Source organism: Sorex fumeus, unplaced genomic scaffold (genome assembly GCF_029834395.1).
Source record: "Sorex fumeus unplaced genomic scaffold, SorFum_2.1 ptg000039l, whole genome shotgun sequence".
NCBI lineage: Eukaryota > Metazoa > Chordata > Mammalia > Eulipotyphla > Soricidae > Sorex > Sorex fumeus.
The window spans coordinates 2,838,586-2,909,356 of NW_026606096.1; the positions used below are offsets into that span (position 1 = coordinate 2,838,586).

General features: G+C 48.2%; 2 protein-coding genes and 1 non-coding gene across 3 annotated transcripts in view; all 3 read left to right on the forward strand.

Annotated features, from left to right (window-relative positions):
- The first annotated feature begins 1,115 nt into the window (after positions 1 to 1,115).
- On the forward strand, positions 1,116 to 18,590 carry SLC26A9 (solute carrier family 26 member 9). Its single transcript, XM_056119150.1, has 20 exons — positions 1,116 to 1,240; positions 3,228 to 3,367; positions 3,483 to 3,593; positions 4,171 to 4,346; positions 5,623 to 5,787; positions 6,523 to 6,675; positions 6,935 to 7,017; positions 7,577 to 7,724; positions 8,027 to 8,140; positions 8,220 to 8,297; positions 8,623 to 8,718; positions 11,346 to 11,452; positions 12,023 to 12,092; positions 12,220 to 12,312; positions 12,428 to 12,541; positions 12,889 to 13,170; positions 14,039 to 14,093; positions 14,951 to 15,096; positions 17,203 to 17,274; positions 18,315 to 18,590. The coding sequence occupies exons 1-20, from the start codon at positions 1,116 to 1,118 to the stop codon at positions 18,360 to 18,362; spliced, it is 2,376 nt and encodes a 791-aa protein (XP_055975125.1). The 3' UTR covers positions 18,363 to 18,590.
- A 30,868-nt stretch (positions 18,591 to 49,458) lies between these two features.
- Positions 49,459 to 70,771, forward strand: part of PM20D1 (peptidase M20 domain containing 1) — a 25,208-nt gene continuing 3,895 nt past the window's right edge. Inside the window, exons 1-10 of the mRNA XM_056119098.1 lie at positions 49,459 to 49,633; positions 54,167 to 54,253; positions 56,365 to 56,597; positions 56,949 to 57,035; positions 58,194 to 58,327; positions 58,570 to 58,689; positions 59,534 to 59,609; positions 59,944 to 60,005; positions 60,437 to 60,515; positions 62,671 to 62,742. Coding sequence (XP_055975073.1) covers positions 49,465 to 49,633; positions 54,167 to 54,253; positions 56,365 to 56,597; positions 56,949 to 57,035; positions 58,194 to 58,327; positions 58,570 to 58,689; positions 59,534 to 59,609; positions 59,944 to 60,005; positions 60,437 to 60,515; positions 62,671 to 62,742 — 1,119 coding nt within the window. The 5' untranslated portion in view covers positions 49,459 to 49,464. The remainder of the gene's footprint in view (positions 49,634 to 54,166; positions 54,254 to 56,364; positions 56,598 to 56,948; positions 57,036 to 58,193; positions 58,328 to 58,569; positions 58,690 to 59,533; positions 59,610 to 59,943; positions 60,006 to 60,436; positions 60,516 to 62,670; positions 62,743 to 70,771) is intronic.
- On the forward strand, positions 52,452 to 52,558 carry LOC130028480 (U6 spliceosomal RNA). Its single transcript, XR_008793205.1, has one exon. It is a non-coding gene; the product is annotated as a U6 spliceosomal RNA (small nuclear RNA).

Here is a 70,771-nt window from a genome sequence, read left to right on the forward strand (position 1 = left end):
GTAAAGCCGAGTTCTGGGTTTCTGGACACTAGTCAATGTGTGCTCCATCCTCCCCACCCTCACATACTGCTGCCCTCCCATTCACCTGGGTTCCCATGAGAGTTGAGGGGCATCCCTCATCTGGGGAGGGTGCAAGGACGGGGGGCGGAGAGGTGGGGCATTTCCTCACTTTCAATCTCATCTCCCACCAAACTGCCACAGCATCTGACACTCCGCAGGTCCTGGACACGACACGTCCTCTCTAAGCTGCCCTCTCCCTCCCCCTTCCTCGAAGGTCCTCCACGTGGACTTCTGCCAGCTCCAGGGAAGGCGGGAGACCACGGAAACCAGCTGTGGTTGGGGGGAGAAGGTTCCTGTGGGGAGCTCCTCTGGGCCTCAGGGGCCCTGGCACTCAGCTCTGCCCGGCTCGGCTTCTGGAACGTCAGCACGGTTGCGCAAAGAGCGAGGAGGAGAGACACAGTACACAAGGGTGGGGGAAAGGTTAGGACAGGAAGCCGTGGGAGCGCCGAGCTGACCATCCCGATCCCCCAAACACACCACTGTCCCCGGGACGCCTGTGAGTGAAGGCCTGGGTCCCTTGCTCGAGAAGGGCCTCCGGGGGACCCTGCCACCCCTCGCCACCCCCAGCCCCCAGCAGGCTCTTTCTGTTTCCTCCTAGCGAACTGACTGAGTAGTAGGAGGCTTTCTGCCAGGGAAACTGAGGCCTGGAGAGGTGGAGCGGCTGGAGGGGGCACCAGGGGCCGGCGTGCGGTGGGTAGGTCCGAGCAACATGCTGATCCTGCCTTTGTACCCTCACCTCCCTTCTGCCTGCTGTTCGGCGGGGGTGATGGTGATGTCACAGGTGTGGAGTGCCAGCCACGTGCTGGGCGCCAAGTAAAACAGCCAGGGCGAGTGCGTGCATCATCGGTGCCTGGGAAGGAAGGCCACCGAGAGAAGTGAGTGCGGCGGAGAGACCGGAGCCAGGGCAGGGAGGCACCTCCTGGGTGGGGCGGGAAGTCCAGAATAAAACTCTGCAGCGGCGAAGACTCGGGAGAGGAGGCCCAGCTGGCCCTGGGGAGAGATGCCCCTCATCCTCCCCACCACTGCCTCTCCCAGAGCCCGTCCATGCCCCAGACATGAGCCAGCCCAGGCCCCGCTACGTGGTGGACAGAGCCGCATACTCCCTCACCCTCTTCGACGAGGAGTTTGAGAAGAAGGAGCGGACGTACCCACTGGGAGAGAAACTTCGTAATGCCTGCAGGTAAACATGGCCCCGAGCCAGAACCTCTTTCCTCCACTCCCCACCCCAATCCTGCTTGGCCAGACCATGGCCCTCCACCAGGTTCCTAGGCTAGGGTTCCGGGAAGTTCTGAGGCAGGGCGCTTCCAGAACCCTGGTTCTGAGATCCAACCACCTCATATGGACCCAAGCGTCCCGGGGAGGATGGAGACCAGAACAAGGACCAATCTCAGCTTCAGGAAGCTTCTAGGAACTGCAGGGTTGTGAAGGGATCTGAAGAAGGGGCTGGCTCCAGGTCCCGACTTCTCTTTATCAAGGGAAGTCCACAGAGACCACCCCTCAGGGCTCCCTCTCCCCTTTCCCACTCTTGATTCTCCTGGTCCAGTGGGTGTTTGAAGCCAGCCCCAAGATGCTGGGGCTCTCCTACCTGGAACCGACCAGGAGGTGATGCCACCAGCTCCAGGCTCTTTCCGTTCTCCTCTCAGGCCCTTGGAACTGAGCAGGCAGGGGCTGCTGGAGGGATCGAGACACTGGGGAGCCTGAGGCTACAGGGCTTCCCCCTTCACTCAAGCCTAGCTGGAACTGGCTGGCTCTTCCTCACTCCCCTGGGGAAACAGCTGATTCAGTTACATGGATTGAGGTCACTGGCCGTGAAGTGGAGATGCAGGCGGAACTGGTTTGGGCTGGGGAATCACACACTTGAGTCTTCGCTGAAAGCCTCAGCCCAGCCCTACTTCTCCAGGGAGGCTCCATCTCTGCCCAGTCACCATCAAGGCTTGAGCTACCCAGTGGCCAGACTCTCCATGTTTTTGAAAGCAGGAGGTCTATGCCAGTCATTGCACCCACGGAGTAAAATTTGGGCTATTTCTGTTCTGATATCCTAAGCGATTCTAATGATGAAAATGCTCAAGTGCTGTGGGAAGCTAACAATCCCCTGAGGCTAACACAGAGAAGGTGTTCTGGTGATGCAGAATGAATGAATGAATGAATGAATGCATGTCCTCCCGTTAACTCTTCTCTCCACTTCCTTCATGACCTCCAGAACTTCTAAGTGTTCAGCATCTGTTCCCAGCCCTGCTCTCAGGCTTCAGGATTGCTTTGCTCACATCGGGCAGCCTTGTGAGCTGGGCAGGTACGAGTCCTCAAGTGAATTGTTTTTCTTCCCAGCCAGCTCTCAACTCCCGAGGCTGGCACTCCCTGCCCCTGACAAGCCTAGAGTTCCTGCAGGGCTGGTTCTCTCTGCGTGCAACGTTTTAGAGAGGCTTCAGACAGCTTCCACTGCCCAGTTCCCCACCACCATCCCAGAGGCAAGAGAGGTTCCATCTTCCCAGAGGAAACAGGGGTCCGGCAGCAACCATGGTGCTGCCCCACACTGGTCAGAACAGAAAACCTGGGCACAAAGCACTGTCTGTTGCTTTGAGTCTTGGGTGACATCCAAGGGACCTAATGTCAGGGAAACTATTGTTGAGCAACAGTAAAAAGCAGGAATTGGTGGTGGGCAGGAAGGAGGCCTAATCAGAGCAGGCCAGTGAGTCACCAAAGGGCCCTGAGTATTTGAGTTCCCATGACAAGGAGAAGAAAAGCAAATGACCCCCTCCCCTCCCGCCATCAATCCAGCAGCTGTCACCCTCCGGTTTGTAGGGAGCCTTGTTCCTACTGCTCCTGAGGTCTGTGAAAGGACCTCAAGGTGTTCGACAAACAGGAAAGGGATCAACTCTCCCCACCCTGCTTTAACCGGCAAACAGCTCCTCCCGCCCCTCGTCTCCCTTCCCCCCAATGACTTCACAGGGCAAAAGACCGCTCACACCTGAGTCCTCCCACTCACTGGACTTTCAGCCCCTGGCCCCTTCTTCCCAGGCCGCCACACACACGCAATGTGGGTGGTTGCGAATTTTTGATTCATTTCCATGAATGAGTGAATGGAGTGAATGCATGCCCCTGGGGACAAGCCACAAGGACAGTCCAGGCTTGAAGCGCTGACGGGAACCAACCCTGCCCCTCCCCTGCAGATGTTCCTCCGCCAAGATCAAAACCACGGTGCTGGGGCTGCTGCCGGTGCTCTCCTGGCTCCCCAAGTACAAGATCAAAGACTACATCGTCCCGGACCTGCTCGGGGGACTCAGCGGGGGCTCCATCCAGGTCCCACAAGGTGAAGGCTTCTCCTCAGCCAGGCCTTCCCCCAATGCCTCTCCCCCCTCCCCGCCCCACCCTGTGTCTTCTGTGGCAGTCACACACCTGAGCCATCCACCCTTCATCTTTCACAGGCATGGCGTTTGCTCTGCTGGCCAACCTTCCTGCAGTCAACGGCCTCTACTCCTCTTTCTTCCCCCTCCTGACCTACTTCTTCCTGGGGGGTATCCACCAGATGGTGCCAGGTAAGGCCTTTCGCTTGCAGCAGGCAGGAGGACCTGGACCACGGGAAGTGGCCGATGGTTTCAGGGGCTTCCTCCCTCACAGGCTGTCTGTGAGTGTCAGACAGGCCTGTGACCTTGGAGTAACTACTTTATGCCTGTGAGCTCAGTCTCACTGCCTGTTCTGTCTCCCTCTCTGGAACATGGCCTAGTCTCCTCTTGGCCCAAGAAAATGTGTCACATGTTGCAGCGCTAAGCCGCTGTGAGGGTCGTCATGCCACATAGGGGTGCTAGCAGACCCAGGGGCCTGGGTACCTTGTGAAATGAAAAATGGGGTTCATCATGAGACCTGGCTTCAGGGCCAGGTGCTATATTTCCAAATTTATTTCCAGGGGCTGGTGGATAATAAGTGCCCCGTTGAGGTGAGGGTACCACATAGTGTAGCCCACAGCTAGTGGGAGCTGTAGGTGTTAGGCTGGGGTAGTGTCTTGGAAAAGTGAGGGGTCAGTCTCCAGCGCAACGGTGGCATGCCTGGGCCCCTCTGGTTCCCCTGGGTGCAGAGCAACCCTCTGACTTGTGCTGGCTGGGTGGGGCACCACAGGTACCTTTGCCGTTATCAGCATCCTGGTGGGTAACATCTGTCTGCAGCTGGCCCCAGAGTCGAAATTTCAGCTCTTCAACAATGTCACCAACAAGAGCTACGTGGACACTGCGGCCATGGATGCAGAGCGGCTGCATGTGTCTGCGACGCTGGCATGCCTGACAGCTGTCATTCAGGTGAGACTCCCACCCCTTCCCAGCCCGCCTCCACTTCCGGGGTTAAAGGTGATTAGACGCTCTGCTTTCTCTCCTTCCCCATTCCCCAAACTACAGAAAGCCCGGACAGTTTCCTGGCAGGGCCACAAGAGCCGCAGCCGCTCCAGGTTTCTCCCATCCTGGGTTTCTCCCCTCTCTCCCCTTTACTCCCCTGTTCAGCCTCTGTGCCCAATCATCAGTCCCCCCAACACACTTTTCCCGCTACGGCCACCCCATCTGTACCCAGAGTCAGGAGACTCTGACAGAGGCTGGGAAAGAACACGACGACAAAATGCAAGAGTAGGACGCACCCCGGAGAGCACCTTCCGTCACTCATTTCAGCCACACTTTTCCCCTGCATCAGGAACTGGGCTAAGACCGCAGGGTCCAAAATAACTATGAAAGACCCATTTCTCACAACGCTCAGCAGAGAAAGCGACTGTCTCAACAGGCACATTCGTAGGCAGCGAGGCGAGCGATGGGAGAGGCTGTGCTGATTGCCGTGGGGGTGCCACAAGGAGAATCAGGGAGACGCTCTCCTCCATCATGATGGCCAGTCTGGAAGGAGGAGCAGAAGTTGATCGGGAAGGGCAGGCTGGACCGAAGGAACAGTCCACAGAACAGAGTGGGGACAGACCAGGGAATGGCGAGGCAAGCCGTGTGGTGTGACCAGAGAGTCAGGGGCCTTTTCGGGATAGACCAAAGAAGAATCTGGAAAGGTCTTCAAGGGTCAACGATGAGACCTGTCTCCGAGCAGCTGCTTTGTGTCTCATTGGGAGTCTCTGAAGATCTACCAGGCAACAGAGATGACAGGTGGAAAGTGGTTGAGAATCAGGGGACCTATGGGGACAGCATGTGTGGACCAGGAAGAGCCTATGAGCGACTAGACCACGGTGACAACTGTCGAGATAGAGTGCATTTGAGGCCATCTTGCCAGGAGCATTCACAGGGCCTGGTAAGAGCCAGGACAATAATTCCCAAGCACTTGAATGACCCACTGGGTGGTGGTGGAGTCATCTTCAGAGAGAAAAAATTGGGGGAAGACAGGTTTGTTCTCTGTGTGAAGAAACTGAAGCCCAAGAGATTCAGGAGTGAAGGGGCCTGTGCCTGTGGGTCTCAGGCCTCCTGGGTCACTCGAGGAGAGGACAAGTCATGAAGGGCTTCCTTCCCCGGGGTTCCTGCCCTCCTTGGACAGCACAGAACGCGTGTGTGAGCCCGCTGACGCTGTGCCTCCCCTCCACCACCTCTCTCCTCTCAGATGGGCCTGGGCCTGGTGCAGTTCGGCTTTGTGGCCATCTACCTCTCTGAGTCCTTCATCCGGGGATTCATGACAGCAGCCGGTCTGCAGATCCTGATCTCGGTGCTCAAGTACATCTTCGGACTGACCGTCCCTTCCTACACAGGCCCAGGATCCATCGTCCTTGTGAGTCTAGGAAGGACCCCAGCAAACGGGAGGGCTCAAGCAGATACAGGGGCTGTTTGCCAAAGGGGTGAGCTCCTCCTTGGGAAATGTTCTCAGGCCAGGACTGTCCAACCCACAGTGCTGGGCGCCACTGTGGAGTGTGTGTGTGTGTGTGTGTGTGTGTGTGTGTGTGTGTGTGTGTCGGGGGGGGCGGTGGTCAAACTCATGCCTCTGAGGGCTGGCTGAGCTTCTTAGTGGAACCCTTAATCCCTGCAGAAAAGGAAACACACATTCTGTAGCAGCAGTTTTCAACCGTTTCACTCCCGCAGACCCGCACAGGCCCACAGGAGCATGTTGAAAATCCCTAATTGGGGCTGGAGCGATAGCACAGTGGGGAGGGCGTTTGCCTTGCATGCAGCTGACCTGGGTTCGATTCCCAGCATCCCATATGGTCCCCCGAGCACCACCAGGAGTAATTCCTGAGTGCATGAACCAGGAGTAAACCCTGTGCATCGCCGTGTGTGACCCAAAAAGCAAATTAAAAAAGAAAAAGAAAATTACTACTTGTGCCTCAGTAGTTGAACAGCAAAGGTCTCCCTGCCTGAGCTCTGATATCCCTCCTCCTTCAGTGTGAACTCTAATGAGGAGGAGAAAGGGAATGAGCATTCCCACCCAGGTTCACACCATGTAGGAATGCACCGGGCCACAGTTGAGACCGCTGGGCCCGGGGATGCTGAGCAAGACATTCTCTCGCAGACCTTCATTGACATCTGCAAAGGCCTCCCGCACACCAACGTGGCTTCACTCATCTTCGCGCTCATCAGCGGTGTGTTCCTGGTGCTGGTGAAAGAACTGAACGCACGCTTCATGCACAAGATCCGCTTCCCCATCCCTACGGAGATGATCGTGGTAAGACACTCATCCAGTGGGAGGGGCCAGAGAGGAGAGGCCACAGGAAAAGGAAGTCAACACTAGTCAGGGTCAAGGGCAACCCCTCCACTTATTACCAGCACACCCCACTGTGAGCACAGTGAAACAGGAAGTCAGGAGAATGACTTCTCCTAGAGGAGGTATGGAGGAGGGTTTGGGGTCCCCGGAGGATAGGGACTCCTTGGGGAGACCCTGCTCGAGGCTCCCACTTAAAGCCCATCTGCTTTGGGGTTTGCAGGTGATAGTGGCCACAGCCGTCTCTGGGGGTTGTCAGATGTACAAAAAGTACCACATGCAGGTCGTGGGAGAGATCCAGCCTGGGTGAGTCCCGCTGCCAGAGAGCCCCCGCCCCTCCCAGCCTGGGCCTCACTGCCCCTCCTTACCTCCGTCTTTTCTTGTGGTTGTTTAGTTTGGGGGCCACACCTGGCAGTGCTCAGGGCTTACCCCTGGCTCTGCACTCAGGGGAGACTCCTGGTGGGGCTTGGGGGAACCAAACCCAGGTCAGCTGTGTGCAAGACAAGTGCCCTACCCACTGTGCTATCTCACTGGCTGCCTAGCCAAGTCTGACCCCCAGTGCCCTCCTCGCCCCCAGACCGAGGGGAACCCTATCAGTGTGCTCTGGAGAGCATAGCGACTCAGGTGGGGGTTGGGGCGGGAGGGTTGTGTAAGGACAGGCCTGGACTGCAGAGTGGAAGCGGTTCTGGGGCTGCCTCTCCACGGAGGGAGTCTCTGCACAGTGAGCTCAGCCCCTGGGCCTGGGAGTGGAGTGCTGAGAGCAAAGGAGGGTGCTGGCCTTGCCCTTTGTAGGGGGTGGGGGACTCCCACATGGATTGGAACCGGCCTCTGCGTCCGCTCACCCTGCCTGCTCTGGCTCCCGCAGCTTCCCCACCCCCGTGTGGCCCGTGGTCCAGCAGTGGAAGGACATGATTGGCACCGCCTTCTCGTTGGCCATCGTGGGCTATGTCATCAACCTGGCCATGGGTCGCACCCTGGCCAACAAGCATGGCTACGACGTGGACCCAAATCAGGTGGGTAGAGGCTGCAGGGGGCCCTCCCAGGGGCTTTGGGCGGAGGAAAGGCCAGTTGCCGGCCCATGGGGAGGGGAGATGGGGTCCGGAGAGGTTCTTCTAGATTGGGGGCTGGGGGGAGCTTCATAGCAGTGGGGTCACTTTCACGTCCTCAGCTTAACGAAGAGGCACTTCTCAGCCTCTCCATTCCCGTGAGTGCCTGTGCGGCCAGGCCTGACCCTCTCCCGAGCCTGCCTGTCCCCACCTCTGCCTGTCCTTGTCTGTCCCTGCCTTTCCCCACCTGTCCCCTTCTGTCCCCACAGGAGATGATTGCACTGGGCTGCAGCAACTTCTTCGGCTCCTTCTTTAAAATCCACGTGATCTGCTGTGCCCTGTCGGTCACTCTGGCTGTGGACGGGGCAGGAGGGAAGTCACAGGTGAGCCCCACCCCTCTTCCTGCCCTGCTTGGGCCCACAGCCCAGTGCTGCATGCCCTCTGACCTCTTCTTCTGAATAGGTGGCCAGCCTGTGCGTGTCCCTGGTGGTGATGGTCACCATGCTGGTGCTGGGGTCCTACCTCTACCCTCTCCCCAAGGTAAGATGCACCCACCCGAGACTGCATTCCTCATCCGATTGCTCGGTACCTCCCCATTTCCAGGGAAGGGTAGCTGGGTCGAGAGGGGGAGGGGTTGGCCCTCTGACTCATTCGCCACTCAGGGCCCGGGAGCGGGGGGGGAGGGGGTCCCTAGATAGGGGAAAGACCAACGAAGGCAACACGGGCCTGACCTCAAACCCTGCACTCCTAACTTATGCTGAGAGCAGCACTTTGGGCTCTGCGGGCTGCCGTGTCCCAGAACCCGGGCTCCCTGTGAGGAAGGGGCAGGAGGGTGACTCGAGCCGTGCTCTGACCACCCCCCCAGTCGGTGCTAGGAGCGCTCATCGCCGTCAACCTCAAGAACTCCCTCAAACAACTGGCTGACCCCTTCTACCTGTGGAGGAGGAGCAAGCTGGACTGTGTAGGTACCAAGGCCCCAGGGCTCCCCCTGAACCCCCTCCTCCAGCCCTGTACCTCGCTCCCCTACTACAGATGACCCCCATGCTGGCTGCTCCCTCATAAGCATAACTGAGTCTTAAGTCCCGGATTTTGAGGTGACTCATCCTGTTCTTGGGTGTGAATGAACTCAACTGTTCATTGACTTTTTGGCCGGAAACAAGTCCCTGAACCTCTCAGGTTCTCAGCTTCCTCACCCGTGAAATGGGTATTTTGTATCACTTAGCCCTGGGGGTTGCTTAGGAGGATGAAATGAAAGAATACATCTATTTAAAGAAGCAGCATGTCGTCATCTGAATTGTGCCCCAAAAGTCTTAGCTATTCATAGAGTTAGGATTTCTAGTTTGTTTGCTTTGGGTATTTGGGCCACACCCAACAGGGTTTACCCAACAGGTCTCTGAGCTCAGGGCCCATTCCTGCTGGGGACTCAGGGAACCACATGGGGTGCCGGGGATTGAACCTGGGTTGGCTACACGAGGCGGGTGCTCTATGTATCTTATCTCTCCAGCTCTGATTTGTAGTTTTTTTAAAAAAAAATTTTGAGTTTTGGGGCCATACCCAGAGATGCTTAGGGGTTACTCCTGGCTCTACACTCAGGGACCACTCATGGTGGTGCTCGAAGGGATCATATAGGATGCTGAGGATTGAGCCCAAGTTGGATCCATGCAAGGCAAGTCCCCTCCCTGCTGTGCTATTGCTCTGGCCCCTATAGTTTTGGGGTTTGTTTTGTTTTGTTTCGTTTTTTAAGCAAAAAGAGGGCTGAGAGATGGCTCTAAGGACTAGGACATATGCTTTTTTGCAGGAGTCCTCTGCTTCACCCTGGCACGATATGGTCCTCTGAGCTCTGCTGGGAGCGGCCCCCAGGCCCCCGAGTACCATCAGGGTGTGCCATTCCCACCCTCCCAAAATAAATCTGTGGCCCGAGAACTAGCTCAAAGGTCTGGCTACATACTTTGCATGTGGGAGGCCCAGGTTCCGTTCCCAACACAGGCACCACAGGGTTCCCTGAGTGCCACCAGGAGTCACCCCTGGGCAAAGAGCTGGGAGTAGTTCTCAAGCAGATTGGGGTGTGATCTCCAACCCAAATCAAACCAAACCAAAGATGAGAGCATAAAGCTAGCAAACTGGGATCTCGAGCAAGTCACCAGACTTCAGGAGCTCAGGGTCCTCCTCTGAGAGGGAGTGATAGTCATGGCAATGTCACACAGTCCGTGTGTGGAAGGCACCAGAACAGAAGAGCCGGGGATTCCACTCTCATATCTGCACCCAACGACACCCGGAGTTTCCCCACCACACGCCTCCTGTGGCCTGTGACAGAGGGGAGCTCCCTTCATTTGAAAGATGACATCAGGACCCTGAGAGGCAGAGTTAGCAAAAGCCCAAAGGCAGGAGGTAAGCAGGTCAGGACTGGGGTCCCAAGCCTCTGACCCCATCCCCCCGGGCTGCTGACTCCAAGACAGGAAGTGCATGTGCATTGTCCTCAGGAGGAAGTCTAAAGCCGGAGAAGTGAGGGTCCATCGAGGTGGGTGATCAGGACAGGGAGCAAGAAGACCCACTTCACAACCTCAGGCTCTGCTCTTCACGCCTCTGCCCCAGCTGCCCACACAGTGTGTGGGTGCAGCTGATCTTCACCGTTCTATAAGCACCCACAGACTCAGCTGTCCTAGAGGAATATGGGGGTACATGGAGAAAAACTAATAAACTGCATCCTGTCTCACACCCCGACTCAGACAATCAAGCCAGGGAGCATCCTTAATCGAAGGATATGCAGCCACTGTTAGAGGGAGAGGGGGTCTCATCCAGTGTCTCTCACCAAGCTGGAGCCCTCCCTCCCTCCCTCCCTTCCTCCCAACCTCCCTCCCTCCCTTCCTCCCATCCTCCCTCCCTCCCTCCCTCCCTCCCTCACTCACTCACTCCTCTGTCTTTTTTCTCCCTTTCTCCCTCCCTCCCAAGCTCCCTCTCTCCCTCTCTCCCTCTCTCTCTCCCTCCCTTCCTCCTTCTCTCCTTTTCTCCTTCCCTCCCTTCCTTCCTTCTTTCCTCCATTCCTTTCTTCATCCTCCCTCCATGCCTCCCTCCCCTCCTCCCTCCCTCTCTCCCTCCCTTTCTTTCTTCCTTCTTTCCTTCTTCTTTCCTTCCTTCCTCCTTCTTCCTTCCTTACTCTTTCCTTCCTTACTGTTTCCTCCTTCCCTCCTTCTTTCCTTCCTTCCTTCTTTCCTTCCTTCCTTCCTCCTTCCTTAGGCAGTGTTAGTCCCTCAGGATTAAGCAACTAGTATCACTTAGCAAGCAAATAAAGGAACTTGAAACCCAGGCACACCTGATCTGAGACTTGTGCCCTTCCAGGCCAAGCTGCCTTCTGTGAGTACTAGGGTTGCCTTTTGAGTCAGAACAGTTTGAGGAAACCAGCCAGAAGAAAGTTAGTGGAAATGAGCAGGTGTAACCATAGCACAAAAACATAAAACAGCACAAAAATGCATGAAAAGGGAAGGGTGTGTCTGAGGTCCTCCTAGCAGAGAATGGCCTAGGCTAATTCAGGAAGACTTCCTGAAAGAGGCAGTTTCCCCCAGGCCTACTCTGACATCTCTCTCCTCGCAGTGTGTCTGGATGGTGAGCTTCCTCTCCTCCTTCTTCCTGAGTCTGCCGTATGGTGTGGCTGTGGGCGTCGCCTTCTCTGTCCTGGTTGTGGTCTTCCAGACCCAGTTGTGAGTAGCAGCCCATCCCTGGAACCCATAGAGGGGGCCTTAGGCAAGCCCACTAAGAGCTTCCGGCCAAGTCCTGGCCTACTGTACCCTGACACCTTCCTGAGGTGCCACCAGGCTTGAAGGGAATCTGACCAGCCCAGGACTGACTCCACATCTTGATTTTAGAGGGAGAAAGTTGGGACAAAGCAGGTGGGTGAAACTCCACGTCCTTCCAAAGGCTCTTCCAGGCCCTTGGACAGATGCTGTGTCCTTCCTGAAGAACAAATCAGCATCCGGCCCAAATGCACAGACCCGGGGAGGCTGGGAGGGGGCGGGTAGGAGGCCGGGCAGGGTAGGGCAGGCAAGCTGCTGAGTGTCAGGGAAGTCCTGTCATCCTGAGAATTTAACATCAGCAGGTGGTGATTTGGGGGCCATGGAGCCTTTCACCTGGTGCCCTTCCCGCCTCCCAGCCTGTCAGTGAGCAAAGTCGTCCTGCGAGTTTGGCACCAACATGAGCACCAGGCAGGCAGCTCCACCCACCCCATGGCCCTTGCATGCTCTCTCATGCTTCTCTCCTTCTTCTTCACCCAGTCGAAACGGCTATGCTCTGGCCCAGGTCCTGGATACGGACATTTATGTGAACCCCAAAACCTACAACAGGGTGAGTCCCCATGCCGTGAAGGCCCCCTTTGCCTTGCTCCACCCCAAGGAAAGGATTTTTAAAAAAATAATAAGAAGAACGTTTAATACCAGTCATTTGCTAACTGAGCTCAGTCTCTCTGTCACAGGTCCAGGAAATAGAAGGGATTAAAATTGTCACTTACTGCTCCCCTCTCTACTTTGCCAACTCAGAGATCTTCAAGCAAAAGGTCATTGCCAAGGTATGACTCGAGGCACCTGAGCCCACAGGGGCTGGGCGCACTGAGAGGGGATGGAAGGTGGGGGCCTGGGAGCCGAGGGGTTGGGTGGAGACCACTGCTGCCTCCCTCCCCGCAGACAGGGCTGGACCCCCAGAAGGTTTTGCTGGCCAAGCAGAAGTACCTGAAGAAACAGGAGAGGGCCAGAGTGATGCCCTCCCAGCGGAGGAAGTCTTTGTTCATGAAAACCAAGGTAAGTTGGGCTAGGAACAGCCTCCATGGCACCTCGTGGCAACACCAGAGTCCCCATATTCACTGCCTGGTGAGCGCCAAGTACACTCCTCCAGGTCAGGCTGCCAGCTCCCAGCCCACCCTTACGCTCCATGGCCCCCGTATTTGAGCTAACACAGGCTCGAACCTAGCACAATGCATTTTCGGGGGTGCCCAGCTTACATGGACGTGCTGGGGGGAAGCACACTCGGACAAACAGAACGGAGCCCATTTGTTTCCAAACCCTGAGCAGGGGGCTGGGCTGCCCTTCTGGAGGATGGCAGAGAAGCTCATACCACTAGGTTCAGGCCCCCCTCTCCCCTCCCCCAGACTGTGTCTCTGCAGGAGCTGCAGCAAGACTTCGAGAACGCCACCCCCACAGACCCCAACAACAACCAGACCCCTGCCAATGGCACCAACGTGTCCTACATCACCCTCAGCCCCGACAGCTCCCCGGCTGCTCGTTGCGAGGCCCCGGCCCCTGCTGAGGCCCCGACGGAGCCCACAGACCTGCTGGCCAGCGTCCCACCCTTCGTCACCTTCCACACCCTCATCCTCGACTTGAGCGGGGTCAGCTTTGTGGACCTGATGGGCATCAAAGCCCTGGCCAAGGTGAGGCCACCGGGCAGGGGGTGCAGGCCCATCTCCCCCTCAGCCGCACCCCTGTCTTCCATAAGACCTTTCCCTGGAGCCCCCGTGCGGACGAGCTAAGGGAGCCATTTGCCATGGAGGCGAAAGTCACCAAGGGACCCCCCTGTCCCCGGGGACTGATGGTATCTACGAGCAGGCACAGACAGCCTGGAACCCAAGGCTGGGTTGGGACTGGACTTGTTCCGTCCAGCTGCCTTCTCTGGTGGAGATTCCGCACTTCCTGTCAGGCTCCACTGCCCGCCCCACGGCCTCTGAGTGGAGCCCATGTAGGTCCCTCCCCACTCACCCAGACCTGCCAGCCTCAGCCTACCCAGAAACGGGGAAAGAAGTCACCCCCGGGCCCCCTGGATTTCAGCCCAGGGACCGGCTGGCCACGGGAAGCTTGACTGTGTGTCCACGGGAGAGCTCCTCAGTCGGGGAAACTGAGGCTGCATGGAAGGATCCTTTCCGAGCAGGTGCTCCACCTGTCCCCTCGACTGGACCTGTATGCAGTGTAGAGGGTTCAACTGAGGTCCTGACTTCTAGGCCACAGGCCACAGAGCCAGGAGGAAGGAGGGGTGTGGGTGTGGGAGCCTCTGAGGAAAGCGCCATGAGAAGGGCTGTGGGGACTCGAGAGCCCTCCCTGTTGGCAAGGACCCACTTCCGCCGCTTCCCAGAGGCGCCGACACTCCAGGCAGGAGGGGTGGCTCTGCTGCTATTTTGGTCTCCGGTCTCTCAGGCTTGCTTGCTTGTTGACTTCCCCTCTTCTGAAGTGTTGTTTTGTGGGTCACTCTGAGACCAACTTGGAACATTCCTTTCCTTTTGTCTCCCCGCTCCCCCACACTTGCAGCTGAGCTCCACTTATGGGAAGATTGGGGTGAAGGTCTTCCTGGTGAACATTCATGGTAAGACGCAGAGGACGCAGGAAGGTTGGCATAATCCTGGGGTGGGGGGTGGGGGAGTGACAGGGTGGCATGGGGGCGGACACTGAATAGTAAGGGGTAGCAAGGAGAGCACCCCCAAACTACTGCCTGCTCCTAAGAGCTCTAGACACAGTCTAAGGAGACAGTGGCCAGATTGTGCAATTACCCCCCAAGGGCTCCCTAACAGACTGGGCATCACAGGCTTCAGAAAGAACCCCTAGGCTTGGCATTGCTCCAGATCTGAACCATGAGTCTCCCCGACCTAGCGCACACACCCTAAGTACCCAGGAAACACACACACACACACACACAGACTCCCTCGCACCCACATCCACACCCACACACCTGCACGCACCTGCAGTCACGTGCACACACATACACATGCTCACCTGTGAGAGCCCCAGGAGAGGTTGCCCTTTCCAAGGGCCTGAGGCCCCACTCAAGAGACTCTGCAAGGACAGTGATGTCACTGTACGCACCCCAGAGTTAGGATCTGTGAGCTCCTCCCACTGTTACCCCTCAGGAAATCGTGCCCAGGAGCAGAGCCGTGAGGCTCTGTCAGGTTGGAGGGTGCAGGGCAGGCTGGAAAACAACAGGCGGGTGGGCAGGCAGAGGGTTGAGCAGGCGGCAACCTCAAGCCTACGTCATCCTTTCCTGCGCCTCTTGCTCCTCTGGCCACCCTCGGGTCCACAGTGCCCTCTGCTGTTCGGGCCCAACATGACAGACAGGCCCTTGGACACAGCAGCGTGAGGCCCCTGGCGTGTTTCTGCCCACAAGCTGGGCCCCAGCTCTGGCCTGCCCTGGCAGCCAGCACTCCAAGGTGCCCTCCCTGCTTCCAGCCCAGGTGTACAAGGACATCAGCCACGGAGGCGTCTTTGAGGACGGGTGCCTGGAGCACCAGCACGTCTTCCCCAGCATCCACGATGCGGTTCTCTTCGCCCAGGCCAGCCCCAGAGGAGCAGCCCAGAGGCAGGGCTTCCCCGAGGTAAGCGCCCGTGCTGGTATCTCAAGGCCAGGCCCAGAGGCCGCCAGGCAGGAACAGTGGGGCTTTTAGAAAGAAGCAGAAGATGGGGTGCCAAGGCCAAGCCTGTCTTACCTGGAGCTGTCTTTTGAGTGTCCCTAAATGCACCTGAAACTGCCTCAAAGTGGTTTTCTCTTGCTTTGGTTTTAAGAGTATTATTTTGTCAATGGCTGAAGTGATAGCAGAGCGAGTAGGGCGTTTGCCTTGCATGTGGCCGACCCGGGTTCGATTCCTCTGTCCCTCTCGGAGAGCCCGGCAAGCTACTGAGAGTATCCTGCCCACACGGCAAAGCCTGGCAAGCTCACTGTGACGTATTCCATATGCCAAAAACAGTAACAAAAAGTTTCACAATGGAGGCATTACTGGTGTCCCCTCAAGCAAATCGATGAACAATGGGAGGACGGTGCTACAGTGCAGTGCTACATATGATAATCATATTTTTATATCACTTGACAGTGCACTTTGTTTTGTTGTGGCGGTTGTGTGTGGGGTTTTGGTTTTTGGTGGGTTTTGTTTTTTTGATTTGTTTTTCCATGGAAAACACACCTGGTGGTGCTCAGGACTAAGTCCTGGTTCTGCACCCAGGGATCAGCCCTGATGGATCTTGGAGGACTGATCACACAGGGTCAAATCCAGGTCAGAAGTATGCAAGGCCTTAACTTACTCTACCCTCTCCAGGCCCCAAGTGGGTTTGGGAGGGGGGAAGTTGGTAATTTAAAAAAAAACTTTGTTGTTTTGGTGTATTGGGGCGGGGCCATACCCAGCGGTGTTCAGGAGCTATTCCTGACTCTGTGCTCAGGGGTCACTATGGCAGTGCTTGGGATATAGGCAAAGTATCTGATATGCAAAGCCCCTTAAGCTATCATTCCAGCCCCTTACAACTTTTGCTAATATCAATTTTCAGATCACTCAGACACTCAGGTCAAATTAGGTTAAGCCCTCGGCTTACTCACCCTCCTCCTCCTTCTATCTGAGCTCAGAGCCCGTAGGCTGGGGTTGGGTGAAGAGACTGATCCTAACGTGGTCTCAGATTCGCGGCACATAATTGACTAGCTCAGTAAGTGATGGTGAGCTACATAAACCTAGAAAAATTCCACCCCCCTGTGGTTCCTGCCCAGGTTCTCCCAGAGTCCCAGTTCAGCCCCTGCCCTTGGCCGCCTGAGTCCCGCCCCCCCCCCACCCCAGCCATGCCCCAGGCCTTAGCCCTGGGTGGGGAGATGGGGGCCATCAGAGAGGTTCTTCTAGCTCTAGAGCAACCATTTGCCATAGGATGGGGTGAAACAGACTGTTCTCGGATGGCAGCTGCCCTGGGGAGCACAGGCCCTGGCACCTGTCCAGACCCTCAAGGGAGCTTGAGACGCTCTGAAGACTTTCTGGCTTCATAAAATCTCCATGGAGTTGCCAGAAGCGTCCTCGCCATTTGCAATTGCACACACACAAAATAAATCCAGTTGTTGATGTATTTAAGTGATAGCATAGCAGGTAGGTCTTTTGCCTTGCACCCGGCTGACCCTGCTGACCTGGTTCGATTCGTCCGCCCCTCTCGGAGAGCCTGGCAAGCTACCAAGAGTGTCTTGCCCACACGGCAAAGCCTGGCAAGCTACCCATGACGTATTCGATATGTCAAAACACAGTAACAACAAGTCTCACAATGGAGATGTTACTGGACCCGCTTGAGCAAATCGATGAACAATGGGAGGACAGTGCTACAGTGCTACAATGGTAGACATCACATAGGGTGACTTTGGCATCACAGAATATACTCGTAGGTGTCAGTTACTGGCTTCTCTCAAGAGCATAGCCACTGTGGGGGGCCACGGGAGCAGACACAGAGCAGTCCAGGCAGCTAGCCAGTGATTCTCGTATGCTAGGAAACACCGCCCACCTCCAACATGCCCACAAAGGAGAGCAGGTACTGAGGTATGTCTGTCCAGAGCAAAGGGAGGACTCAGGAGACTGGAGAGGCAGGGGAGTGCGGAGGGGAAAAGCAGCCACACTGCTGAACCACCTGGCACCGCCTGAGCCACCTCCACCCTCGCTCACCCTCACCCTGCACTTTTCCCCTCCCAGGCTCCAGAGGACCCCGAGCTCTCCTTGTACGACTCCGAAGACCAGAGTCCTGCCTACTGGGACCTAGAGCAGGTAAGGAGGGGTGAGGAGGGGAGGGAGGCAGCCCCCAAGTCCCAGGGGGCTGGCACTGGGCTCTCTCACCTCTAAGCCAGAGCAATAACCTTGAAGGTAACGGCATCTTTCTTTTAATAGCAGAGCTTAATTCTTCTCAGCCCCTGAGTGGCATCATGGGGGAAGGGAAGGATGCTGGGCCAAGTTCTAGAGACCTGACAGCTATTCTTAACCCTCTAGCACATCCCACATGATCTTGGGGCAAGCCACGTAACACCCGTGGCTCCAGTTCTTATCACTGTAACTTAAGGAAAATAGGGGTAACACCTGCCCCTCTGCCACATGTGAGTTGCAGAGAAGTCCCCTGTTCTTCCACTGACTCAGCAGGTATTTCTGCAGTGACTCTGAGTGCCCTGTCCCAGTACCAGGGCAGCCGTGTATCTGTGTACACACATACACACACATACACACGCGCGCGTGCGCGCGCGCACACACACACCAGTGCCCTGCAACGCGACAAACAGAAGGATCAGGTGAATACTAGGGGTACATGCTCTGTGGGTACCGGCCTGAGAGCTAAGAGCCATGCAGAGGGAAGCCTTTCTCTCCGCTCTGGATCCTGAGGTCCTGCCCGAATGGCCATAACTAGAATAAAACACACAACTAGGCTGAGAGAAATGGTGCTTTGGGTTGAAGAGGAATCTCCTCCCAAACGATGCTGTTTCTTTAAGTTTTATACCCAATGGGCCCTCTGAACCCATCATTGAGAGGGCAGGAAATAAAGCCGATGCTGCTAAGAGTTAGCAGGCCAGGACCCCAGGGAGACTAAAGAGACTCACCTCGGGGAGAGAGGGACACAAAGACCTGCACACACTAGAGGCGTCTCAAGCCAGTCTCCAGGCATCTCCTCCAAATGCCTCTGGAACCTTCTCTCAGGCTGGCCTTGTCCCTGCTCCGTGTCTCACACACACTGATTTGCGGGGCCCCTCTCGGCCGGGCCCACAGATCCGCAGGCTCTGACACTGACACGCATGACATGCTCCTTCTCTCCCCTTCCCCAGGACATGTTTGGGAGCATGTTTCATGCAGAGACCCTGACCGCCCTGTGAGGACCCAGTCGGGCCCCATGTTACCCCCAGAGCACCAGCCACCTTGAACTTCCAGAAAGGAGGAGCCTGGACATGCATGAAGAGGACATAGAGCCCAGGACTCCTCTCTCTGTCTTCTCCGAGGCCCTCTTCCCCGCTGCCCACATTTCTGGAGCCAGCGCAATTGCCCTGTACCTACTTACTGGCCCTCCTGCCTTGCTCAGTGACCCCAGCCGTGAAGAACCAGAGAAAGGAGGGCACAGCTGGCCTTGGTGAGCCTCTGTGTCAGAGGACCCAGGGACCACCTTGCCTCAACTATCCCTGGCAGCTGAGCATCCAGGAACCTCTGCCTTATTGACTAGACCTACACACACATACACACACACACACACACACACACACACACACACACACACACACTCCCTTCCTCCATATCTCAAGGCGCTGGGATCCCTTTGCTATCAGCACCTCAAATTCTGGCCTGGGGAGTGGAGTACCCTCAAGGCCACAAGCACTACCTCCCCCTGGGCAGCCACCCCCATCCTGAGAGCACCATTGCCAGCTGCTCCCTCTTGCTTTCATCGGGTAGAAACCCCAAAGGGATGAGGCAGTAGCAGGCAGAACCCTGGGGCAGCAAAGCACCCATTACTAGTTATCCTGCAGAACAGCATTGGCAATCCCTCCTGTATGGGAAACTTGGAGGGGAGGGGTGCTAGTGCCAACCAAGGGCAAACTGGCAGAACCTGGGTTTTGTCTGATGCCCCCAAACTCAGAGCCTATCCAGAAAATGCCTCCCCTCTTTGAAGATCTGCTTTGTTCTTCTTCTCTTGCAAAAGGATTTTAACTACCCCAAATCAGCTTAAATCCTTCACTGGGCAAAGGGGGGAATTCCCCCGTCAAGCCAGCTGCACCCCATTGTGGGCACAGTTGCACCCAGTGTGGGCACAGATCCTGGGGAAGTCCCAGCAGGGCTTTCCTAATCAACTCAGGACCCAAGGCCAGTGTCTAGGAAAGGTGTGAGTAGGGGTCAGTACATAAGGAAATAACATGTACATAAGGAAATAACTAGAGAAATCCCACTTTGTTTTGGTGGGGCGGGGAAGGGGGTGTGTTTGTGTTTGTCTGTTTGTCTGTTTGTCTGTTTGTTTAGTTTTTGGGCCACACCTGGCGATGATCAGGGGTTATTTCTGGCTCTGCACTCAGGGATCATACCTGGTGGTGCTGAAGGGACCATATGGGATGCCAGGGATTGAACCCGGGTTGGCCATGTGCAACACAAGAGCCCTACCCTCTATCCTATCTCTCCAGCCCAAGGAACCCCACTTCTGATTTCAAAATAAATGGGTTCCAAGGGCAAGAATTCTGGAAATTTTCTGGATTTTTCTGGAAATGCACATAAACCTTTCAGTCTCTCCCCACTGCTGCTCCCACTTGTTGAACCCTGCCCAGCAGGTTGGGCTGGCCCAGCCTGGGAACGTCCCGATCTCCCCCACTTCAGTCTGACCTGCACTGCGTGTCTGTGTGCAGCTCAGCTGGTCAGCTAGCTAGTCTTCTTAGAGTTAAAGGACGGGGCGCTGGCCACGAGCCTACAGATTCTTGGCCACGAGCATTGCTTCTCTGGGAACTCATCTGAACTGCCAGTGGAAGGCAGAAGACAATGTTATCTGGATCCACTGTGCCCAGCACTCCCAAGTGCCAAATTCCAGGAGGACAGGAACCTTAACCAATGACAAATCACCCTCCCCTGCTCCACCTCCTTCAAAGTCCAGCTCAGACCCAGGAGGTAGGGAAGGTCACGGAGCTCGAGGACAGCCCAAGTGAGAAATTCCCTTTGAACCAAGTGTCTAGGTCCCTGAAGACCTAGTGATGTGACCGTTCATGTCTACTGAGCCTGACTTCAAGGGCATTGCCTGACACTGGGGCTCCAGGAGGGTTGGCCAAGGGTTGAAGTGCACCAGGAGCCCAAGGGAGCACGTGGGGCAGAGGGAGACACTGACGAGAATGTACTGTTGAAAGACCTTGGAAAGAATACAGATCACACAGAATCTCTCTGGACACGGATGGGGCAGAAAATAATCCAGAATTTCAATACTTTTGAAGGTTCTTCATGATACTAACCTGTGATGATGTGGTTCCCGGGGAAGACCGGGCTTCTTGAGATACTTGTGTAATTTATTTAATTTAAAAACCATTCTCCTTTTGTTCATTTTGTTAATAAAGTGGTATTCAAACACGAAGAAATATATGTGTCTGGGTATGTTTAAAGAGAGACAAAATAGGGTACCTCTGGGAAAGCTGGGCCTGCACGGCACTGTTCTTCCTTGGAACAGAGGGTGGCAAGGAGTAAGCCTTCTTATATTCTTTCTGGTTTGGGGACCACAGCTGGTGGTACTCTAGGCTATTCCTGGTTCAGTGCTCAGGGGTCGCTCCTGCAATGCTTGGGGAGCTTTGTGGTTGCACTTAGCTTTCTGCTGCCGCAGAAGCTGATATTCTTCTGGGAGATTCCCAATTCCTCTCCCGGTGCTGGTTTCCCACCTCTGGGAACAGATCAAAACCCATGACCCTGTTGCAGAGCAGAGATTGTGGAGGGAAGATTAGAGGACAGGATCCACCTGCACTGGGTGTTCCCAGAGCCTACGGTAACTTGTGTAGCTACTAGGAAGGGCAAAACCTGCCTTATGTGCATGCTTCCGTGCTGTCTTCTGCATTCAGGATGAGAGTCAGTCCCATCAACTTAGAATCCAAGCCTTAAGAATCCTTAGCTAGGGAGCTGGGGATATGGTTCAGGGTTAGGAACTTGCCTTGCACATGTGAAACCCTGGTTTCAAATCCTGGCACCATCAATATAACTAAAGCTGCAGACTCATTTTGTTTTTTTTTTTAAATTTAATTAAAGAATTGTGATTTATAAAGTTATTGATAGTTGAGCTTTGTTTGGCTTTGGTTCTAGGCTCTTCTTTTGTGGCCACACCTGGCAGTCCTCAGAACTTATTTCTGGTTCTGCACTCATGGTAGTTGGGGGTGCCATATGGATTGCCAGGATTGAATCTGGGTCCGCCGCCTGCAAAGAAAGCGTAGGTAGCCTACCTGTGGTTCCAGCCCTGATTATTGAATTATAGATAAGGAATTTTCTAGCACCAATCCCACCACCTGGATTACCACCACCAATCCCCTGGTTCCCTTCCTCCCCCACCACCAGACACATTTTAAAGTTTGGTGGTTGTCATTTGGACCTCATATTTTCAGTGTTGCTGAGCCTGTGGTTTGGATATATAGCTATTCCACACACTACATTATCAGAGTACCCAAGGGCCCTGCCCTCTGCTCCCCTGTTGCTTCCCTTCCTCATCCTGTCCCTCCACCACATGGCTTTTTCCTTCTCTGTCCTTCTCCCTGTACTCTGTGGTCAAGGATGATCTAGACACCAGTTTAGGTTTGGGGGATTTGGGGTTTTCTTTTTGTCTTTCACCACAGAAAAATGATTGTGAAAGCTTCAGTTCTACATCAGCTCCAGGGCTTATCACATGACAGACACATGACAGTCAAAAAGGATGCTTACTGCAAGCTGGTGAGACAGCACAGCAGGGAAGGTGCTTAATTTGCATGTGGCAGACCTGAGTTAGATTCCTGGCTTCCCATATGGTCCCCCAAACACTGCCAGAAGTGATTCCTGAATGCAGAGCCAGGAGTAACCCCTAAACATCACTGAGTTTGTCCCAAACCCCACCACCACCACCAAGAACAGAAAACAAGGATGCTATTGGCAAAAAGCTGACAGGTTGGAGGATGATGGACTCACAACCTTAAAGTAACCATCTTGTCTACACTGCATGGTCACAGGAAGGGGTTTTCATAAGGAGCGGGGGGTGGGGCTAGGGAAGGGAGAGTTGCAAGTCAGTGAGTGCCAGGTTGAACAGTATATGCCCCTCCCTGCGGCATGCTCCATTTTATCTGCAAATGTATACAAAGATATTTGGAGGGAAAGGTAAACTGGGGGGAAATTGGCCTTAGTTTTAGTTTGGGGAGCAAGGATCATTGTCTAATTCTGATCTTTGACCAAGTTTCAAGGATAGAGAATGAAGTTAAATAGTTTTATTAAGGGAAAATACTAATCCTTCGGGAGTGGGTGGAAATTGGGGAGTTGGGGCTCACCTGAAGGTGTTCAGGAGCTTTGGGGATCAAGGATTGAACCAGGGTCAGTCATGTGCAAAGCTATCACTTAACTCCTCTACTGTTTCTCCAGCCAGGGGAAGGGACTGTTTCTAAGAAGAATGTGTGATTTTTCCAGAGTGAGAGAGAGAGAGAGAGATGTCAAAAAAGTAAAGGGAATTTTTGTCCTACAGGACACAAGAAAGGACAGGAATGATAGTATAGTGGGTAGAGCAAGGCAAATGCTCTACCTTGCATTTGGACAACCTGGATTTGATCCCTGGCATATAGTCCCACAAGTACCACCAAGAATAATTCCTGAGTGCAGAGCCAGGTGTAACTCCTGAGTATCACAAGGTGTGACCATAAAAAAATAAAACAAAACAAACAAACAAACAAAAAACACAGGTACCCCATCCCACCCCCCCCACACACACACACCGAGGAGAGATTACACAAACACAGAGTTGACCCTAGAGAGGGCTTGCACAGAGCTACTTTGTAAAACTGAATATATCCTTTCCAAGTGCCTTGTCCTAGGCTCCAATATGAGTTTCTTGCTAGGGCATCATCAAAGAGAAAGAATTTTGGCCTTAGTGACCTGCATTTAGAGTCTTATCAGATAAATTATCTCCAGAAGAGTTCAACCTTTGAGTCTGGGAAAGATTCCATCTTGAGTTGAACATCTGTCTGGTCTTAAGTATTGACTGGGTCATTGGATTCTCCAAACAGAGCAGGGTAACTTCTTCTCAGATACCATTTTGGCTTTTTTGTTTGTTTATTAGTTTGAGGGCCACACCTGGTGATGCTCAGGGGTTACTCCTAGCTCTATACTCAGGAATTACTCCTGGCAGTGCTTGGGGGACCATATGAGATGCCAGGAATCAAACCTGGGTCGGCCGCGTACAAAGCAAGCGCACTACCCGCAGAACTGTCTCTCCAGTCCACCCATTTTGGTTTTATGATTGGGATTTTTATTTTTTAATTCAAAAATCCTTTTACTTACAAAAATGTGATAATCACTTATAAATTGATATTTTCTAATTCATTTAGCCCCTGAGGAAAAAACCTGAGATAAAAATTCACTTATGTGCAAATATCTAGGAAATGATTCCAGGCTGTAAAAGTCAAGAGGTGTGAAATGGGGTAGGAGTGAAGGAAAGTAAGCAATGAGTAACTGCTGGGAGGTAGCTGGTGTCCAGGCACCCTGTGAAAATGGCTCAGATATTTGGAGAACATTTAACCAGAATTCCCACTTTCTCTTGACCAGGCGTGCCCTGTGGAGATTAACTTTCAACTATTGCAAGTTCATGGAAGTGAGTGCAGAGCAGTTTTCTAAGGTCCCATGTGACATGGTATCAGGGAGGAGGAGAGATGCACGGCACCAGGGAGGGTCCCAAGGTCACGAGGAAAGAAAGAGATGGGGATACACTGATCCTCAATTATTGTCCTTATTGGAAAAAGAATTCAAGGCCAAGAGAGTGTGGGTCATTAGGGATTTATTACAGAGATAGACATGCCCCAGATGTGGGTTCTGGTACTCTCCAGGGAGAGTTGTACGTGGGGTTTCAGACAAGGGATTTTAAGAGGGAACTAAGGGAAGAGCCATCACTGAACCCCTGGGCCACCTAACAAGGGACCGAGGTGTTTTGATTACATGGTCTGAAAACAGAGACCCAACTGGTTTTTGTTTTTTTTTTTTCTTTTTTAATTTCTTCCTCCTCCCTTCCCCTGAGTTCCTGCCAAACTACCTTCCCATTCCAACATTCCCCCTCAGGTGTCTGAGACCCTGAATATTCCAGGGACAATGAATACAGGTATCTTCTCAAGCTGTTTGGACCAAGCAGGGACATCATCTGTTCCTCTGGGCTGAGAAACTTAGCTCTCTGAAGAGTGCTGAACCCACTTTGGTTACCAGTTGAAACATCTGGGAGAATTAGGACTGACAAAGTCTTGCCTAAGCCCCTGTATGGCATGGACGCTCATGCTCCACCAGCCCCACAGCACAGCCTTCAGGCTGCACCTCAAGTCCTCTCACTCTATGCACAGGAATTAGTCCCCACCACAAAGTTCTTGAGGATCCATGGGCTCACACTGGTGTGAGAAAATAGCTCAGCTTTCAGGCCCACTATCTGCCTTCACAGCAAAGAGTTTCAGAAGTAGGCAAATAGTGAAGCAAAAATAATTTTATTTAGAGACGTACGAGGTGGGGGAGAGAGAGATTGGTCTTCTCTGGAGTGGAGAAAGCATATGGCCTCTCACTTATCAGACCATGTAATCAAAACACCTCGTCCCTTGTTAGGCATATCTCAGAGTTAGATGTAGGTGAATCTCCAGGATGAAGAATGCCCTGCTCTTCCCTTTACAGGGGTGATTTTACAGGGATTTTCCCAAACTGCCCCCAATTGGCGCCTTCTACATAGGTAAGAGTGTTGTTGGTTGTTGCAGGGGAATGACCTTGAACCCTTGATGGTCTTTTCCATATTCTTATCACAGCCTTTTGTTTTTCTTAAGGGGTCCACCCTCCTCTGGGTGGTGCCTTCTTACATTTGAACTACTTCAGGGTTGGTGACTTGGCAATTTCTTTAAATCATATCTTTGTTTTATTACTTCCTGAAAAACTGATTACCTATCAAGAGCCTCTCCCTACAATAGGCACAAACTGGACCTATGACAACCCCAAAATCCAGTCTCCTTTAAAAGTCTTGGACTGCTGACAGAGAGAGAGAGAGAGAGAGAGAGAGAGAGAGAGAGAGAGAGAGAGAAAAGAAAAGTGTCTGCCATAGAGGCATGCTTGATGGTGGGGGTGGGGGGGAAGGAAGCTGTGAACATTGGTGGTAAGAAATATACATTGATGAAGGGATGAGTTTTAGAACATTGTATGACTGAATCCAATCATGAACAACTTTGTAACTTGAGTATGTCATAACAATTCAATTTATTTATTTATTGCTTTTTGGGCCACACCCGTGATGCACAGGGGTTACTCCTGGCCCATGCACTCAGGAATTATTCCTGGCGGTGCTCAGGGAACCATATGGGATGCTGGGAATCGAACCCGGGTCAGTCACGTGCAAGGCAAATGCCCTACCCGCTGGGCTATTGCTCCAGCCCCCGCAATTCATTTTTTTTTTCTAAATTAGAAAAAACTAAGAACCCAAGGTGAGAATTTGAAGAAGTTACTCTGCCATGACTGGCAGGTCATTAATGTCTGTGACATGTAGGGGTTCACTCCAGACTTTCACAGCTCTAGGTCTCCGAGCAGTTTCTAGGATGCAGAGGGGAAATGGGAGAAAGTAGCAGATTGCCTTCATAAGGCTGCTGCCTCTCTCCTCCCTACTTCACATAATGTCATCAGGGGACCCCAACCAGCAACAGTGGTACCTAAAAATAAAAGTTCACTAATACTAATGATGGTAGACATACTTTACTTGTCTTTAACTTTAATGCAAATGTCTTTTGGTTTGTTTTTAATTTTATCTTTATAGAATTAATCACATTGATTTATCACATTCAATATTTGAACACCAACCCCACCAACCTTACACCTTCCCACCACCATTATTTTCTATTTTCTCAACCATGACCCAGGTCTGCCCCAGTACAGGCTCTTAATGATTTATTTTATATTGCTTGCTATGTTTAATTCACCAAAAAAATGATCAAAATAAATTTCCTTAAAAGAAAGTTTGAAAATGGTTGTATCTCAACCTGGAGCCATCAAGTTTTTGCATAAAAGATTACTAACATGTTGTTTACAGGTCAAGCTTTGTGGTTGCCTTCTACTTTATATCCCATACAATATGGTGTGCTACTATTGGTAGAATGGTGATGTGGAGTATGAGATGTGTCACACTACACACTCCAAGAGTTCTAAGATCTTGGGGGATATAAAGTAACAAAATATGAGATTAATACCCAAGAATAGCTGAGATCAGCACCAGGAGGATTACTCCATAGCTTAGTGGCCAGCGGGCATTCTAGAGGAAAGGGCAGCTCAGATAGAGAAGGGAGCACCAAATAAAGGGTGTTTGGAGGATCCTCCCAGGAGGGGAGATGCATGTCGAATGTAGACTATGGACTGAACATGTTTGCCACTCAATGCCTCTTTTGCAGACCACAACACCCAAAAGGAGAGAGAGAACACAGGGGATTGCCCTGCCACAGAGGCAGGGGGGGATGGGAGGGATGGGGGTGGGGGGGATATTATCCATGGTGGTGGAAAATGAGCACTGGTGGAGGGATGGGTATCTGATCATTGTATGATTGAAACCCAAGCACAAAGAATTGTAGGTCTACAACTGTACCTCATGGTGTTTCACTAAAAAAAAAAAAAAAGAATTCTAAGATCTTGATGGGGTGGAACAACTGGGGTTGAATTATAAACTGGATGATGACTTTGGGAAAAGGAGAAGGAAGGAAGGAAGGAAGGAAGGAAGGAAGGAAGGAAGGAAGGAAGGAAGGAAGGAAGGAGAGATAAAGAGATTTGAAACAATGAGTGGGGAGACTAAAAGAAAAAGTAAGGAAGAAAAAAAATTTTTTTTTCTTTTTGGGTCACATCCAGCAATGCTCAGAGGTTCCTCCTGGCTCTGCACTCAGGAATTACTCCTGGTCGTGCTTGGGGAACCCTATAGGATGCTGGGAATCGAACCTGGGATGGCCGCATGCAAGGCAAACGCCCTACCTGCTGTGCTATAGTTCCAGCCCCCAGGAAGAAAAAAAAATTTTTTTAAAGTAAAACAATAAGGAAAAGTTTCATCTTACTCTTAGTAAGGTGATAAAAATAAGTTTAAATATACACAAAATTACAATAAATGTGACTAGACTAATCACATAAATAAAATAGAAAAGCTAATCAGATTTAAAAACTAAATCCAAGTCTGCCATGCATGATCAGGAGTGATCCCTGAGCACACAGCCAGGAGTAAGCCCTGAGTACAGCTGGGCATGGCCCAACCTCCCACCCCCACCCAAAAAAAATTAAATACAAAGAGTCTTCTAAAGCATAAGGATACCAGTATACAGAAATATACATACATAAGATCAAGGCTAACCAAAATAGTGGGGTAGCTATGTTAAGAGGAGCAGGTTGACTTTAAGACAAAGGGATTAAATATAAGTAATCCCACAATATCATTGTTACAGGGAAACGGGAAGTCCTTGTGCTCTCTCAGAACAGAAGTTACACAAAGAGACAACATAGAGCAAGACTGAGACTTTATTGAAAGGGTCTTTTTTTTTTCTTCCTATTTGGGTCACACCCGGCAATGCACAGGGATTACTCCTGGCTCTGCACTCAGGAATTACTCCTGGCGGTGCTCAGGGGACCATATGGGATGCTGGGTAAACCCCTTACCCGCTATGCTATTGCTCCAGCCCCTTGAAAGGGTTTTTGACCTGAGGAAAAGGGAGGCAGAAAAGGGACCAGAACTCAAACTGACTCTCCAGGGAGAGTTTCATTGAGTGGTTTGTAAGCATCTTTGATTGTACGCAAAACACAGGGAGGTCTATTAATTAGTGTTCTGAGGAATGGAGGGCTTTTTCCTGGAACCAGTTTCACCCTTTAGCTCTGTAGAAGGTTGCCATAGCAATAATAAACTGTCATAGAGTGGGTAGGTGTGTCACTTACCATGTTAATATATTACAATAAGTGAAATTTGGGAAAAAATAGGTCAGTGTGGGTGTCTTTGGGTTAGCAGGAAAGTTTCCCTGATGGGTTCTAGTTTTTGTAATGCAAAAAGAAATTACACAACTGAGCAGGGCTTTGAAAGCTAGTTTTGTTTCCTGAAGCCATTAAGGAACTCGGGTTCAAACAGGATAAACTCAGATGGTTTGGCAGCCTTCTCAAAATGGCAGAGCACCAGTGGACCTTTATAACTTTCTAGCTTGGTAAGGGTCAAGCTTGCCATAAGCATATTATCCTATGGGGTGAACTAGGGGAAGTGTCAGAAACTCAAAATCTAAAATACCATTGTTCTCCTGCCCTGAGAGGCAGTAAAACCAGACCAAAGATCAGCATTAGGCAAAAGTAACTGTCCTTTCCTCAGAACCTAAAGATAAGGACAATGTATTTTCATTTCTATCCTTCCCTCCAAGATCTGACCCCTTGTTCAAATTTATAAATAAGATGGAGGGTGCTCAAGGGTCAGCCCATGAGTGAATTTTATTTATCCTGGCACACAGTGATCTGCAACCACCATTCCTTCCCTATTTTTTCCCTATAAGAACCCCTCTGGACCCAGCTCATTCCACCTAGAATTAAACACTCCTTTCCCGAGTCTGGAGTAGGAGAGGCCGGTGCTGCCTCACCCTCTGCCACAAAATCTTCTCCACAGATGGCAGAAAGTGAGGATATAGATAAACTATGTTCTGTGGGGTCCCATAGGTCACTAAAACCTACTCAGAACCATGTCAACACAACTCTACTCCTCCAACTTCACTAACTTTCAGGGCTGATGAGTAACCATAGGTTCTGGTATCTGTCTCAGAATACCTCTCTAATAACCCTGTCATTCTGGCACACAATGTAAATGGGAGAAATTAGACCATCATTTGCCTGGCCACAAAAATACCATCTCAAGGACACAGAAATTCTTAGAATAACAGATAACAAGCAGTAGCCCCTTAGTGTAAAATAACAAATCAGAACAGTACTCAGATCAGTGGGAATCTAAAGTTCAATTGTCAGCTCCCAACGAAACTCTAAGGGCAATGTAAAGGAATTCATCTGCATTGGCAAAGCCAGGAGTAAAATGAGTAACCCCTGAGCATTGCTGGGTGTGACCCAAAAAGCAAAGAAAAAACAAAAAGAAAAAGCAAGAAATAAATCAATCACTAGGACAGAAATTTCATCAGCTCAAGGAAGACTAATCCAGGGTATTAACGAGTCCTTACAAATGATGTTGAAGGAGTTCAGGAATACAATAGCAAGACACAGCAACAGAATTCTTCATCCAGAGAATCATAACAGTGACACTGAAGACAAAATACAAATACCAACAATAATGAAATAGCAAAATAAAGGAGAAGTAAAAGAATAGAAGAAAATGTAGAATTCTTATTGAACAGCAGAAAGAGAAATAATCTCCAAATTATAAGAATACCAAAAGAAGAGGAAAAAGAGAAGGGGAAGAACAGTTGGTGGAAAAAATAACAGAACTTCCACAGTCTTTGGAGAGAGTTTTCTGCACAGATTTAAGAGGCTCAAGGAGTACTAAATAAAATAGATTCAAACAAAATAACACCAACGTACTTAGTAATCAAACAGTAAAAACAAAAAACAAAGACCACATAAAGCAGCCAGAGGAAAGAAAAACCTCAAATATAAAGGAAAATAGCGATAGCACAGAGGGTAGGGCGTTCGCCTTACACGCGGCCAACATGGCCGACCCGAGTTCGATTCCTCCGCCCCTCTCGGAGAGCCCGGCAAGCTACCGAGAGTATTCGATATGCCAGACACAGTAACAACAAAGTCTCCAATGGAGACGTTACTGGGCCCGCTCGAGCAATATAAGATTCACAATATATCTCCCATATGATATCATACAAATGAAAAAAATGAGGAATAACATATTCAAAGTACTGTAAAAATGTCTACCTAGAGTCCACTGCCCTGCAAAGCTGCAATTTAGATTTGAGTGAGGGGTAAAAACCTTTTCAAACAAATAAGATGCTGACCTCATTTATAACAACTAAACCAATTCTGCAAGAAGCCACCACTATGCACAAGTACACACACAAATGGCAACACAACTCTTATATCAATAATTTCTCTTAACGTCAATGGACTAATCTCTCCTATAATAAGGCGTACATGAGGGGCTGAAGTGATAGTACAGAGGGTAGGTCGTTTGCCTGGCACGCAGCCTACTGGGTTTGATTCCCAGCATCCCATCTGATCCCCCGAGCACCGCCAGGAGTAATTCCTGAGGGCATAAACCAGGAATGACCCCTGTGCCATGTGTGACCAAAAAAGCCGGGGGGAAAAAAAGGCGTGCATGGGGCCAGAGAGATAGTACAGCAGATAGAGCATTTTCCTTGCACACAGCAGGCCCAGGTTCAACTCCTGGCCACTCATATGGTCCCCCAACCCTGCCAGGAGTGATTCCTGAGTACAGAGTCAAGAGTAACCCTGAGCACTGCTGGGTGTGGCCCCAAAACAATAAAATAAATTAAAATAAAAAGACGTAGAGAAGCTAGATGGATCAGTAAAGAAAATCCATCTACTTGCTGCTTACAAGAAACATACCTAAATTCACAGGACTCAGAGTGAAAGGATGTAAAACAATTTTACAAGCCAGTGATAGTCCAAAAAGTTGGGCTATACTTATATCCTTCTATGTCTATCCCTCTCTTTCTGACTCATTTCACTTAGCATGATACTTTCCATGTAGTATCAGAAAGAGAGGGATAGACCTAGAAATATTGCATTCATCTGGGGAACATAAAGTAACAAAATAGGAGACTAACACCCAAGAATAGCCGAGATAAGTACCAGAAGAATTACTCCATGGCTTTGAGGACAGCCACACACGCTAGGGGAAAAGGCAGCTCAGATAGAGAAGGGAACACCAAATAAAGGGTGTTGGGAGGTTCCTCTCAGGATGGAAAATACGTGATGAGAGTAGACTATAGTCCGAACAAGATTGCCACTCAATGTCTCTTTTGCAAACCACAGCACTCAAAAGAAAAGAGATAACAAAAGGGAATGCCCTTCCACAGTGGTAGGGTGGGATGGGGGTAAGGGGGGTGGGAGGGATACTGGGACTGGTGGTGGTGGAGAATGGGCACTGGTGGAGGGATGGGTATTCGATCATTGTATAACTGAAACCCAAGCACAAAAATTTGTAAGTCTACAACTGTACCTCATGGTGTTTCACTAATAAAAATTTAAGGAAAAATAAAAGTTGGGCTATACTTATATCAGACTAAATAGCATTCAACACAAAGAGAGTAATTAGAGACAGTGATGAACAGTACTTACTGGTTAAGGATAAAATAGACAATAACTACCAACCCCTTTTTTTCAATTTTATAACTTTAAGTCACCGGTTTAGTTACGGACATTCAATATTCCAACAAGAAGTACTAACTCTTATCAATATTTATTCACCAAATCAAGGGTCACCAAAGTTCCTAAAGCTTCTTCTCACAAACCTAAAGAAACACACTAACAGAAACACAATGGTAGTGGAAGACTTCAACACTCCACTTTCTCTACTAGACAGATCAACCAATTAGAGTAAGAGGAGATAGAAGAACTGGGATTATTGAATATATACAAGGCTTTCTACCCCCCAAAAAGCTGAAAACACATTCTTCTCTAGTGCAAGTGGAAAGTTCTCCATAATAAATCACATATTAAGGAATAACTCAGACATACATAAATTAGCAAATACAGAAATCATATAAAGTAACTTCTCAGGCCACAATGCTATAAAAGTAGAACTAACCACAAAAAGAAGACGGGGAAAACTTCCAACACTTGGAAGCTGAACAAAATACTGCTAAACAACAACTGGATCAAAGAGAAAATCAAGAAAGAAATAAAATGATCCCTTTAATCTAATGAGAATGAAGATACAAGCTACCACTTGTATACTGCAAAAGCTGTATCCCAGGAGGAACATTCATAACAATTCAGGACTACATTAAGAACAAAGAAAAGACCCAAATCAAAACATTAAAAAAAATCTTGAAAAACGGGGCTGGAGAGATAGTACCGTGAGTAAGGAATTTGCCCTGCATATAGCCAGTCTCAAGCATCCCATATAATTGGTTCCCAGAGCACCACCCAAAAGAAATTTCTGAGTTCAGAGCCAGAAGTAATCCCTGATCATTGCCAGGTGTGACACACAAAAACAAAAAATCTGGAGAAGGAACAACAAATAAAACCCGAAATGTAGTTTTAAAACAGGGAAATAATAACCAAAGCAGAAGTAAATAACAGAAACCAAGAAAGCAATATAAAAAATCAATGAAACCAGGAGCTGATTCTTCAAAAGAGTAAACAAGATAGACAAATCTTTAGCTAGACTCACAAGGGGGAAAAAAAGAGTAAATATCCAAATATATAAAATCAGAGACAAAAGATGAGAAATTATAGCAGTTTCCTCAGAAATTCAAATTATATTAAGAGGTTACTATAAATGAGTTTTTGCTGTTAAGCTAGAGGCCCTAGAAGAAATGGACAGGACAGATTCTGAAGGGGAAGAAAGTAGAAATCATGAAGAAGCCAATCACAAGCAAGGAAATTAAAACAGCAATTAAAAGTCTCCCCATAGGTCAAGATAGGTTTACTGATGAGTTCTATCATTTCTTAGAGAAGACTTACTGTCTTTACTCCTTAAGTTCTTCTAAAACATTGAAGAAACAAGAATCCTCCACAACACCTTCTATGAAACTGACATATGAAGTTAGACTCAAAACAGACAGAGACTTCTTAAAAAAATATTTTCACACCAATCTTCCTGATGAACAGTAATGTAAAATCCTTTTTTAAAAAATCTTAGAAAACCTAACCTGATGGCATACGCTAAAATCATACACCAAAATCTGGTGGGATTAATTCCAGGAATGCAAGGATGGTTCAAAGTAGCAAATTAATTGACATAATACAGCACATCAGCAAAAAGAAATATTTTTTAAAATCATGTAACAATACCAAAAGATGCAAAGAAAACTTTTAACAAGATCCAATATCCATTCATGATTTTTAAAAACCTTCAATAAGGAGATAGAGGGTAGGACCTTGCCTTACATAAAATCAACCAGGGTTCATATCCCCAGTATCTCATAGACGGTCCCCAGAGCACTGCCAGGAATAATTCCTGAGTGCATAGATAGGAGTAACCCCTGAGCATCATTCGTGTGGCCCAGGACACAAAAACATTCATTCAAAAGGACATATTCACACCATTATCCATTGAAGTATTGAGTAGATACTTAAGAGATGCAATAGCATAAGGTTCAATGACAAATAACTGGAGTATGAAGATGTGGCATATATACACAGTAGAATACTAGGCAGTTACAAGGAATGACAAAATCATGCAACTTGCTGCAACTTGGATGAAAGTAGAGGATATCTTGGTAAGTGAAGTAAGTGAGAAGGAGGACAAACAGAATAATCTCACGTATCTGTGGTATATAGAACTGGGCTGGAGAATGCAAGGTATTAAAGACGTAACTCTATAACCCTTGAACCCAGAATATAGGAAGGTAAAGGTCAGAGAGGGATAGAAACTGAAGAGGGTAGCGAGAAGTGGATGGGAAGTAACACGGGCAGGGGGCAGGGCTGCAGGCATATCAGTTCTACAGAGAAGTGGTATAGCTATACACCCAATCTGCAAAGTAAATAACAATAAAAGCAGGAGATCCAAACCACAACAACTACATTTTTAAATGTGCCTGTCAGAGAGACAGGCTGAGGGGCCAGAGTGATAGTACAGCAGATAAAACACTTGCCTAGCACATGCCAGATCTGGGCTCAATCTCCAACATCCCACATAGTCTCTGAGCTTGCCAGGTGTGATTCCTAAATCAGAGCCAGTAGAAAACCCTGGGCATCACCGGGTCTGGTCCCCAAAATAAAATGAAAATGAAACAAGGAGACAGGCTGGGCTGTCTGGGGAAGCCTTGGAAACACTGGTAGAGGAAAATTGACACCGGTAGTGATTCTGATACTGGAACATAGCATGCCTAAAATTCAACTCTGAACAGTCTGTAAATCAAAATGTCTTAATAAAAAATAATAAAAAATAATCCCTTCTTGTGACCATTTAGGCAAGATGGTTGCTCTGAGAATGAGTCTGCCATCTTTCAGCCTGCCATCTTATTGCCAAGAAAGCTCTTTCTAAACCTATCACCATGTCTCTGCTTTGATTGACCCTTGGTGAGAGGTCAAATTGAATCCTCAACATTTACAGTTTGATGAAGTCAGCCTGGAGTGGAGTCTACCTGGGTGAGCTGATTTCAGACAGGGAGATTTCAGGTAAGCCCCTCAGCCAGCTGGCTCTCTGCCCTGGGACTGTCCCCTCTTTTTCCCAGCTCAATTGGCAGCCTCTCACACCACTGCCAGAGAAACATCTGCTGTGTATGTGAGATGGCTTCTGTGTCTGTAAATGTGGGAAGTCACATTGGAGTGCACACTCAAGAAACTCCTTCTCCTGTATCTGGGCACCTGTTTTCCTGTTGACTTGGGGTAACTCTTGGAGTGCTCTCTAGGAGTGAAAATAATTGTGAATTGATTCAACTGTCTGTCTATGTCAACTATGTCTATTATTTTCTAGGGGGCAGTGCAGTGAACTGAGTAATGAAAATTCAGATTTAAAAGACACTTACCACCTTGTGAGTTAACAGGGAGTCTAGCATCAGGGTATGAAGTTGAAACCATCATTTTCAGATCTGGTTTAAGAAGTTAACAAACAGGAATAGATGAATCACTGTTGGGGATCACGGCAACGTGTAAGCCAGCAATTTCTAAAATTTTTCTAAGACTTCAGTGTCCATTACCTAGAAAGGTTTGAATTCTCTTATCCACCCAGTGATCTTTCATGTCTTTGGGAGAGGCTCTCTGGGTGCTTTGTTCATATGCCGTGTTTTAACATCTGTGAATTCTAGGATTTGGAGAGATTTTTCTTTTTATGTTTGTCTCTTTGCTATTTATGCTGTGGGAACTAAGCTGTATCTTTTCTATTAGTAATAAAAATGAAAGCCCAAAGCAGAAAATACTCTTATGTCTGATAGTAGTTCTAGATATGCTTCAAGATAGCCAATGTTTAGCTACAATTATTAAAACATGCTGATCATCATAGCTAGAAAGTTGACTTTTTCAGCCTAACAAAGATTATGATTGGCCAGAGAATAGGTAAGGCACTTGTTCTCTATGCCACTGACCAGTGTTTGGTCACATATGGTGGCCAAAGCACATATGATTGCCAGGAATGATACAGGAGTAAAGAACTCAGAGTAAGTCTTGAGAACCACTGGATAAGGTCCCCTCAAATAAATACATAAACAAAATCAGTGATACCAAGAGCAACATAGCCTTTCCACTAATACCAAAAACACCTCTGTTGCAGGTGACTTGGGCGAAGGAAGGTAGCCTCAAGAAAAGTGCTCCTAACTCTTTGCTCCACCCACCTCAGCCACCTAGAAAATTCCTGGCATAGATTAAGGCTGGGCAAAGTCTGTGCTACGTGTCATGTATCATATGTCACATGCTATGTGTCATGCTACACAATATGAACGTGCCATCTCACCAGCCCATCTTAGCTGTCAAGCAGAACCTAAAGCCCATTTGTTCTGCACAGCACAGTAATGAGTCCTCATCACCTCGGTTCTTGGGAAGCCTGGAGTGAGAAATTGCCCTTTGCAGGAAAAGAAAGCCAGTCCAAAACTCAGCACAAGTATTTAAAATCCATCACCTTCCTTCACAGAAAAGAATTTCCAGGAGAAGGCAAAACAGTGAGGCAGAATAGTTTTATAGAATAAGTTTTACTTAGAGAAATGCTGTCACTGTCACTGTCCTCCCGTTGTTCATCGATTTGTTTGAGCGGGCCCAGTAACATTGTGAGACTTGTTACTGTGTTTGGCATATTGAATACACCACGAGGAGCTTGCCAGGCTTTGCCGTGAGGGCGAGATACTCTCGGTAGCTTGCCGGGCTCTCCGAGAGGGGTGGAGGAATCGAACTCGGGTCGGCCATGTTGGCTGCTTGTAAGGCAAACGACCTACCAGCTGTGCTATTGCTCCACCCCAGAGAAATGCTAGGGGAGATAAAGAGATACATAATAGAAAGAACATAAATTTCTCCAGAGTGTATAAAAGCAGACTCTTAAAAGTTCTATAAAATTTCTTCAAATTGTCTTGATCTGCAGTTCTCTTGCTACATAAAAGTCAAACTGGGTATAAAGAAGGGATCACTAAGTCAATGATAGTTGAAGAGATCCCTCGGGATGGAAGATGCATGTTGAAAGTAGATAAAGGACCAAACATGATGGCCTCTCATTAACTATATTGCAAACCATAATGCCCATATGAACAGAGAGAGAGAGTAGGGGGGACATTGTCTGCCATAGACACAGGGGGAGAATTGGGTTGGTATGGGGGATACTGGGGACATTGGTGGTGGAAAATGTGCACTGGTGGAGGGATGGGTGCTTGATCATTGTATGATTGAAACTCAAACATGAAAGCTTTGTAAGTGTTGCTTACGGTGATTCAATTAAAATTAAAAAAGCCTTGGACTCTTGATAATTTTTTCATATTCTTATCATGGCCTTTAGATTGCCCTGTGGCTTCTGTTTTTCTGTAAGGGGTCCACACTCTGGGGGGCATCTCAGTTTATGCATCTGTATGGTGCTTTCATTTCTCCATCTTCGAAGAGCTCAGGGTTTGCATATCAAAGGCATGTGGCCTTCATGAATTTGGGTACCTTAGAGCTGGACAATTTCTTCTTAGTTTTATTATTCCTGAAAAAAACTCATTACTGAGGGTCTCTGCAACAGTGCTTTGTCTGTGAAATAAATTATGAAATTTTATTAAAATTATTCATCAGATATTTATCAGTTATATAATGTATTAATCAGATATTTATTATTTATATTAATATCTTAATATTTATATATTAAAATTTTGATATACTAAAGATATTTATTATTTATCATTAGACATTTAAGTAAACCTAGTTTTATTTTTAGGACAGCTGAATTTTCTTTGCAGTTTTGAAGTTATTTTTCTACTTGGTTTAAATGAATTATGGGTAGCTGAATATTGTTTCATAGTTTCTGTATTTTAAACCTTTTAATATCTAAGAGACAAAACTTTACAGAAATCAAAATCTTGTTTGGTTAAAGGAAATTAAATATAGAATGTCTTATCTTAAATTATCTAAGGTATCATGGGATGGATAGATTGTCCATAAATGGAAGCCTGCCTCATGAGCAAAGCGGAAAAGGAAGCTGGAACAGAGAAGGGATCACTAAGAAAAAGATGGCTGGAGGAATCGGTGGGAATGGGAGATGTGTGCAGAAAGTAGATAAAGGACCAAACATGACAACCTCTCAGGGTCTGTATTGCAAACCATAATGCCCAAAAGTAGAGAGATATTATGGGGAATCATGTCTGCTGTGGAGGCAGGGGGAGGGTGGGAAAGGGGGTATGCCGGGAATATTGGTGGTGGGGAATGTGCACTGGTGGAGGAATGGTTGTTTGATCACTGTGTGATTGTAACCCAAACATGAAAGCTTGTAACTATCTCGCGGTGATTCAATAAAATTTTTTAAAAAATATCTAAGGTATCCCATAATAATATATTTACTTTCTTAAAAGATATTAGCATATATATAAGTGTGTGTGTATATATATATATATATATATAGAGAGAGAGAGAGAGAGAGAGAGAAAGTTTGTTTGGTATGTTAAGGATTCATGGGAAGCACTGTCATGTAAGAGGCAGTGATCAACTTTCTTAACATACATGACATGGATAAATAATGTGGTATCTTAAAATATTTGGAAATCCTCAAGACTCTGATGTGTGCTGGTTAACTGCACTTTTTCATCTGGCTAAAGCATTTTGGTCCCCTAATTCTTGAAAGGGTAATATATTAACAATTATAACATAATAAAACACTAACAAACTCCCCTCTGAGAGATAGATACTCATTCTAGAATCCTTTGGGATATCGGGGCACCATGTGTCATCTGTATCTATTATCTGTGCTGAAACAAGGCAGAAAATTCTATGTCCAGGACAGAATTATCCTCTTTAAACAAAGGGCTGTTATCAGCTCCATACTTACCCAGCAAGGTGTGATATATATTTGAGAAGCTTAGGTGACTCAAACCTCTGGTAAAGCAAACTGGGTCCCAATATATCCCAATTTACAGTCCCAATTTCTATTTTCCATATGCAGCCAAATGAGGATATGGGACAGTTAGATACATGAAGAGCTAAAACAAGACAGCTTCCCTGAGAGAGCAGAGACTTGCCAGCACAGTTTCAATGCTAATCACATATCCTACCCTACTTATCTGAGTCACAAGACATGTTAGATGGCTGTTTGGTTTTATTTGTTTGATGGAGGGGGTCACTCCCGGATGTGCTCAGACTTTGGGGAAGTGTTAAAGTTAATCTATCAATCTTGTCCCATACAGAAACCCTAATCTGCGCAGACCTGATCAGAGGGGCCTATGAGTATTTTAGTGTTATTGCAAAGGCAAACCTTACAGGAGCACCAGTCGTCCCATGAACCTTACAAAATTTTTATTTTCAGCTTGCATGTTCCTGAGAAAAGCAGGGTCTCATTTTTTGTCAATGTAAGTCAAATTTTAAAAAATTGGGAACATTAGTTCAGAAAATTATAGTCAAGTATTAGATTTATGCAAGGAAGGCAAATTACTGAAGTACATTTCTCTCTATCTTCACCATATTTTATTAAATAGTTGCAGTAATGGGGCCAGAGAAAGTACATGAGATAAAGCAATCGCTTTACAAGCAGTGCTTTAGGTTGACTTTGGTTGAATCCCAGGCGATGTCTATATCCCAGTATACTGCCAGGGATCACTCCTGAACACAGAACCTAGAATAGACCCTGAGCACTGTTTCGTATTACCACAAACCCCTGAAATAACAATAATTGTAGTAGCTAATCAAGTATACTTCTAATAAACGTAGCTAGTAATTTTTCATAAACTCAGTAAAAACATGTAGCCATAAGATTCTTTTCATTCATTTTGCTGATACTTTTTTATTAGGAATTCTAGAATTGAGTTCCTAATGATCTTTCAGGGATCCATTTATTTTCTTGCTCTTTAGGAGTTGGTCTTCACTGGCAAGTGCTGTCTAGACAAGAGTCCAGGATCCTTATTAGGATACAGTCTTATTCTGTAATCTCTCTGGGTATTGGGTGTTCACAGAAATGAATGTACAGTTTTCAAATTAGTCCTTTTGTGTTATCCAGATAAATAGCAGAACTGGAGTTACTGACTTGTTTAAGTCATTTTTAGTATCATGAGAAGAAACTTCCCTACTGATTTTCATAGACTAGACCCATTTATACTCCCAAGAACAAAGTAGGAGAGTTCATTTTCAGCACATCCTTGATATCACTTGCAGGTATTTGTAAAGTACTACCCTATTTTGGTTTGTTGTTTTTATTTGGGGGTCATTTCTATGGTGCTCAGGCTACCTCTGGGTGCCAGGGGTTGAACTTGGTCCTTCCTCATACAAATCATGCCCTCCGGCCCTTTGAGCTATCTCCCTGGCCCCACGTTGCTTGTATGTCCCTGGTTATAAATGATAGTGTACATTTTTGTTCATTTGCTTTTAGGACCATGTCTAGTGGTATTTGGGGAAACTCCTGGTACAAGTTTTATTTGTTGATCTCAGAAGGGCTTAGTGTACCATGGGATGCAACAGAGTGAACATAGGGTTCTGACAAGTGAAGCATGAGCTCCAACCCACTGAGTTAACTCCCCAGCCCTGATAATGAGCATTGTTTGGTTTAGTTTGGTTTGGGGGACACACAAGTGGTGTTCAGCTTTGCTAGGGTCCAAGATTAACTACAGCTTTTGATCTCTTCGATATTTATGGGTCTCTGAAACAAGGCTGATAAATCAGCTTGTATGGCTGAGCTGGAGGTGGTTTATGGGCATGGTTCCCACATACCTAACTTTTGGCAGTTCAATTTGGAACCTGATCAGGGGCACCGTGACAATTTTGGGGTGTCAGGAAACCTGAATGCACTCGAACGGTGGGTCCAGGAAGACCTCCTTGCAGCACTGTGTCCCCTGGGCCCCAGTGGCAGTGGCAGCAGTAGCCCCGATAGGGACCAGGACCAAATCCAGAGCTGCTACCATTCACTCCTGCGTACTCTGGGCAGGCTGCAGCCACTAGTCCAGTCGAGCCTGACCAAGAGCACATGCCCCCATCCTGTGTCTACAGTTGGTGCTGAGGGAGGTTTTCCTCCTTAATGTGCTGCAGACCGCGTGGGTTGGTTTGGGGAAGAAATGGCGGCAGGGTCACCCCACCAGCAGCAAATCACCAGAGCCCCATGGTGGGAACCAGGAGCGCCCCCTCAACTCCAGGACCTGTGTTCCAAAGTGGTGCTGAGTTGGACCCGTGAGCCATATTCAGAAGATGTGCACTGGTGAAGGGGTGGCTGTTTGATCATTGTATGACTGCAACTCAAATGTGAAAGCTGTGTAACTGTATCTCACGTGGATTCAATAAAACTTAAACAATAAAACTGTGCCAGTGCCCATAGCACTGAGAGCTGCAGTAGCTCCGCCTGCTGGCAGCCACAACTCTGCCATCCTCAGTATCCAGGCTGGTGTTCCATGGCGGGCGACAAGCCAGTTTCGTTTAATGGCACTTTCCCTGAGACAGAATATCCAAGGGCACTGCCCTTCACTCATACAGAAATTTTATGACCCAATCAGCTGTTCAGAGCACTGAGAGCTGCCATCCGCCAGCTCTGGCACTTTCTGTTGTGCTGCTACTATTGATGCAGGCAGGTAGACAGGGAAAGAAAGGCTCTCGGCAATGAAACTTGTGTTGGTGCTAAACCAGCACATGAGGATGAGTCTCTGGACACTGCCCTACAAGCAGGAAGCAGAACCAAAGCCCCACTTCTCACTAAGTGGCAAGCTAAAAACGTGTGAGTCCGATGACCTGGAAAAGTACAGCGTGCTCTCCTACACCTGACTAAGGTAAAAGGTAAAGGTAAAGGCCCTCCCGTTGTTCATCGATTTGCTCGAGCGGGCCCAGTAATGTCTCCATTGGAGACTTTGTTGTTACTGTGTTTGGCATATCAAATACGTCACGGGAAGCTTGCCAGGCTCTGCCGTGCACACCTGACTAGTCATATACTATCTTGGCAGTACAAGGAAGCAGTTTCCCCTCTCTTACACATCCTTAATTCTGGATTGGGGCTGGAGCGATAGCACAGCAGGTAGGGCATTTGCCTTGTACTTGGCCAACCCAGCTAACCTCTTGGAGAGCCCGGCAAGCTACAGAGAGTATCTCGCCTGCACGGCAAAGCCTGGCAAGCTATCCATGCCATATTCGATATGCCAAACACAGTAACAAGAAATCTCACAATGGAGATGTTACTGACTGAGTCTGCTTGAGCAAATCGATGAACAATGGGAGAATAGTGCTACAGTGCTACAATATGGATTGACCTTCAAGTATCAGCATGAGCCTTCTCTTTGCCCTATGTGTAACCAACCACAAGAATTTGGGGAACGTAATCTGTAAAGCCAACGTGTCCAGTTCCATATCTTCCTCTGACATTTTTTATCTTAACAACATAGCTTTGACTGCATAGCTTTGACAAAACAATGTATATCCTGATATTCCTTTCACGAATGCTCATCCTATAACTGTTTGTACTCTCGTTCATGAATCTTTCGCTGATGAAGTGATGAAGTCTTCAGGATATAGCTGATAAAAAAAAGTACAGTAGAAGGAGGCCTCTGGCAAGTGCTCTTTGCCTTAAACCAGAACGAGCCTTGGCCCTCCGTGCACTGTACATTCCTCTTGCATGTTCTCTCTCTGTGCCTCTGACGGAAAGAATATTCATGCAACAAACTTGGGCCAACAAAACTTTTGGGAAGGAAAGTTCTAAGGTTGATCCACCCAGTGTATACAGAAAACAGACCTGATAAGACCTTCAGCAGACTCTGAGGAGATTGGACCCCATGAAGGAAATTCCTTGAAAACCCTTGGATCTCTCCCTTAGTCCAATTAATTTTAATGATTCAGCACAGAGAAAATCCAGCAGAACAAAAAGGTCAAAAAAAGGTGTTTCGTGGAGTTCATGCAAAATTCAATCAGCCTAATCAGTGGCTGAATAAATAGCAGTACTCCTACATAAAAAAAAAAAAAGAAAAAGAAATAAAAAGGTGTTTCAAGGGCCGCATCCAAGTCTACCTCCTTGATAACAACCATAGCAATGGACTCTTATCTGGGTGGAGGCCCCATGTGGGGGCAGGTTGGAAAAACCCTATAAAAGCCACCTTGAACAAAGGAAGGGGTCCCCCTGAGGTTTGTAGAGTACTTGAAACAGTACCTATTAAATACGTGCTCCTGTCATTTAAACCAATCCCTTGACTGTTTCCCTGGAAGAGAGCTTTGGGGTCCCATACTGGTTTTTCCTGTCTGCATGAGGGGTAGACCCTATTACATAGAGGTAAGACCTATCTGGATTTATGCAAACCAACATAGTGCCATGAAGCATCAAGAACATACTGAAGGTACAGAAGAAGAGAAAAGCAAACATGTCACTTTACTCACAATGAGATGCAATACACCCATTTGTTGCGGGTCCTAGTCAAAAAAAGCTAAAATCTATAGAGATAGCATCAACTTAACATCATATTTAATTCATTTAATCCCATGTTGAAAACCTTGACTTCCTGCAACTTTTAAAGAATTCAATAAAGCACTGTGACAGGAGTCCAAATAATCCATCCCATATCTTTTCTATAGATCTTGCCCAAAAGGTACTAGAACAATTCTGCAGATGTAATTTAAAGAGTTTCTTATAACAATACAGTTTGATCAGTTACTTTCCTTAAAACACAACCTCAAACCTTCTACACATTCCTTTACAATTCATTCTGTAATTTTCATTCATTTAAAATCCAGCTTCACTTTAACAGGATTCCTTTCCTTTCTCCCACTGATGCTATTTCCATCCATTATCTTTCTGATTTAAGACACACATCTATATTCCTTATAGTTTAAACTATATCTTTATCCCACAATTTTAAACTCTTATTTTACTGAACTTAGTACAACATGATCTCACAGGTTTGAACACATGTTACCAACAATCTCATTTAACATGACAATACTACTCTGCAGTGCTTTTTCAAAAGCATATCAGTTCTATAGATATTCAAAAAAGCCTTAAAATGCTCACAATTAAAGTTCTTACAATGAATATTCACTGGGCAAAAATTCACATTAGAAATTAATCAGGAGACATCTGAGATTAAGCCATTATAACTCTTTGCTAAGTAGCTCTAGAAATTTTAGTTACCAAAAAATCTCAGAGATCAAATAAAACACTAGTAGGATAAGTTTTGCCACCAATTCTTTAACTCATGTTTTAAACTAAACCATAACTCTTTGAACCTGTTTTTATGTATCACAATTATTTCAACTCTCACTGAACACCCCATTTCAGTCTCACACTGTCCCTCATTTCCTTCTCCTATTTTTCCCATGCTAGTCTCCCCGCCTCCAGTCTCACAGCCTTAGTAATCAATCCAATTCCCTGAAGTCCTTCAAGGTAGCAAATACCCACAGGTCAGATAGCACAATCAATATATGTGAAACCCTTCCAATTCTTTCAGGGAAGCTTCTTCTCATTCATCAAGGTGATCCACCTAAGGGTGAAATTAGCATTTAGGGGTGTATTTCTCCCTTCTTTAGTTCAATAACCATTTAAACATTCATCTTAATTCTACTTCTTAATAATATTAGTCATTTTGTATGGATGCAGTAAGATATATTTTAAGCTTATAGAGTGGCTCTCCTGAGGACATCTCACTATAGATCCTAGACTACAGTCCTCAGGTCAGATTAGTCCTTCCTAACCCCAAGAGAGTCTTTATCCAGTTGTATCTTTTTGAATTATGACAAAATTTGTCCATGACATGCTCTTAACTTACTGCTACGTTTTATGGTGCTTGACCTGTCCTGTTTCGATGCCAGGGTAGCTTACAAATTTCCCTTTGTCCATCCAGTCCCTTCATCGGGACCCTGTTTTTGAGGTGCTAGGAACTAAGGGCACTGAGGCTTAAGTCGAGTAAATATGACAGATTCTCAGGAGTAAATATTACTCGAGTCAATTAACTCCCAAGTTGCAAAGGCATAGCATTAACTGTCTTCCTGTGTCCATACAAAAGGACATTGCTCTAAAGTAAACTATGCAAAGGACATTTTTCATTTCATTTCATTTCATCATCCTGTTATTCGTTGATTGCCTCGAGCAGGCCCCAGTAACGTCTCTTTCATCCTAGCCCTGAGATTATATTCAAGGCTCTTTAGGAGAATGAGACCCATCATGCAAAGGACATAAGGGAAAGAAAAGCAATATTTCACTTCCAAATACAAAATCCAGAGTCCTTAGAAAGATCTTCCCTTACAAGTCACAGGGTCTGATTTGGGGATATAGGTGATTAACAAATAGGGAAAGCAGAACACAGAGAAGTTAAAGATAAATACAGAGTAATGGGAGTGCCTTAGGAGCACTGTAATGGGTGTAACTCAGTAAACCTAAGCTCCTTGAGGCAGAGGACAAAGGGCAAATCAATGTTATCCTACAATGTTCAACATTGTAGAGTAGGTGGTGAATATATAAATGTCACTGTATCACTGTATCACTGTCATCCCGTTGTTCATCGATTTGCTCGAGCAGGTGCCAGTAACGTCCCCATTCGTCACAGCCCTGAGATTTTAGCAGCCTCTCTTTACTCGTCCTTCTCAACAGTGCCGTATTGGAGGCTCTTTCAGGGTCAGGAGAATGAGACCTGTTATTGTTACTGTTTTTGGCATATCAAATACGACATGGGGCACTTGCCAGGCTCTCCAAGAGGGACAGAAAATGTATGGAGGAGAATACAAGCAAGTATGTTAAAACCAAACACATGTGTGCCGCTTTAGGTACGTCAGTGGGCTAGACTATAAAAGGTCGTGGCAGTGTGTTTCCGGGAGTTTTGTTTTATGGTCTCTGGATCTTGGCCATTGATGGGATTAAATGGTGCTGGGGGGCGGGGGCGGTTTGTGGGTGGTGGGTGTGACTGCCAAGCAACTGGAAAATAGGGGTGCCCGCTTCAGCAAATCGATGAACAACGGGAGGACAGTGCTACAGTGCTACAGAGCTACAATTGATGGGACAGTTTGTGGGTGTGACTGCCAAACTGCTGGAAAATTTATATGGAGAAGCTTTTGCCATATAAATGTAAGTTGTATTATTATTTGGGGGTCTCCCAACCAGTGCCCAGAAAGTGGGGGCCACTCTCTCTGATACTTGGCCCAGTGCTGCTTGCACCCACAGAATTGGGCCCATCAGACTACCCCACTGGTATTTGGGGGACCAATCACTTAATCACTTAACTTCCCGTTAGTCGTCAATTTCCTCAAGCGGGCGCCAGTAACGTCTCCATTTGTCCCTGTCGCGTGCTAGTGTAGCCCAATGGCATCTGTTCGCTCCGGGAACATGAAGGGCCTCAAACCGGTCATTCATGATCTTGACGAAGAAGTCTGACCATCTGGTAGGTGGGCGACCACGCGGTCTTTTGACATCCCGTGGAATCCAGTCGGTAACAGCTCTAGTCCAGCGGTCGTCTTTAAATCTCATTACATGACCAGCCCATCTGATTTTAGACACCTTGGCAAATGAGACAGCGTCCCTGATTCTTGATCGTCGACGGATGTCAGAAGTCCGGATTCTCTCTCTCATTTGAGTGAAACGTGATATTCCAAGCATAGCTCTTTCTATTCTTCTTTGGGAGACCTGAATAGCGTTCTCATCTTGTTTGCGTAGGGCCCAGGTCTCTGAGGCATATGTTAATGCAGGAAGAACAGTGGAATCAAAGAGATGTGCCCGGAGCCGGAGGTTCTTCGTCCTCTTAGCTATTTCTTCGACGTTCTTGAAGGCGTTCCAAGCCGCTCTCTTCCTCCTGCGCAGCTTGGGTGCCAGGTCATTTGTCACGTTGACCTCTCGACCTAGGTACACATAGCTGTTGCATTCAGAGATGGTCGTTCCATTGAGAGCGAATGGGGCATCAGGAACGAGGCTGTTTCTCATAAACATTGTCTTCGTAAGATTCAGCTGTAGTCCTACCTTTCCACACTCACGGTCAAAGTCGGCCAGCATTTGTGCCGCTTGGCTGATGTTTGGTGTTATTAAAACAATGTCATCAGCAAAGCGGAGGTGGTGTAGTTGCCGACCATCTATCTTCACTCCCATTCCTTCCCATTCTAGTCGTCGCATGATGTTCTCGAGGGTGGCACTGAAGAGTTCCAACTGGGAACTCTTTGGCACTATTGCGGCAACATGGGAAGATGCCATTGTTGACAACATTGACGAGGAATACGATCAACTGGTTCAGCACCTCCATGAATGTGCGAGGAATGCCAAGAGAGAGATAGCCACAAAAAATCGCCTATCTTCGAAAACTCTTGAGCTAATTCGTCAGCGTGGTTTGGCGCATGCCTCAGGCAACCGCAAGCTAACGTCCGAGCTCGCAAAGCAGTGCAGAGATGCGATCAAGGAAGACCTCAAAGAGAGAAGAGCAGAAGTACTGGTAGATGCAGCAGAAGCCGGGAAGAGTATTCGTAACGCCCGCCTGTCCTTCGCCAACTACAAGACCAAGATGACTGCCCTCCGACGTCCTGATGGATCCATCACATCCTCCAGAACGGCAGTGGAGAAGATTATCCATGACTTCTACTCAAATCTCTCCGATAGCCATGTCCACTTGCCGACATACCAAATTCCACAGGATGGATATGTCGTTCCCAACGTTCTCCCTTCCGAAATCCGACACGCCATTTCGTGGTGAGGAAACAAACAGCCCCCGGCCCAGACAAGGTCAGACCTGAACACCTGAAGAACCTGCCGTCAGTACTCATCAATACACTGGCTCGGCTCTTCACTCGCTACCTGTCTGAATGCAAGGTTCCGTCCCAGTGGAAAACCAGCAGGACCGTACTACTGTTCAAGAAGGGAGACTTCCATGACAATGGCAACTATCGCCCAATCTGCCTATTGTCTGTCATCTACAAGTTGTTCACTCGAGTCATCCTAAATAGGATTGGCAGAACACTAGATGAAGGACAACCATGCGAGCAAGCCGGGTTCCGCAAAGGATTCAGCACCATCGACCATATCCACACGATAACCAAGCTCATTGAGGTTTTTCGGGAGTTCAAGATGCCGCTCTGTTTAACGTTCATTGATTTAAAGAAGGCCTTTGATTCTGTTGAGACGGAAGCGGTCATTGAAGCCCTAGCCAATCAGGGCATTCAAGCCCAATACATCAGGATCCTCCGTGAGCTGTATTGCGGATTCACTACCAGGATCTCACCATTCTACAAAGAAGTGATCGTTGATGTCAAGAGAGGGGTGCGGCAGGGGGACCAATACCAGTCAGGAAACAACTTGAGGCCTCATACATGTAAGGCAAGTGTTCTACCACTTAGTTACATCCCCAGCTCTTATGATTTTTTTACGCCTTTCTGTACCTGAACAGTTTCATAATATTGGCTTTAAATTTCTGTAAGTATTACACAAGCATAGTTCTTTACTTGTGGTGGTTTTTAAGCTAAGGGTTAGTAAAAAAATAAAACATTCTCCCTGAGCTTTGAAAAATATCAGACATATGACTATGCAGCTCTGGTCAAAAATAACTACATGGCCCTACTAGCTACTTGTCTAGAGGATTCCAAAATATAATGGTGCAGATTAAATTGCATCAGGAAATATGAAAAGCTGTAAGTAATCTAGTCTGTATATTTCTGTGTCCTAAAAGAGATCTTCCCCTTTGTATGTGTGGAGGAGCACAACAGCAATTCATGTGGATTACTCTCTGTCCAGTGCTCAGGAAACCATAAGGTGCCAGGGTTAAAATCTGGGGTTCCCACATGAAAAGCATGCTCTCCAATCCTTTGCATTATCTCCCCAGTGCTTTAAGAGGGATTTTTTTGTTGTTTCAAAAATGATCAATTTTAAATAGCTATAAATTTTAGCTGTGGGTGCATCAAAATTATTTATACACAATCTTTCTAAAACCCCTTTTATCTTACTATTTACCTAGGGTTGCAAAAGTCTAGTGTTAACACTTTCAAAAAACTTTTTTTCTAAAAAAAAATTAAAAACTTTTTTTCTATGGGAGTGAACACTCTGAACTTATATTTCTTTATTGTAGGTGTGTTTGGTGGGGTCACATCTGGAGCTGCTTAGAACTTAGTTCTGACTCTGGGCTCAGAGTTCTATACACAGTACAGGTATTGAACAGGGTTTTGTCCCATGCAAGGCAAGTGCCTAACTCCTTGTGCTATCTCTCCTGTCCTGAGCTGACATGTCAAAGCAATGTATATAGACAGAGGAACATTATTCCAACAGTATGTTTTTAATTCATTGTAGTTTGGGTGGGGGAGTTTGGGTAACATGCTTACATAGAATTGTTTATGGTTTCAACTGTAAAGTTACTGTTCCTTCCACCTCTAACCTAATTAATGACTTTTCTAATTCACCTCTTTCTCTCGCCCACTTTCACCAGTGCGTGGTAATCTTGGTTTTGTAATCTAACGTGAGGAATTTGTAATCCTTTGATATTAACTATTCCAATTTTAGATGAAATCACACCAGGATACCAGAGAGCTCCCCAATAAATCTTTATTTGAGGTGATCAAAGTGGACCACACTCTGTTGTTCTCCCCCTTGGCCACTCCCAAGGAATATGGGGGGACCACCAGGGTTACAGCCTACCAGAGGAGCCGTGTCTTCTGGTAACCTGAACTCAGCCCCGCGCATGCTAGGCTTGTGTTCCACCCTTTGAACTATCTCCCCATCCCGTCCCTGGAGAGTCTCAAAGCAATGGAAGTCAAATCCTGGGCTTCAAGCAGATTCAGGATGGCAAGGTTTAGTTTATTTTATTTTCATTTCCCCCCCGCATGTGGGGAGAGATTTAAGCGACACGTAGAAGCGTGACGTGACAGTAGCCTGGATCCCTACCTCACCTCTGCGCTACATCAGCTAGTTGCAGGGCAAGACCACAACACCCCAAAGGCTTTGTGGGCCGGGCCGGAGTCTCCTCCCGATTGGCTGTAGGTAGCCCCACTGGGCCATGATTGGCCCGTCTGGGAATGGGGTGTGGCTAAAGTAATTGCGGGAATTAGGAGGAAGGCTTGGGCATATCGGTCAAATTCCATCTGCGGGGAAGAAGAATGGCCCGGCCGTTCATCTGCGTGCTGACCCTGGCAGCTGTGCAGCTGCTGGGCATCGCCACCGTCTCCAGAGCGAAGGGGCTGCGGGGCGGGGAGTATCAGGCGGGACAGCGGATCCCTCCACAGTTCGACGACGAGGAGCGCACCGCGATGAAAGAGGCGCTGAAAGGTAAGTCTGGGTCCCCTTCGCTCACCTGAGAACCTCCATCCTCGGACCCGTGATTCCCTCGCCCGCCGCAGAGGATCCACTACTGGTGCGGGAGTTCCAGCACCCAGGGGCGCTCTAGCCCACACCCTACCCCTGCCCCCCTCTCGATTCCCCCACCCCCTCCACCCCTCCCGCACGACTCCGACTCCCGACTCCTCCCCCACCCCCCTCGTGCCCAGTTGAGGACGCCCTGCTGCTCCCAGTCTCGGCTTACGGGGACTCCGGTGAACCCTGCCTAGCCTGGGAGCTCCAAGGTCGCCCTGTCGCCACACTGCCCAGCCCTGCTTGCCTCCAGCATTTCAAAAGTCTTGATTTGTACTTTAACCCTTTGGGTGTTTTTTTCCTCTGCTGTGTCTCGGCGGTACCTTAAGACTGAAAGATCTTAATCTTATCTCCGAGGAGAGACACTGAGGCTTTCCTCTGTGCAGGGATCCCGCAATTCACTGCACGTGGGCTCTGGTGACAATACCCAGATCCCCGTAGGCGATGCCCAATACTGGACAATATCCAGCCCCGCTCCAGCCCGCTCCAGCAGAGGGAGCAGTGTCTACGCGCAGGGGGAAACCCGGCTGGGGATAGTTCCTAATTTCCTCTCCTAATTAAGGTGTCCGTCCTCTCTTAAGACATCAAGCCAAGGCTGCCTCCTCTGAGCCGCTGAGCATTTCCACGGGTGACCCAATACAAGAACCAAATTCTAAGAGCTCTAACTTCCTAAATCAACGTTTTCCAGAAAAGGGGAGTGATCTCTGTTGAGTTCCAGCTTCTGTGGGATAATAAGCAGCTTCCTCACCTTTGGACCTGCCCCCAGCTTTGTTCCTTTCATTAAATAGTAGATGTGAAGGCTATGGAGACTGGAAAGATAAAAAAAAAAAAAAAAGCACTTGTCTTTAGGGGCAAGGAGGTGAGGCACACCGCCAATGCTCAGAATTATTCCTGGCAGGGCTCAGGGGACTAAATGGGATGCCAGGGATTGTACCTGTGTGAGCGTTTTCAAGGTAAGTGCCCTACTTGCTGTACTATCTCTCCAACCCCAGCACTTGGCTTGCATAAAGCTAACCTTCATTCAATCCTCAGCACTGCATATGGTTCTCTGAGCACCGCCAGGAGTTAAGCCTTGAGCATCGTTGGGTATGGCGCAAAAGCCAGATACGTTTTTCTTGGGGACTTGGCTCAAAGGGCTGGACTACATACTTGGCACAAGGACTTTCCAAGCAGAGTGGAAATATCCTGTGAGAGGCAATGGGCACCGCTCCACAGTGTGCACAGAAGTCAGCAAATACTGGACAGAAATCCGGCAGGACCTGCTAGTAACACTCTGAGCACAGCCAGTGCCTGGAGCTTGAGCCCGCCTCTCACACAGAACAACAACAACAAAAAGGTGCCTGTCTAAAGCTGCTTTTTCATCTGTCAGCTTCCCCCTCTCTGTGACAGGCTCTCCTTCTCCAGAGGCTCAGGGCCCCTCCCTCGATCCAAAGGGCTAGGTTCCCTATAGAGCTATCTACATGCGCTCACCATTTCCCCTTCCATTTGATAAACAGCTATTTAAGAATGGGAAACTCTCAGGCCAGAGTGCTGGTACAGTGGGTAAGGTGCTTGCTTTAGAGTTCTATCCCCAACATCCCGGATAGTCCCCCAAATACTGCCAGGAATAATTCCTGAGTGCAGAGCTGGAAGTAACCCTAGAACATCACCAAGTGTGGCCCAAAACCAACAGAATTGAAAATTCTCAGGAATCAAGAGCATGTACTTAGTAGAAATTTAGGAACTGAGACATCTCTATGGGGTCTGATGAGATTATTTAGAACTGAGGAACTTACTTGGAAGATCCTGTGTTCCACCTTCCCTGGCTTTGTGTGGCCCACAGCTGGTCTTGCGTGGAAGATCCATGAGCTCTGAAAGAGCCCACCCATGGGAAATAGACACAACAGCACCCAAAGCTGCATTCACACAGAACCCCAGACAGAGGGCTCCATGGAGTCACCACAGGATGGGCTTTTCTCAGGAAAGAGAAGCCTTAGGAGGTAGGGGATAGCAGTTTCCCATTCCAGGTCAGGATCCAAAATTAACACTCCTGTTTTAGACTTTCTTTTCCTTTGAGTGGGACAGGGCACACTGGCCCATACCCAACAGAGCTGAGGGGCACTCCTGGTAGTGCTTCAGAGGACATATGTGGTATCAGGAATTGAACCAGAGTTGGTCACATGTAAGGCAAGCACCTTAATCCCTGTACTATCTTTCCAACCACTTAGACTTTATTTTCCTTTAATAACCATATTAGTCTCATGTGCTAGGGGAAAAGACAGTTAGGATGGAGAAGGGACCACTAAGTAAATGATAGTTGGAGGGATCGCTCAGGATGGGAGATGTGTGCTGAATGTAGACTAAGGACCAAACATGATGGCCTCTCATTATCTGTATTTCAAACCATAACACCCAAATGTAGAGAAAAAGTAAGAAGAAATGTACCTACTACAGAGGCGTAGGGGTTGGGATGGATTGGTGGTGGTGGGAGGGATACTGGGAACACTGGTGGTGAAAAATGTGCACTGGTAGAAGGGTGGTGGGTGCTCGATCATTGTATGACTCAAATGTAATCATGAAATTTTGTAACTGTATCTCGTGGTGATTCAATGAAAAGAAAACCCATAAATTTAATTGAATAAAAATGTTTCATTGCACAGTAAAAAAAAACATACTAGCTTTATTTGGAAGGGGGAGATCACACCCAGTGATGCTCTGGGGTTACACCTGGCTCTACACTCAGAAATAGGTCCTGGCTGTGCTCACTTCGGCAGCACATATACTAAAATTGGAACGATACAGAGAAGATTAGCATGGCCCCTGCGCACGGATGACATGCAAATTTGTGAAGCGTTCCATATTTTTAAAAAAAGCCGAGTGCCCGAGAACAGATGACTGGTTAAAGAAACTTTGGTACATCTACACAATGGAATACTAAGCAGCTGTTAGAAAAGATGAAGTCATGAAATTTACATACAAGTGGTTCTACATGGAAAGTATCATGCTAAGTGAAATGAGCCAGAAAGAGAGGGACAGACATAGAAAGACTGTATTCATCTGGGGAATATACAATAACAGAATGGGAGTCGAACACTCAAGAATAGTTGAGATAAGTACCAGGAGGTCTGCTCCAGGGCTTAGAAGCCGGCCTCACATGCTGGGGGGAAAGGCAGCTCAGACAGAGAAGGGAACACCAAGTACAGGATGTTTGGAGGAATCACTCAGGATGCGAGATGCATGCTGAATGTAGACTATAGACCGAACACGATAGCCATTCAATACCTCTGGTGCAAACTACAGCACCCTAATGAAAAGAGTGAGCAAAAGGGAATGCCCTGCCAGAGGCGAGTAGAGTGGGAGGATGGGGTGTGGTAGTGGGAGGGCTACTGGGATCACTGGTGGTGGAGAATGGGCACTGGTGGAGGGATGGGTATTCAATTATTGTATGACTGAAACCCAAACACGAAAGTTTGTAAGTCCGCAACTGTACCTCATGGTGTTTCACTAATAAATAAATTAATTAATTAATGAAAAAAATTAAATAAATAAATAAATTGAAATTCAGTTTCTGTATTGCAAACAAAAATGCCCTCAAGGGGAGAGAGAGAGAAAGAGAGAGAGAGAGAGAAAGAGAGAGAGAGAGAGAGAGAGAGAGATGCCTGCCATCGAGGCAGGCTGGGGGAAGGGAGAAGGGTACGGAGGGGGTGGTATTGTTGGTGGGAAATGTACACTGGTGGAGGGATGGGTATTGTAACATTGTATGACTAAAAATCATGAAAGTTTTGTAACTATCTCACAGCGACACTTGATTCAATAAAAAAATAATAATTTTTAAAAAATAAATTTAAAAAGTAAAAGAAATAAGTCCTGGCAATGTTTGGGGGACCATATGGAAGACTGGGAATTGAACCTGGCTTGGCCACATGCAAGGCTTTACTCTCTGTACTATTGCTCCAGTGTGAAGAATCATTACTATCACTATCACTATCCTCCTGTTATTCATCGATTTGCTCGAGCAGGCCCAGTAACATTGTGAAACTTGTTACTGTGTTTGGCATATCAAATATGTCATGGGTAGCTTGCTGGGCTTTGCCGTGAGGGCAAGATACTCTCGGCGAGGGGCAGAAGAATCGAATTCGGGTTGGCCATGTTGGCTGTGTGCAAGGCAAACGCCCTACCTGCTGTGCTATCAAGAATCATATTATCTTTAAAAACAAAAACAAGCAAACAAAAAATAACCCAAAGAGCTGGTTTCCAATCTCAATTCTGCTGATCTGGATAACCTTTGAGCACTTCAATCAACTTCTCAACTTCTTCCCTTTGGGGTGATGGAAAACTTGGCTAACTTTACCAGGTGGCTTTGTCCTCCACAATAAGATAAGAAATGCAAACAAACTTTTTGTATACAGAGGGCTGTGGAGAAACCAAGGCAGTTAACTATAATCTTGCACCTCTTACCATGACTCTTGGCAGGTGCCATTCAGATTCCAACGGTGTCCTTCAGCCCTGAAGAGTACAACACCACAGCCCTGGCTGAGTTTGGAGAATTCATCCGCAGAGGTCAGATATAAACTGTGGGAAAGGCAGGGGAAATAGCTCTGGAGACCAGGTTTATTCACGGGATGGGAAAGAAGTTGACTTTGTGTCTGACCAAAGAATGAACTAACACACACAGTCTGTCCTGGTGGAATAGCAGGCAGGGAGAATCTGGGCATCTGAGTGAAGACAACAGACAGGGCTCTTCAAAGCCCTAGTTGAGTGGGAGCTTGAACTCTCCCAGTCATTCAATATGAATCAATCAAAGTATTATAAATATCATGTAAGATCAGACATTTCTTCCTAAACAAGGTTCCTACTTCATCCTCCATATACACCTACACAGCAGACATAACATATATACTCTCCATCTACCCAGGCCCTACTCCAGATTCATTGCTAACACATTAAAAAAAAATTGTGGCAGCCATAGGCAATGGTACTTGGACGGGATGGGAGACGGGCACGCAGTGGCTAGGGTCACACTCGGGCTTTGCACATAAATAGCATTTTTCTACCTCTTGAGCCATATCTCCACCCCACATTTGGGGTAGGGTGACACACCTAGCAGTGCTCAGGGTTTATTCCTGACTCTTCGCTCAGGGATCGCTCCTAGCTGGGCTTGGGAGACCATATGGGATGCCGGGGATGGAACCTGGGTTGGTTGCATGCAAGGCAAGTACCCTCCACCCATTGTACTATCACTCCAGTCAGTGATCATATCAGTTCTCTCCCCTCCCCGCCATACCATGGGTACAGGGTGTGAAGGATAGGACAAACGAAGTAAAAAGATGGAGAACTCCACCTTCTCACATGTCAAGTTAATTAAAAGTAGTGACATTACCTTTAAAAACCCAATGGAAAACTGCTTCTCCAGAGTTTTCCAGGATCGGAAAAGGTGGTCTGGGGACAGCAGGCATCCCCATTACTAACACTTTGGCAAGACAAATAGATATGGTTCATCTCCAGCAGCCTTGCTGGAAGTACATAGTATAGACTGTCACTGTCACTGTCCTCCCGTTGCTCATCGATTTGCTCGAGCAGGCCCAGTAACACTGTAAGACTTGTTACTGTGTTTGGCATATCAAATACGCCACGGGTAGCTTGCCAGGCTTTGCCATGCGGGCGAGATACTCTTGGTAGCTTGCCGGGCTCTCCGAGAGGGGCGGAGGAATAGAATTCAGGTCGGCCATGTTGGCTGCGTGCAAGGCTAACACCCTACCCGCTGTGATATGGCTCCAGCCCAACATAGTGTAGACATATAAAGAAATCAAGGTAGAATCACAGTAAACTAGATCAGCTGGAAGACACTGAAACATGTCAGGTCTTTTGTTTTCTTGTATCCCCAGAAGTCTTTGTGGACATTTCCAACCAAGTCCCAAGTTTAGATAAAGTTTCTCTCTCCAGTCTGTCTAAAGCCACCTGTGATCTGAAGGACAGAGCCTGGGAACATCCACACCTGCACAAAGTGCAGCCTTGTACTGAGCAAAAGTTTATCTCTACGCCACACAATTGGAAGAATAGTGTTTGTTAAAGGGAAAATATAGCTCATTTTTGTTTTACATAAAGGTTATGTTTGGGTCCAAGAGATTTGGACAGTGGGCTTGCAATATTCCAAATTAAATCTGCATAGCGCTAATCTGCATAATCAGCATAACCCCTAATCTGCATAGCGCTGTACCACAGATCACAGCAGGCCAGGTCTGGAGCCAGATGTCACATCCTCCTGGTGGAGTCCTAAAGGCACATTACTGAGCAGTAACCACCTGCTGAAATGTAGGGAGAGGGGAGTTGGGAGATGCCAGAGCTGGCCAGGAACCACACTTTGTTTCAGAGGCTTCCTGATGGAGGCTGCAGTGTTTTATATTTTTTTTATTTTTTTTATTTTATAAAGTAGTTCACAGTATTTGATCGCATTTAATATCCAAACACCAATCCCACCACCATTACACCTTCCCACCACCATATTTCAGATGTTTCCATCTCAAACCCCAATCCCTGCCCCAAAGCAGAACAGAAATAATATATTTTGTATTGTTTTGCAATGTTTTTTAAATGGGCTTTTTTCCAACACATGGTAGAAAACCAGAAGAAACAGAAAACTTCATCCTAGCTTTTGTTCCCTTTGCTTCTAGCCTTTCCTACAATATTCAGCACCGATTTTATCCAGCATGAAGTCGTGGGAGAGTACAGCCACCTGTTCACTGTCCAAGGCTCGGACCCTGGCTTGCAGCCCTACCTGCTACTGGCCCACATCGATGTGGTGCCGGCCCCCGAAGAAGGCTGGGAGTTTCCCCCCTTCTCTGGGCTGGAATATGATGGCTTCATCCATGGCCGAGGCACACTGGACAACAAGAATTCCTTGATGGTCTGAAACATGATGTTCCCTCTGCCTTGGGGCCCTAAAGGTCAACCCAGAGTATAGGTGCCCCTCTGACCTGGGAAAGGTAGACACCTGAGGGGAGAAGCCAGCTGGGAGCCAGTGTCCTGGGCAACCTGGTCATTTGCCATTTCTGGGCTTTGGTTTCTCAACCATAAAAACGGATTTGAGATGGTCCCAAGGGAGCCACTCAGCACTTTCTCCAGATAGAAAAGGTTGCATGCAGACTCTACTCCAGAGCACCAATCCCTTAGACTAGAGGAATCTGCCAGACCCCACCTCCAACACCCTGCTGCATACCCTGATTTTCTTATACTTCCATGGTGCCTCTACCCCCAGGCTATCCTGCAGGCCCTGGAGCTCCTGCTGATCAGAAAATACGTCCCCCGAAGATCTTTCTTCATTGCTCTGGGCCATGATGAGGAGGTAGGATTTCTCTCCATACTCATTCATGTCTGGGCTCCTGTTTGGGATACACTGCATGATAGTCTAGTTGATTGTTCAGCTACATGGTCACTGTCTCTGTATCTGTGCACCAAAACTTGCCTAAAGTAAAGACTTCTAGGTTCTGTGCTGTATATCTGAAATTTGCGCTTTGATTTTGGGCCACACCAGTGATGCTCAGGGCTTATTTCTGGCTTTGCACTCAGGAATTAATGACTCCTGGCGCAGTTCTCAGGGGACTATGGGATGCTGGGGGTCAAATCAGCGTTGGCCACATGCAAGAAAAATGCCCTGCCCACTGTTCTATTACCCTAACCCCAGTATATCTGAATTTTAAGGCTTTTTCCTCTAGTTTTTAGACAATATGTGGCAGAACATAGGAGCTACTCCCAACTCTGTTTCAGGGACCATGCTTTCGAGCACTCGTACGGTTGAAATTTTAAATACTTTTAGAGATGTTTAGCAAAACTAAGACGATGCAGAGATTTCATCCTAATATGTTTCACGGCTCTCAAATCCTCTCTTCTCTGCCCAGTCATCCCTCTCTCCTTCCTCCGGTTCCTGGCAACAGCTGAAATCTCTGTATTATCTGGAATGTTATGTTGTATAGCTGGAGTCACAGTATAGGATCTTTCCAGGTTGACTTTCTTCACCCAGTCAGAAACAAAAATTTTGTTTTATTTGGGCCCACTTTCAGCTGACATCACTGATCACTCCTGGCAGGCTCAGGGGTTCATATGGGGTCCTGGGGATGGGTTAGCCACGCAAAGCAAGCTCCCTACCCACTGAACTATCTCTCCGATCCTAAACAAGGATTTTTAACCAAGTCTGGTACTACTGAGGCATCAGGCTGTTGACCACACATGCGAAGCTCTATGGGGCAGGAAGAGAACTGCACACAGGGCCTCAATGGATATGTCTCACCACTCTCTGGGACGCAGTGTCTTCACTTGGGGAATGAGGTCATGACTTGCTGACTGACAGCCCAAGACATTGTGAGGCAGGATGTGGAAAGCCCCGAGGCCCTGTCCCAAAAGGAGCAGGAAGGAATGTTCTGGAGCCACAGCATACTTGGGTGGGTCTCCCTAGCTGCCCCTGGAGACTTGCTGAGGACTTGTGACCCCAGGCTTAGTATTGCAGGTGTCAGGGATGAATGGAGCTCAGAAGATCTCAGCGCTGCTGCAGGCCAGGGGCGTCCAACTGGCCTTCGTCGTGGATGAGGGCAGCTTTATCTTGGACGGTTTCATTCCCAGCCTCAAGAAGCCCGTTGCCATGTGAGTAAGGCATCCCACCCATTTGAGGTGACCCCAGCCTGGTGCTGTGAGCCTTGCTGGGACGCCTCTCTGTGGTACACTTCTGGCTTTCATTGTCCTGAATTTCCACCCTTCCCATTCTCCCTAGTTTGTAGATCCTTTGTATGTATCAGGAAACTGACTTCCTGGCCCACCAGACACGTGAGCCTATGAGATTCATCATGGCAGAAGGAAATCAGGCCCCTTCTGCTCCTCTCCTACAGGATTTCAGTCTCCGAGAAGGGTAAACTCAGCCTCTTGTTGCAAGTAAACATGACGCCGGGCCATTCTTCAGCTCCTCCAAAGGAGACGAGCATCGGCATCCTTGCAGCTGCCGTCTCCCGGTGAGTACCTCCTGGCCCTACCCCCTGGCCAGGACCAGCAGGGAAGATCTGCCACTTCCCACATTTGAGTTTCCTGCCCTGAAGCTGGAGTGGGGGTGACAGAAAGAAGAAAGCTATCCAGGCAAGTCATGGCCCAGCATGGTTAGGTGAGCACCTGACCATATGGTCAGAGGCGAGGGCAAGCCAGCAGGCAGAGCTGGGGCGGGGAGCCACTGCAGCCCAAAGTCCAGAGCAGAAGTTAAAAATCACAGCTGGGGCTAGAGCGATATGACAGTGGGTAGGGCGTTTGCCTTGCACACGGCTGGCCCGGGTTTGATTCCCAGCATCCCATATGGTCCCCCGAGCACCACCAGGAGTAATTCCTGAGTGCATGAGCCAGGAGTAACTTCTGTGCATTGCCATGTGTGATCCAAAAAGGAAAAAAAAAATCACGAGCTGGCAATGACCAGTTCTCTGCCTGGCAAGGTAAATAAAGGCTGCAAGAATCCCCACGACTCGCTGAGTTTCTAAGCAGAGAGAAAACCACTGTGTTCATTGTGCTTAGCAGTTACATATCTGCCACGGGCAAGGCTTCATGCAGTGGACAGGCACGCCATGGAAAGTCCAGGCTGGCCCTGCCTCATGAGCTTGGTTGGCTGAGGAGACTGGCAGGTGGCAAGGAACTATGAGAGAGGCGTGTCCCAACTTGGACTTGGCAGATAGGGCAGCTCGTGGGCAGAGTCGAGGAACCCCTTCTGCTACTGCTGCTGCTGGTGCTGAGATCTTCAAAGGATGAGGCTGGTGGAGGGGCCAGAGGCCTCCTTCCTTCCGGTCTGAGGGAGTCTCAACTTCATTTCTCATCCAGACTGGAGCAGACCCCAATGCCGAATATGTTTGAAGACGGGACCCTGACGACGACACTGCAGCTACTGGCAAAAGAGGTGTGGGAAGGAATCGAGTCTCGTCTGGCTGGGGAGCTGTGGGAGAAGAAGAAAGGGGGGCAGAGATGTTACCTTGTCTGTGGTGAAAGGACCCAGCTGCAGCCTAGATCTCAGGCCCCTCACCTAGTCCCAGCAGTGGCAGGGCCAAGACGGAGGGTCTGCCAAACCACCCCCCGCCCCCGCATGTCGGTGCTTCTCTGAGACCTACGCACACAGGCTCCATGTGGAGCTGCTTCCTGCTCACCTTGAGGCTGAGTCTAAGGTTGGAGAGCCCCAGGCCCCCGTGACCTTGGCTCCAACTTGATTCCCACTCAGCTGACTGTTTTCCTTGCAGTTTCCCTTTCCAGCCAATATAGTCTTGGGCAACCTGTGGCTATTTCGACCCCTTGTAAGCAGGTAAAGATTTCTCTTTCCTTCCTTCATATTTCCCACCTGATTCCTACCTACCCCAGCGGCCCCCCTCTCCTTGTAGAACAGGGCCTAACTGTTCAGTTAGCAGATAGAGGAATTTCATACATGGGGCCCCCTGTTAATCCAGGATTCACACACACAAGGCCTGAACTCTACTACTGAACCACATCACCAGCCTCCCTTAGTCTTGTCATTTTTTGTCTTGTTGGTCTGTTTTTATGAGGGGTGGTACTGTGATACTACTCCTGGGTCTGTGGGAGTTAGGCCTACAAGTCTGGTGGATCATGTAGTACCAAGGTTTGAACCCAGGCTTCCCACTTGCAACGTATTCACTCAGTCCTTGGAGCTATTTCTCCATCCTCCTTTTCCTCATTGGACAGTCCTTCCTAATGTGTGACTAACTCCTTTGGCTTTAGGTTAATGGAGAAGAATGACGTAACCAATGCATTGGTTAGGACGACCACGGCGCTCACCATGTTCAATGCAGGGATCAAGGTAATGTGACATGCTTCTTCCTTCTGCCTCTCCCTCACTAACCACCACCCTTGATCTACTGGCTTCACCCCCTGACTCTTCTTTCTTTCTCTGGTTAAAATCACAGAAAGACCTGGTGCTGAACTGTCTGCATCATCAGCTCAGTAACTCTCAGAACAAGGGGTCGAGATCGCTGCCCACATTTGGTACGGTTGTATTTTAGGGGTTGTCCATGGCCTCTCTTGGTTTGTTTGGCCAATATAACCTCAAAAACAACCATTATACCAGTCTGAAGAGCCTGTTACATACAGCATTTAAGTCACATACACCAAAGGTTTCTAGCCTCTATTTTTTATTAAACTCCAAGGGTGGCTGGGGCTGGAGTGACAGTACAGCGGGTAGGGCGTTTGCCTTGCATGCAGCCAACCTTTTGATTCCCAGAATCCCATAGGGTCCCCCGAGCACTACCAGAAGTAATACCAGAGTGCAGAGCCAGGAGTAATCCCTGTGCATAGACAGGCGTGACTCAAAAAGAAAAAAAAAGGTCTAAGTGTCTCTGTCTTATTTATTCTTATATTTTGAAAGATTTACCCCCCAACTTTATTGGATGATTAATGTATTTTATGCTAGTTGTACCCTGAAACTTATTTTCCATTTATAAAATCTCCTAACTTTTGTTTTAATACAATTATAATATACACATTGTCATTTTCCCCAAGTAGTGTGAGACAAGTATAAATTCTGTGAGGTTTATTGTTATGTAAATGGGTTTCAATAAATCAATAGCTTGATGAATTTTTATTCCAAGAAATACTTTCCATCCAATGAATCTATTTCCAGTTATCTTGGCCACTAAGAGGCATCTCTGTTTCAAAACCATAGCCAGATTAGTCAGCCTTTCTGACAGTTCAGAAGGGTCACGACCAAATGAAAGGCAGGAGAACTGGTCCTTAGTAGATTGCCATAGTGATGTGGAGGACAGGGGCAAGGGGAGTTAGGACAGGGAAGAGACCACACCAGCAATGATAGGGGAAGTGATCACTCTGTACAAGAACTGGGTGCTGAAGTGAGGTAAAGTGAGACGCACAATACCCTTTCAGCAATGGTACTGCAAGCCAGAGTGCCTGAGAGGAAAAAGTGACTGACATAGAGGCAAACTGAAGAGCAGGAGGAAAACTGGGGGACACTGGTGGAAGGAAGGGGGACACTGTTAAAGGGATGAGTGCTCAAACATTGTGTGCCTGAAACTCAATTTACGAAGACTCAATAATTTTTTTTTTAAGAGAGGGGATAGGAAGGACTTGCAATACTGCCAGGCTCGGATGCAGTTCACAGATTTCCACTCACCTAGGACAGAGTGGCTTGAAGCGCTCTGGTGATCCTGAGGCAGGGTTGAAGAGCCGTGAATGGTTCCTCAGAATTCATTCCTGACATAACCCACTGAGTGTTCACATGCCAGCTGGACCCTCGCTGTCCTCGCAGCTGCCCACAGTGATCACCAGAACAATAGGACTGTGTTCTTGCTGCTGAATAGAGTTTGCTCTGTCCAGAATGTGGTCCCATTTGTTGGTCCCTGTGATCCTTGTAACAGTTTCCGAACTGTCATCGCCCCAATTACCACTGGAGAGAACAGAAGTGCAAAGAGATGATGCTTCTCCCAGACCTCGCAGCTGCTGCCTATCAGCCTGTTTCCCCTGTCCCCAGTCAGAAGCTTTTGTCCACACTTGTCCAAGGCAAGAGGTGTGGCTGGAACCTGCAAGGGGGAAAGTGCCATCCCCTAGTTCTCTTAATGCTGAGCTCTTCCTGGTCAGGCAAAGGACAGTCAGACTTTGCAGCTGGACAGGGGAAACCACCACTGCTGTGGTCCCATCACCTCAGGGCTCACACACTCCATCGTGGGGCCCTGCTGAGGCTCTGGGTGCACTGTCCTGAGGCCTCACTGATGCTCATGTGGGTGTTCTGGGCAAGAGCCGATGGCCAAGGCGGTGCTGCTGTGACCACTCTCTGTAATCCTGTCCACGACCAAGAGGAATGGGCAACTCTGGCCTACAGCAGAGACACCTCCAGCTCCTGTCATCACCACTTCATCAACTTCCTGTCTCCCTACTGGTAGTATCTGGCATTTTCTCAGTTCGGAGAACTTTACTCAGGCTTGGGTTTATGGTTCTCTCTCCAGGTGAATGTCATCCCTCCAGTTGCCCAGGCCACAGTCAACTTCCGCATTCACCAAGCACAGACCGTCCAGGAGGTACGTACCCCATGCTCTTACAATAGTTCAGTATTGGAGCTGGGGACCTTTGTTTACTTACCATCTAGCACTGCCTCAGGCTCTCATGTGTTCAGTGTTCTTCAAAGGCTTCTTATGCACTTGGCTATAATAGGTGATCTCTGATTTGGGAAAATTTGGATACTAGGTTGAGAGACAACTAATGAATGACAGAAAACATACATTGTGGGCTTGCTATGCATTTGGCACTGCTCTAATCCCCATAACCACCCTGTGGATAGAAACTGTGCTATCCTCATTTAATCAGGGGAACTAAGGCATAGAGGAACTGAGAGTAATGTGTCCAAGATTGCACAGCTAGAGTCTAATTCCAGAGTCTAATTTTATCCTCCATACTATATTATGTTTCTAACTAATACCGACGGGGTCCCCAAGTGACCTCGGTGAAGTGGGGAGGAGAGAGGCGACAGCTTCGAGAAGAGAATCTGCCGTTTTTCTCTCTCTCCGCCTCTGTCACCCTGGGGAATGACTGGGGAGATGAGTCTGCTGTGGGCCTTGCTTGCAGGAAGGGAAACTCTCCTAAACCTTTATCTTTCTCACAGAAAAGGATTTCAGGAAGAGACAGCAGCAAAATTAAAATGGGTTTTATTTGGAAGTTTTGAGGAAAGGGGTTGGGGAGAGACGTAATCAAGAGAGAACATGGGCTTCTCTGGAGTGGAGGAGGGCCTCCGGTACATAGTCCGTTGTTAGATATGAAAGTACACATCTCAAGAGGGGAGATGCGGGTAACACATGTGCTCGGCACGAACATATGGGCACTGGCAACATATGGCCCCCAGCAGCAAATACACACGCTTCCTTTGCTCAGGTTAGCTTTTATAGGATTTCTCGCAAGCTGTCCCACCTGGGCCTTTCTACCTAGGTAAGAGTCTGTAGCTTCGGTGGTTGCCAAAGGGGTGGAGTTGGGAGTAGCTGATGGTCTTTGAAATTCCTTTCTTGGGTTGGGGCTGGAGCAATAGCACAGCAGGTAGGGCATTTGCCTTGCATGCAGAGGACCCGGGTTCAATTCCCAGCATCCCATATCGTCCCTCCCTCAAGCACCGCCAGGAGTAATTCCTGAGTGCATGAGCCAGGAGTAACCCTGTGCATCGCCGGGTGTGACCCAAAAAGAAAAATAAAAATGAAATTCGTTTCTTGGGTCTCTGTTGCTGGAGCTTCTTGAAGGATGGTCTAGCCTTCTCTAGGTCTGTGTTGGCACTAGAAAAGATCTTATCAGGCTTTAGTTTATGTGCTCTCAAGGTGGGGTTTTTGCAGCCTTGGAACTAGTTGGGGGTTTTGGGGGATTTCTGGGGTTTTTTGGGGGGAGGGTTGGGACTTTTTGGGTCACACCCAGTGATGCTCAAGGGTACTCCTTGCTATGTACAGGAATCACTCCTGGCATTGCTCAGGAGACTATATGGGATGTGTCAGGTTGGCCCCATGCAGACAAGCACCCTACCCACTGTACTATCACTCCAGCCCCCCAGTTGGTTTTATTTTCCAAGAACTCACTGCTGTAGGCAGAAGTGGGATGGGGGGTGGAGGAGGACTACCTATCGACTTACCTTCCTGATTCATAACAATTAGGGAGAAACAGATTACTCTACAACCAGTTCAAAGAAGAGAACTGACATTGTATACATGGGTTAAGAAAGTCTTCTTTAGATCCGCCCAGGATGGGAGATGCATGCTGAAAGTAAACTATAGACCAAACATGATCGCCACTCAATTCCTCTTTTGCAAACCACAGCACCCAAAAGGAGAGAGAACAAAAGGGAATGCCCTGCTACAGAGGCATGGTGGAATGGGGGATAGAGGGTGGGAGGGATACTGGGATTAGTGGTGGTGGAGAATGGGCACTGGTGGAGGGATAGGTACTCGATCATTGTATAACTGAAACCAAAGCACAAAAATTTGTAAGTCTACAACTATACCTCATGGTGTTTCACTAATAAAAAAAAAGAAAGAAAGTCTTCTTTAACCTCCAGAAAGTGCATCAGAAATGTAAGAAACAAACAGGACTTTCTATAAGTAAGGCATTCAGAGTCAGACTCAATAGTAGGGTAAGTTGGGATTGGAGCTATAGCACGGCCAGTAGGGCATTTGCCTTGCATGCAGCAGACCCGGCTTCAATTCCCAGCATCCCATACAGTCCCCCGAGCACTGCCAGGAGTAATTCCTGAGTTTAGAGTCAGGAGCAACCCCTGAGCATTGCTGGGTGTGACCCAAAAAGAAAAAAAAAAAAGTAGGGTAAGTTGAGAAGTGATAAGATTTGCAGTTTGAGTGTCAAAGCCTTGTGTGCCAGGTGAGAAGGGACAGAAAACTGTGAGCTACATGAGAGCTCCATGGTGCATTTGTGTCTCCTCTGCTGGTGAATGCTAGAGCAGGACCCACAGGAAACAGGAACGGGCTGAAATTCAGACAACACGCGTGAAGCACAGTGTGTGAGCCAAGCTCATCACCCTGAGGTGTGAGAGATAGATTCCATGTGTCATGTGTGTAGCAGAGAGAAAGGCAGAATTCCAAAGACTTTAACTTGAGTGGTTGGCCAGGTGCTGATACTTGTGAGTTCCAGGAAGAGCAAGTTCACAAAGACTTATAGTGGTTTAGAAGTTTGGAAAGCTGATGGTATATTAATAGAGAAGTATGAAAACTTTAAGGAGAGGCTAACTGGAGTATTAGTAATATATAGAGTTGAAATCCTTAATCATAAAGTTTCATGGGAAGTCTGAGAAAGTTAAGGAGAGAAGGCAGAGGACTAAGCCTGCCATGAACTTGAAGCTACAAACTGTCCAGTTGAATGTGTCGTTGCAAAGGCAAAATGTGTGCTCTGTGAATGTCCATGAGGTGAGGGTGGGGGCCGCTGGACAAGAAACAAAGAAATAGGCCTGTATAAGGATTGGGTCCTGCTTCTCTGAAGAAGAGGCCTTTGAACTGGAAGCCAGAGTAGAAATAGAAGCTCCAGAACAGTTGACATCTTTCCCAAGGCCAGTTTAGTTCTACCTCAGGTTGAGTTCAAACACATTTTAACAGTAAAGCTGAGCTGTTAAAAAAATGATCAGAAGAAGCAACCCAACAATTAAGAGGCCGAGCAATTCAATTTCCAATTTAAGCAGGGTGGGGTTGGCCATGATACTCCAGTGGTCCTTTCCCCTTAAGCGCTTCCCAGGGAGGCCTTTGTCTGCTCCACAGGGACAGAGGCCACCTTATTGCCTGCCAGAGTCCCCAGCATTCCTGGGGTCTTGGGGCCCATGTGAGCTCTGGGCCCTGTTGCTTTTCATCCAGTGCCAACCTCTGTTGTCCTCTCCCTGGGGGCTCTTAGGGCCAGGAAATCACTAAATTCCCCTCACTGAGCTTCTTTCCACTGGGTTTTTTCCAGCCTCGTTCCTACTCCAGGCCCTTTCCATAGGCTGTTTCCCACCAGCAGGGCTTTCACCGCCCCGGGTTCAGGCCCTCCTCCCCAATCCCTGTGAAGGCTGACTATCTGGACCATCCTGTCTACCACCCAGTGGAAAGCTTCCCCGTCCTGTGCCCTTGTCCTGGTCACTCCTCTCCCTGTGGCCCACTGCTGCACATTGCAGACACACCTGCTGGTCTGAGGGCCATGGGTGCAGAGACTGGAGCTGGCCAGGCAAGAATACAAGTAGCTCCGGAGTCTCTTCTTCCCCCAGGGCCTGGTCTCTCCCGCTTTTCATCCAGTGCCAACCTCTGTTGTCCTCTGTTGTGGGCGTAACCAGGCCTCCAGCACCTACTTATGATGGTCTTCATAAAACCGTCATAGCACTTTAGCACTGTCCTCCTGTTGTTCATTGATTTGCTCGAGTGGGCACCAGTAATGTCTCTGTTGTGAGACTTGTTGTTGCTGTTTTTGGCATATTGAATATGCCACAGGGAGCTTGCTAGGCTCTGCCATGCGGGTGGGATGCTCTCGGTAGCTTGCCGGGCTCTCTGAGAGGGACAGAGGAATCAAACCTGGGTCTGCCGAGTGCAAGGCAATCGCCCTACCCTCTGTGCTATCGCTCCACCCAAGATCATCATAAATAGGTGGAAAGCAGGGTTGGTTCTGAAAGGGTCTCAGGGTGTAGAGATAAGGGGGAGACACTTCATGGAACCCCACTTAGCATTTCAGAATGAAGAGGACAGCCCAGATTCCCATGTCTATGACACATATTCAATGGGAAAGAGGCAGCAATAAGCAAATAATCAAACAAACAGGGTGACTGGGGTGGATGATTGGGGAAATGATGCAAGGATGCATCTGGCTCAGCACTACACGCCCTCGAGGTCTCTTGTATGCAGCCCTAGAAGTGCCCCTGAGCACTGCTGGATGTGCCCCTGAGGGTCACAGGCAGTGCGGGACCTGAGCAACACTGCATCCTTGGGCCCTAGCATTGAACCATTGGTCTAGTTGTCCAAGAAATACTTGGAGTAGCGTTTGGGACACTTCAGCAAAACTTGGAAAGGCCCCAGCCCAAATCAAATTCTCATGAAGAAATTTAAAATTTTTTCCATTTAAAACTTATTTAAATAATTTGGGGCTGGAGCAATAATAGCACAGCGGGTAGGGCGTTTGCCAGGTTCAATTCCCAGCATCCCGTATGGTCCCCTGAGCACCACCAGGGGTAATTCCTGAGTGAAAACCCAGGAGTAACCCCTGTGCATCACCGGGTGTTTCTCAAAAAGAAAAAAAAATATTTAATTAAAGAACTGCAATTTACAAAGTTGTTGATAGTTGAGTCTTAGGTATATAATATTTCAATACCAGCCTCTCCATCAGTGTTCCCATATGCCATTCTCCCCACCCCTGCCTGCCACCTTGACAGGCACATTACAAAGGTCAGTGGTTTCAGCTTAGATCTCACCATGTTTTCAGTGTTGTTGAGTCTGTGCTTCAGATATATAGTGATCCCACTCACCCACAGCACCAGTATAAATAAAACCAGGAACCCATGAACAAATGTTTTAATGTTTTGGTTTGGTGCTCAGGAGCTACTCCTGGCGTGGAGCGCTGGGGTTGCTCCTGGCAGTGCTTGATGGCCATGCAGTGCCAGGAGTTAAACCCAGACTTCCTGCCTACAAAGCCTCTTTTCCAGCTCTTTGACTGGTCTCTCTATCCAAGGCGACTTTTTTGTTGTTTATTTGTTTTGATTGTTTTTTTTTAGTCACACCCTGTGGTGCTGGGCATAGAAGTGGGGCTGCTATTCTGGGCTGTACTCAGGGTGATGCTGAGCATCCCAGAAACCCTGTGCTCAGCCAGGGGAGCGTGTAGCACCCCAGAGTCTCCTAGAATGGCCTGTCACAAAGTGGGTGGATTGGGGGTGAGGGTGTGAGCAGCCCTAAAGAAAGCCCCAGTCTTCCCTGAAGAGACGTTCCCTGAGGCCTGAGGAGAGGCAGGACCTGGGTAGAGTTGAGTACCGGCTGTGGTTCCAGCCAAGGCTAAGAGATGCTCGAAGGAGCAGCCTCCCAGAAGATGTGAACTCACTCAAGTGTTTGACACCGTTGAGAAATTCTATTTTCTTTTTGTTTGGGGAGTGGAGTGAGGGATACCCAAGTGGTACTCTGGAACTACTCCCCCTGGTGCTCAGGGGACCATGTGGTGCTGGGGATCAAATCCAGACTTCCTCTACAGAAAGCAAGCACTTGCTCATTGAGCTATTTTTCTGACCCCTGGCTGGTTTTTATGTCTCTGTTTTTGCCTTCAACAACTTTACCCTTCACCAGTCAGGAAAATCTGTCTACACATGAAATAGAACAACATAATGATGTGGATATGTGCTATACCAACTATAAGGGTAATAAGAGCTCAGTGTGTGCACTAACGAGCTTTTGAGTCCCTCATGCCGTTGTCCTTCCTACTCCCATCCACGTGCCTCTGGTTACTGTCCAGGATAGCGCCTCATGTTAGTGTCCACATTAGATGAGCAAGCCCCAGGTCAGAAGCACAGCACTGGGTGTCACTTCTCAATTTGTTTTGGGCCTCTTTCCATGCTCTGTCTTCATCAGTTTTATATCCTCAAATACAAGTTCAGAATGCAGTACTAGGGAATCCATCCTAAATGAATACCACCCTTCTTGTTCCAAAAAGAAAAAACCATCCTTTGAGGTCAGACACTCATCCTAGCAATACATCCCTGAGCAATTTTTTTTTGGAGGGGGTTGCTTCACAACCACATTTGTGGTGTTCAGGAGATGCTTCAAAGAATCATGTGCCATGCTGGAGGCAGAAACCAGGTCTCGCTCCTACATGCAGAGCTTGCACTCCAACCCTGTGAGCCATCTTCCCAGCCCAAACCATTCATTTTCACCATTTTGTTGTTGGCAGAGCCAGGGATGGACCCCAGGTCTTTCATATGCCAGTCTTGCACTCTGCTACTCAGTGCTCTGCCCTAGGCTTGCACAAGTCTTAAAACTTTTGTTGATTTATATCTTTCCAGTTCCGTGAAACTAACATTTATTATATGCCCTTTATGGTCTCAGAACTGGAAATGAGGTCAACACAGAAGCTAGCTTAGTAACCTGTGGGAAATCGAGTTCTTCATGTATCTTACTGAGGGGTCTCATCAGTAAGTCCCTTCCCTTTCTGGGGCAGGATTTCTTTAATTTGGGGCAGGGAAAGCAGAGACAGCCCCAACACACCTTATAGAGACCAGCTTCAGAAACATACCCAAGGGTAGAGAATATATTAAGACTTCATATTGATTTTGCTAGAGTATTTGGGAGAAGAAGCTCTGATAAGTGTGAACTGAGACCAGTTCCTCCTTCCTCTCCATTTGCTGGGAATTAGTTTGGCTCAGAAGTAGCTTCGGGGGCTGGAGCGATAGCACAGCGGATAGGGTGTTTGCCTTGCACGTGACCGACCCGGGTTCAATTCCCAGCATCACATATGGTCCTCCAAGCACCGACAGGAGTAATTCCTGAGTGCATGAGCCAGGAGTAACCCCTGTGCAATGCTGGGTATGACCCAAAAAGAAAAAAAAGTAGCTTCGTAGCTAGAAGCAAGAACCCTTATTTCATTTCCAGACTCCATGGAGGATATGTCCTTCTTGAGATAAGGTCCTCCCTTTAGGTGATTGGATGCCAGCTACTGAGAAACATGTCCCACCCAATTTTTTTTTTAAGCAGAGGCAGTTCTAAAGCATTGGCTGAGACCAGCGCAGGAATTCTTTACCTGGGTGGTCATGAACTAGGAGTGACACTCTAAGGCAGCCTCCCGCTTAGCTGCATGTGACCTGACCCTCAGGGTCGGGTCTGCATCCTGCTTGGGACCAGGACTTTTGCTGGGTTCAGCTCTAGTTATTTCAGACTGAATTTCTAGGAGCTTCCTCAGGTTCCTTCCTGAGGAAAGGAGGCAAGAGAAAAGGTGAATACCAGCCCCACGGCTCCCGTCTGCCTATGTTGAGCTCATCTTCCTGACTCCAGTGTGGGTAGTCACAAACAGGAAGCAGGGATGCCCAGGGAGAAAAAGAAACGTGGCCTTTCAACACCACCAAAATCCCCAGTTGGTGTGAGGGCAGGTCACCAAGCCTCCTGCCCCAAGATGGCTGCAATAGCCCCTCTGCTGTCTCTTCACAGCTCCACCAAGTTTATGTCTCCCAGTTGTCATGTCCTGATCTGACCAGCCTCCTGAGTGTTGACCCATACGTACAATACCATAGACTCTCTCCAGTCAGGCCAGCCCTTCTTTCCCCTCCCTCTGGCTGAAACAGTGAAGTTCCACCGTTACAGCTTTTTTTTTTTCCTTTTTGGGTCAAATCTGGCGATGCACAGAGATTATTCCTGGTTCTGCACGCAGGAATTACTGCACTCAGGAATTACTCCTGGCAGTGCTCAGGGGACCATATGGGAGGCTGGGAATCGAACCCAGGTTGGCCGCGTGCAAGGCAAACGCCCTACCTGCTGTGCTATTTCTCCAGCCCCTACAGCTGCCTCTTAACACCAGGTCTCTGCCTCACTGAGAGAAATCGGAACTCTTGGAATTCAGAGATACTTGGCCAGCAGGTCACGAAGAAAC

Bases quoted from the DNA above. Each gene is read 5' to 3' on its own strand.
- SLC26A9 (XM_056119150.1), top strand. From the start codon at position 1,116: ATGAGCCAGCCCAGGCCCCGCTACGTGGTGGACAGAGCCGCATACTCC. The intron at 8,141-8,219 runs GTGAGCCCCACC...TCTTCTGAATAG, and splicing joins GGGCAGGAGGGAAGTCACAG to GTGGCCAGCCTGTGCGTGTC. The intron at 12,542-12,888 runs GTAAGTTGGGCT...CCCCTCCCCCAG, and splicing joins CTTTGTTCATGAAAACCAAG to ACTGTGTCTCTGCAGGAGCT.